The 72,089-nt window shown below is 36.8% G+C and overlaps 1 protein-coding gene across 1 annotated transcript; it reads left to right on the forward strand.

Annotated features, from left to right (window-relative positions):
• Positions 1 to 8,743: 8,743 nt before the first annotated feature.
• Positions 8,744 to 58,676, forward strand: GPR123 (G protein-coupled receptor 123). Its single transcript, XM_010564900.1, has 7 exons — positions 8,744 to 8,953; positions 9,889 to 10,097; positions 19,483 to 19,610; positions 20,552 to 20,675; positions 28,229 to 28,374; positions 54,155 to 54,250; positions 57,455 to 58,676. Exons 2-7 carry the CDS (start codon positions 10,095 to 10,097, stop codon positions 58,674 to 58,676), a joined length of 1,719 nt encoding a protein of 572 aa, XP_010563202.1. The 5' UTR covers positions 8,744 to 8,953; positions 9,889 to 10,094.
• The last annotated feature ends 13,413 nt before the right edge of the window (positions 58,677 to 72,089 follow it).

Raw genomic sequence — 72,089 nt, forward strand, 5'->3', positions numbered from 1 at the left:
ACAAAATTGTTTTGTGTTTCTTATATGAAATTCAATTGATAGAATGTTGTTCCCTCATTACTGATTTTTGTTGTGACTTACAGTGTTTTTTCTGTTGTCAACATTTGGGCAAAAGATACATTATCATAAAAGGTGAAGACTTGCGTAAAATTTGGAAATTTTCCAGTGAGATAGCTGATGTGGAATTTTGGAATACACAAAAAATATACTAAAAAATTATCAGCAGTAAATCATTTACAAATGTGGTTCTTAATCCTTGTTCTTACATAGTATCTACTGGAGCAATAATGCTTGAGCTTGTGTGCAGATTCATTGTGTTTTCTGAGGCTTTTGCAGAATCACCAGTTTCAACTGATGCTCGAGTCACCACAATATTGGAGTTAAGTATTATGGCCTTACCTATAGGTGCAGCCTGATTTTATAGGAGATTGCTAGCCTATCCAACAGTGTAAAGAAAGGATTTTTGTCTTTTATTGAGAGCCACAAGGTTACCCACTAGTGTGACTACTGACGCTATCATAAATTAAAGATATCTTCATTTTATATTCTATTTCAGGTAGTAAATCTGGGATTCTTGTTTAGGAATGGTAGTGTAGTGATTAGGGTGATTCCATTTTTATGGGATTCTATATTAGGAATGTTCATCTGAGTGTCAGTAGTTAACAGTTATCTGTGATGTATATTGCTGTCTTGACCATCATGCAGTATAGGAGACTGAGCTCTTGTAACTTAAGTGCTGAAGATCTCTTCCATTTTAAGGACAAATAGTAGGAAGATAAGTAATAGAAATATGCCTATGTCTTAATTTTTTATTATTCCATGTGAGATCTGTGTTTAATTGTTCTATTTTTAGACATTTAAGATTTCTAAAATAGGGTCTACATTAAATAAGTGGCTCAGTTTTCAAGTTTGCTGACTGTCTGCAGCTCTTACATGTATGCAGATTTTTTTCTTCTTTCTCAAAAAAATGATAATATCATTTCCATGCTCAATGTTCTTTTACTGCAGATGTGAGTCACTTGAATCTACCATGACGGTGTAGTTTTTAAAACTCTTCTTAGTAAGATTTTTAGGAACTCTGTTAACTGTATACTGGGGATGTAAGTCGAAGTAGTAAGTTCAGGAATTCCTTTATTCAGGGAATTCATGACTTCTCAAAAGGAATTTTAGACACTTCTTGTAAAACAGAGAAATAAACCAAAACTTTTCTAACTGCATTGTTTAATTCTATCATAAAGTTTTCAAATACTCTCTCAAGAGTAGGTAAATTTTTTTGTGTGTCCATAATCTTTGAAAACTATCCTGTCCTCTGTGTTATAAAGGCTAGGAAACATTTTCATACTTTTAAGTCTGAAGTTTTGCTCTTGACCAATGTCCTATTCGTCCTTGTGCTCATGCTGGCTATTTGCTCACATGACTCTTTTTCCTCCCTAGATGCTATTCCTCTGGTATTTTTAAAGAGAGCAGGCACAGCCTCTTCTTTCATTTTGCTAGGCTAACAAAGCTAAACTCTTTTACTCTGTACTTTTGAAACAAATTATTCATTCTAATAGTGACTCTATTAACTGTCCTCTATATCCATTCTATTCTGGACTGATTTTTCATGACCCATTTGATAAAATTGTGTGGTATGTTTCTGATTAGGCCTTTAAAATCAGAGTATTTCCCTGGAAATGTGTCATCTTATATGTTCTTGACTGTATTTTTCTTTTTTTTTTTTTCATTGTTAAATCATAGTGGCTCTGAGTCATCCTGTGATCAACCTGTGCTTTCAGGTCCTTTTCCTTGTCTGTTTGCTTTCCAAACTGGTCTGTTTCACAAGATTATAATAGAAATTCCCATTATAAATCTGTAAAGCATATGATTCTGAACAGTGTCTTAGGTGACATTCCTCTTTGTTTCAAGGTCATCAAATAAAAATTAGAAGTCTCTAAACTGATTTTCGTAGAAACTTTGGATATATTCACTTCAGCCTGTCTTCCCCTTTCAAAGTAAATAATTGTATTATCAATTTTAGCTTGTTCCTTATTCACCTGACACTAATTTTTACTAATTCTCAATGTCTCAACTCAGCTAACAGTTTTCTATGTAGCTTCCAATATTTTATTGAACACCAAAGAAATTAGGTGAATTGTATTGCCATGTCTAGAAAAACAGTTCCCAAAGAGGACTGTCATGTGGTTCTGGCATTATTTACCTTTGGTAAACCTACCCTCTCTCCCTCTGTGTTATCTTTTTCTTTGATTTTTTTTTTCTCTCTTTCTCTTCTTCCCTCACGATATCAGATTACAGGTCAGTTGTTGCTTGTAGAATTCCACACATTTTCCTTTTCTTAGAAAAAACCTTACATTTTCTGACCGTATTTTGATGGATGCATTAATAATGAAGTCCTAGATACTGACCTATAGTTGGGAGGAATAATGCATGAATGCATAAGCAACTCCAATGCATCACACTGGAACACAGAAACGATGACAGTGGTCCATAGAGAGGTGCCTAAAGGACACCACATTTTCATGCAATCTACCAGTTAAATCTTTCAAACTCATTAAAAGCGGCCTGACTTTGAACACAGAAGCAGACCAATATGGCAGCAGCAGCTGTAAGTGATGTTGTGAACTGTGCAATAAAGTTGTTCATTTGGGCATAATATACCATTCCCTACATGCCAAACTTGGTTCACTCATTCACCCTAACTGTAGATTGTTTTACAGAGCAGTCACCATTGCTTTATGACCAACTTGGTAGATTCCTAAAAAAAAAAATAAAAAAATAAAAATTACAATTGTCCTTTGATTTCATGCATCTGTTCTTTCAAAGATTTGCATGGTGATATTCAGCTCTTACTGAATTTTGCTTTGACATTTGTTGTAATTTTTATATTCTTTTCTCGTTATTGATCCTAACATTGTCTTGTCTCCATGTAAACATCAACACTTTCACTGACATTAAATAAAAAATGTATTACCTGATTCTGTCTATATGGCAGCTCTACTTCTTTCCTTGGTTTTTTTAACTATAGATCTGAAGAACTATTTTGTTTCACTTATCACTGTTGGGTTTTTTTCCTTTTTGTAGGCTTTCTGATTATATTTATTGTCCCTTTTGATCTGCTTATCCATTCTTGATCTTGTAAGTCCTGTTAACTTTTATCAATGAATTTCCTGAGTTTGCTAAGTTTCCAAATTTGAAATACAAAATCCTAATGTGGAGATTACTTTTATTTTTTACTTTTATTAGAAAAACTTGCTTGGTATCCTCCCTTTTTAAAAAAACCAGAATCAATCCCATGTCTTTTAGGACCTGTCAAATTGTTTGTCATTGAGTATGTGTCTTGTATAATTGTACTTCTTCAAACAGGCATTGTTCCCATTCTTTTTACAGAACCTTTTTTTTGCATTTTCCCAGATAGTCTGAATTTTTTGGGTTGTTTGTTAATACTTTTCATACCAGAAAAATAGATCAGTACTCATGTACAGTCTACCTAAAGCCTCACAGCACTGGGCCAAGTGCGTATCCTTATCTCATATATCATGTGCTGACATAACTCCAAAGGAGTGTTATTTAAATATCTACCAGGAGAGACAGCTGAAAAAACAATTTTGCACTTTTTTGTTATGTTAACCACCAAACCTTTAACATAAACTCCAAACTCAAATCTTCAGTTGCTTCTAAGGAATTGCTGACTTGTTTGAGGGACTAAATAAAATCTATTATATATGTATAAATAATTTATTTGCTTCATTTTATTATGATGATCACACTGTTAACTCAGTCAGTACATATTTAGTAATATAGGCTATTACCTGTAGAGCTTAGTTTCTACTTTTTGTTTACTGCTACTGTAACTTTATAAAGCTTGTTCCTATTTTGGCAGTACCCTTGTATCTTTAATAACATAATATATGGCCTCTTGCATCTGAATCTATAAAACACTTCATCAGATTCTTTAAAATCTGGAAGCAGTGGAGCTGCTTTCTCAGTTCTCTGCCAGGCGTTCAGGTGATTTCATTTACTCCTTTTTTTTTCTTCCTCCAGTTTTCTTCTGACCTGCTGTTAAGGTGCTGGTTTTTAAGTTAAGGAAATTGCCGACTGGAAAAATATACCTTATGACTGTTTGGAGGACTCAAAATTGGATGCTTTCCTCTGAAATATACTTTACCTCAAACAGAAATACTGTGCTTGAACTCAAAATCAATCTAATATCAAAGCATATGCAAGGAAGAGCTACTGAAAATAATTTGATTTATTGCATTCCACAGTGGTTACAAAGTATCTTCCTTGACAATGATTGTCTGATAATGAGTATGGTCTCTCAATATTATGCTAAATTTTAGACAAGTAGAACAAGATAATAGGGAAGCAATGTTGAAAATGGGAGCAGGTCTCAAAAAAATGTGAAAGTAGAAGAGCCAATGTATCACAAAGGCACCTAAGGCAAAAGGCTGTCTTTCCTAAACACTTAAAAACTCCTTGTAAATGCTAGCATTGATTATAAGGAATGGACTGCTGACCAGAATAAAATTGCCTGGGGAAAAACTTCACTTTAAATCTTTCATTTTTCCCTTAAAACATTTTTAATAAGGGTCTCACATGCATGAGTTGCAAAAATGTCAAGAGGACATAGCTCTCAATATCCTGAGGACCATATCCTCTTTAGAATGAGATTTTCAATTCAATTTTGAAACTTTTGGGATCCAGTTGGATTTATTTGTGCTGTTTCTTTTCCTCAGATATTTTGAAAAATTCCACACACAAAAAAATTAGTTCTGAAATGGAAACAAAAAACGAAACTTCAACAGTACTTACAAAACTGTACTTTCCAAATTATGATTCAGAGTGTGTAAAACAACCTTTCATTTGGCTTTTTGGAAAGTTTCCCAGGTTCCAAGAAGTCTTAGGAGCCAGGAGTCCTAGGAGCCCACCCGGAAAATCCTCAGAGCTGGTTTACAGCTGATAAGCCCTCTTTCCCTGGCTGCAGGTCATACAGCTGATTTTTGAATATCTGGGCAGATGACATGGATGATAAGTGGGAGGTTTTGAAATTTGCATGGTTTCTATCATATTTATGCACAAATGGGTGGATGTCTGTGGATAGCTTTCATTTTAAAACACTGGCATTTTCCAGCAGAAAAATACTCCTTAGAAAAATCTACAGTATGTTCAGGATTTCCTCTTTCGAATCAATGCCAGTACAATCCAGTTAATAGGACTAAAAGTGAAATGGAGTCATGAAGGGATTATTGACATTCTGTTTTGAACACTCTCACAGAATGTCTAAATCCTGACTAGTAAATTGCTGACACAGACTCTAAGCTTTTCCAGGGAAAATACAAGATGCTGGTGCTGACCTGTGTCATTGCAAACCTGGAGCTCCTATGCAGGATACTTGATGGTGGTTTTGGCTCTAGTGCTCTTTCTCCCCTCTGAGAGGTAGAACAGCTTCCTGAGGTGCTGCCACTAGCACGCTTGGAAATGTCAGTTCCTATGTGATGTGGTGATATGCTGTCCAAGTAAAATTTTAAAAATGAGATGATTGATTTATGTGGATTTTGAAACATCTGAAGCACAGTCATTCACTCAAAATTTACTGTCATTGGTTTTAGTAATAATCTGTTCCCATATTGTGCTTTATCTCTGGACTCTGGAGCACCTTACAGAGCAAAAGAAATACCATCAATTTTATTTCACCAAGTGAGAGGGAAACTGAAGCAAGAGTGGGGAACCGATTTAATTGTTACCACACATAAGATTAGCAGAACCCAAGACTGAGCCTCCAGTCAGGCTTCATCCATCCTCTACCACAATAACAGAGATTTCCTGAATGCTCAGATCATCCCTCTCCTGTAAATAATGACTAATGTTATTGAAAAGAAGATTCTCACATATCTTAGATGTAAAAATTGTTCACAAATATTTATTCATATTTTTAAACAGCATTCTGAATGTGTGGGCACTCTCAATGTGTGCATTTTTCATTAATGTCCTAGCACAGGAGCTTGTTGGCAGGCATATTGCTGTAGCAGACAGTTTGATGTTTAATTTTGAGGAATTTCTACATAAAGTAAATATTTGATGTGCAGCAAGTAGTTTGACTTTATGTGTACATTTGTCCAGTCAAGGAACAGTCCTGTCCCTTTGCTCTTCACTCCACCAGACTGCCTGCACTCAAAAGAAATTGTTTGAAATAATAGGTATACGTAGGGCAGTATTCACAATTAAATTGCATCCCTGGAAGTGACTGTAGACATTATTCAGCAAAGATTATTAAACAGTTAATGTTATGGGTATTCATATTCTTGGTACATTTTGAGGCGACAAATAGGGAAAAACACTCTCCTGAAGTCTAAGAAGGAAATAATTCTCTGTAAATGTGTCTTTTTGTCATAAGTAATTTGATGTTGCTGCATGTGTGAGATTTGCTCAGTCAGCCCGAGGAGTGCGACCAGTCCACACTAAATCCATTTGTAGCCCGGGTACAGCTTTCCTTCACTGCGTTTGACTTTGCCCCTGTGAGGTGAAGCTGTAGTCTGTGGGTGAGACTTGGGGCACCGTGATCGGGTTCCTTTCTTTTATGCTACATAGTGAAGGGTCTCTCTGTGGGCAGAGACAGGGTGATGGTGAGGAAGTGAGGGGTAGGCATGACCTTGGTCTTTCCCCTGCTGTGCGGCCTGTCACCGGACCTGCACGCCAGCTCTCTGTGCTTCCGATGTGTGCGGCCTCTTGTCTGCACCTCCCCAGACTCACAGCCATGCTCTGTCTACGCTTACTTTTTCCCATTGGTATCAGTAAGTCCCAATGGAGGAGAAATTAGAGAACCACAATGAGTTAGACAATTTCCCCTCTTAGCGAAAGTGCTATAAACTTGTTGTTTTCTCTGGCTTGTGTGGGGCTGCTTCTGTCAAGTCATAGCACCTTGTTGCTTATCCCAGTGCCTTTAGCTGTTGGTTTCATTATCATAAGCTTATTCAGATGCTTCTAGCTTTCTCTTTTTGTGTATAAGAAGTAATTAGTGTAATTTAATGTCATTGCTGTTGCTTTTTCCAGGACAGAATAATACTAAAAATCCAATATAACTATAAAGTTAATCACACTGTAACTTCTCTTATACTTCAGTACATCTCCACATAAGTCCTCAACAGTGATCTGGGGTTTGACGAATCACATTTCTAAAAATTTCTGTACATACTTATTGATAACAATTTTGTGGCCAAAATGGTATCATCAGAGGTTCAACATACACAGATACTTTGGGATATCATAGAGTAAAATACATCTTTTTCAGAAGCGTGAGATAAAGCCAATTATGACAGCTTTAGTGAATTAGGCAGTGGAAAAATCTAAGGACGAGTACTTGATGTTTAGCTTAGTTAATTCCAATTAAAGCCTTCATAGTAATTTTAAAATCTAATGTAGAAATGTCCTGTTGTTATTTGCTCTGTTTTTCCTGAGTATTTTTAATAAGTGGCATCACCTAGATTGAATACTTATTTTAAAAAGGAAATTTTGGTGGTTTTATTGTTAAAATCGCAAAACCTTTCAAAAATATACATGGTAACAAAGACAAAAACATACAGAATCCTTTATCTGTTTATTTAAGCATCCCAATGACATCACAGACTGCTCATGCTTTTCTCCCATATTTATCGTGAGGTCACTGATCTCTGTTTTACCTCTTATCTCCCATATGTATATTTCTCCCAGCACATGGACACATATTAATAGCATGTTTGTTTACATGATTGTGAAGATTATTGTTTTACTTGTCAAAGAGGTAGAGCACATGTGCTATGAGTAAACTATGTGATAATCTATGTAAATTATGTGCACAGAAGCTATACTTTGCCCTTGGGGGAAATGCAAATTAGAACATTTTGTATTTTGTTTGTTTTTAAATACATATACTTTTCACTTCAAGGCTCAGGACATACTCCCTGTTTATTTTCCCATTGCTCATCATTTGTTTTTTCTTTTAAATATCTCAGTCTTTAATGATTAGGTTGCTACTTTGGCAGGAAAAAAATGCTTGATGAGTGAGGTCCTCAGAACATAATGTTCAGTGTATTTTATAGCTCTGCTGTAAGGGAATTATCTGCTTGTAAAAGGGTGTATAACACACTTACAACTCAAAGCCATTATAGTGATCTGACAGTCTTCATTCATTTTCTCCTAGTACTGTCTTGTTTTCTTGTTTTACATTAGTGCTTGTAATATTTTTTAATCCTGCATTACTAAACCACAGAGTTAACTGATTTTCCTTATATGAAACAAGAAAAACATATTCATAAAATGTGTTGTTTACTGCACTTGCAGTTCTCTGCTGATGTAATTTTTTGTATTAATAAAATTATTTTTATACTCTTTAATTACCCTTTTGGAGAAATGTTTTAATGTAAGTTGTCTGATTCTGTTTTAAGTGAAGGAGAAAACCTGGTAGAGGTTGTCTCTTTAAATCAGATCTGCAGTGTTGATGGACCCTCTAGCAGGCACGGTAAGAACCATTCTCACCTCTGCAGCAGGGAGCTTGACCATATAGGCTCTCACATTCAATCAAAACGTTTTCCCTTTTAATATGCACTGTACCAATCCTATTCCCATGGTTACAGCTCGTGCTTCTTTGGTTGCTTCCAGTCTGTTGGAAAAGGAAGGCAGCATACATTTCTTGTACAGGAGTTTAAAACATCATGAAAGCAACCCTGTTGTGATTTGCATTTTAAATGTTTCTTTTTTTTTCTCATTGTACAGAATGCTGTAGCAGTAGCTTCAGTTCATTTGCCACAGTCTGTCTTCTCTCAGTCTTCAGCCTGGCAATCTGTTGATAACTCCACTTGCAAGCTACAGTTTATTGTCTTTCGGAATGGAAAACTCTTTCCTAGCACAGGAAACTCATCAAATCTTGCAGATGATGGGAAACGTAGGACGGTTGCCACACCAGCTGTTTTTGCTAAAATAGGTGAGGAGTTGTTATGCATTATTTCCTTTAATCTAAAAGCTACAGTATACTTGATTATGTAGAGAATAGAGGAGTAGAGTATACAGTGTGCTGAGAGGCTGGAAGCAGTCTTTTTCTTTAGTACAAATGTTTGCAATTGTTCCTATCGGCATTATTTTATTCAAATTATCCTGCAAATAAAGAAATGCACTTGCTGTATGACTAGAATGCAAATTTTGGAGTACTGTTTGTTGACAATGTTGTTACAGATGCTTGTTTCTTAAAGCACGGTTCTATAGGAAAGAACCTTGGTTTACTCTTTACAATGAAAATTGCAATGTTAACGTCCTAGACACTGATAAAATTAAGGCTTTTGGAGTGGGAGTAGTGCCCTGTTGCATGTATCAATACTCACCAGTATACTTTCTGATACGATGGATGTAAAACAGGTGTTGTTAAAGGCTTTTGTCTAAATGTGATATATTGTATGTGCTAGTGAGTCATTATTTTGATTAATTATTCACCCAGGCAATTTTACTAATTTTATTTGATACTGAATAGTGCTCTCATTTCTATTAACATTTTTTAAATGTTTAAATGTGACTTTGAAAGTGCAGAATTGACTCAGGTATTAATCATACCATGAAACTGAGCCGTTATGCAGTTACATGGGCAATAGTGCAACACTGGTCCTAACTGAAGAATCTGAAACAATAAAAAATCTGCTTTGTGAAGGATGATTAGATCATTCAGACACTTTATGGGATTGAAATGTTCAGATTTATTTATACTATTGCAAACTTTTCTGAATGTGAGCACTACCTTTGATTTTGACCGTTAAGAGTACGTCTATTGCTTTTTTCCCCATAGTTTAGTGTATCTGATCTTTTTACACAGCATTCATCAGTAAAGGGTTTTCCACTCCATCGCTCTGATTCAGTTTGTTGCTTTTGCAGATGGGTGCAGTTTTGGAAACCTCACCAGCCCTCTTACTATAGGGTTGAGGCACTTTGCACGGGGTATAGACCCCATTGCAGCCTTCTGGGATTTTGACCTTCTAGATGGACATGGAGGCTGGTGGGGAGAAGGGTGCCACATAATTAGTTCTGCAGGCAATATTACCACCATTCAGAGTACACACTTCAGTAACTTTGCAGTGCTAATGGTAAGTATATGACTTAGCAAATATACCTTTTTTTTTTCTCTCTCTCTCTTTTGCCATACATATATGTTCTTTTTATGTGCATCTGTATCATTCTTACTTGTCAGTAACTGACCTTCTGGTTTCTATAATGTTTAGGAAAAGACAGTCTTAAAGTAAGTTATTTAACTGCTAGTAAGTGAATAAACCTGGTGGTCAGTTTTAATATCCAGAGACAGGCCTAATCAGAAATGACATTAAATTCAGTCTTACAAATGAAAGTTCCATTAAGGAACAATTAGTATGTAATGGTTATAAATTATAGGACAGGGTTTAAAAATGTATACTCCTGTGTGCTTTTACATCAGCACATCTCAGAGGCTGGTCTGCTTTTGTTCCTGCCCTGCACTGTGTTGATCATACTAATTAGTTGCAGGCATACCGCAATGTTGAATCATTTAATAAATGGAGAGGAATAACATCTTCTGCTCTTTTAAGTAAGGACAATACTGCCCTTGTTGATTCTGTAGGAGTTTTAGTTTGTATACCAATGCTGATAGCCTTCTTATGAAATTGCTGTTCGTGAAGAAAAATATTTCTGTGCAGTGCTAACGTATCAGCCTGCTTTGGTCTGTTCTCAGTCACACTTACAGTTCCCATTGCAGTTATTTAACTATCCTGCTTAGCAGAAAGTTACCTTCATGAAAGCACAAATATTATGCAGGCAGCAATGACCTGTTATTATTCAGGGAATAAAGGAAAGCAAACAAAAAATGAGAGAATTCTAACATATATAGATGAGAAAATGTTTGCACCATTAAAAATATTTATTATAAACCATTTGTAAAAAGATTAGCCAGATGTGTACTATTAATACCAGATTGATCCTGAATGGTGGTGCATGATTGCACTGTAGATGCTGCTTGTGTACATTACAGAAATGTTTATAGTTGAGTAAATAATGTATTGTGTGTATGTGTAAGGGACAGCAAACATAGGCGACAGGAATTGCGAGGACGTGTGCAGAGAATACCAATCTGCTGCTGTCAGATGGAGCCCAGATGGCAGCCAATCATAGCACAAGGCTGTGGCACCCACGAGTTAAATGCAGATATTATCGTCCACTTCGTAAGAACTGATTTCCCTCAGAGTTACGTGAAAATTTTTCACCCAGTCCAGAATTGTTCAGAATTTAAGAGCTGTTCCTAAGATTTGACGACATCAAATATACCAGATTTTCTACAGTTTCTATGAGTTCCCTTTTTTCCCCCAGCCGCTTGTTTCCCTGAATGTGAAACATAATTTTGCTTTCAGGATATTCTTCCAAATTCATTAAAGAAAGCACCTGTTGACTTTGCAGGTGCCACACCCAAAATGGCTTCCTCCTCCTTCAACTGCTTGGGTTCAGCCTATTCTTCTTAAACTTTGAGTAGTTACTAAATGTTAACTAATTGCTTGCACACAACCAACTCCATGGTTTCATTTTATTTGCAAAAATTGTATACTGACACGAGGGCTATGATGAATTTTTAGTTTGTAAAGCCAAATGCACATTTATATCTGATAAGGCGTAGCAGATTGGTTTTTCTACACCATAAAGGCAACTGAGGCACATTTTACTGCAGCTTTTGCATCTGGTATGTAATTCAGGTTTAGGTCTTGGGTTTGTTTTGTTATGGTAATTCAACTTTGCTTTTTTTCCTGTGTGCATCTTCCATTTTTATCTGTGCAAGAAAGTAAATAGAATTTTAGGCTCACCATTGCTTTGCAATTGATATGGTAGCAAACAATGTGATAGGTTCCTTAGCTCATGTTTCACAGTCACTTTTAGGAAAGAAGATGCCTGACCTTAAGTAATTTTAATATATATATCTATACACACACAGAGATATGTCTTCAAACAGTGTCTTTCTAAACAGCTATTGGAAAACTTTTGTAGCTTCGTTATGTGCAACCATTTTCATTCAAGTGTTATTTCTTAATCAGTGTTTTGTGGCATAAAGTCAGGGATTGTTTTATTTGATAGAGACTACGCTTTTCTGGACAGTTCAATTCTCATACCAGAAATGAAAAATATTTCATAGTTCTGCTTAGCTATTAATTTATAATATGAACAATATAAAGTGCCTATGTGTATCTTCTTAATTCACACCTGAGTGCCTAATATATTTTAAAATACTAACAAAGTGACAGCAAATTCAAAATAGCTAGCGTATGGTATGTAGCCAATGAAATTAGCTACAATATCAGCATACATGTTATTAATCTATAATTCTCTAATCTATTAAACCATAAAAATTCATAATTGATTATTATGTTTTGGGGTAATAGCAGAAAACTGAAGTAGCATCTGTAAACTGAAGAGCAGCAATAAAGCAACAGTGATGAAGGTTTACATTACCATCACAGTAATGTATGTCCTGCTGTGGAACAAGATGAAATAGAAGCCTCAGTTAATACAAATGTCCATTTTATAGCTAGTATGGCACATATTCTGATTTGTCATCTTTTTAAATAGTAAGACAAAGTTCCCTGAACTGCTTTTATAAAAATTGTTTCTGCCTAGGTACTGTAAAAGGGTTAAAATAAAGGTTTTGTAGAGTCCTTTTTTAGAAAGGCAGCAATCAAGGATTTATCAGCTACGATTGATAATTAATAAGCATGAGCATACTTCAAGTGAGAGGATTCATGTAGAGCCATTTGATTTCTCTCTGTGACAGTTCTTCCAGTGATGTCAGTGAGAGAGAGATTACAGTTTGGAGGCTGGCTTGGAAAGGAGGTACAAGCTCCTTCTCTTATGCACTCTCATGCTTTCACTCTGCTCTGGGTTGGGCCAGTGCATGGAAGTAAAGTAGTAGTGTCAGACATAATACAGCATTATCTTTTTCTAGTCAACTTTTGGATGGTGTGTCCTAGGGGTGAGACTAAAAACCTATGAACTAAGCTCCCGAGTTATATTCCTGCCTTTCCGTTCATACACTGTGTGTTTAGACCAGTCCCCTCTTTTGTCTTTTCTTCTGTTATCTGTAGGAGGAAAAGAGACAATCATGCTCTAGTTTCTTTTGGAGGTGGCCAAAGCCCTCTAGGGTCTTGAACTATGAACCTCTGCAATATACTTTCTGTTTTAGAGTAAAATTATGAACTTATATATTCTGGAGCTTTGTTATATCTAATTATTTGTTGTATAAATACTATGTAGTTGTTCTCTTTTGTGAACTGAGCTGTATATCAATATTATAATTTTTCAGGACAATGTTTGTGTATGTTATGACCAATCTAGTGCTCTGTAGCCATGGTGTATCTGAGTAAAAACTCTTCAGGAGATAACAAAAATATCCAACAGCAGCACTGAATTTCAAAATTTGCTAAAAATGTTTGGCCATACATTGTCCTTTGCTCTTCCTTTCATTTTTCTTAGAACAGAATGGCAATTCAGTAGTGATGGATATTACTGTAATTGTATACAGCATTTCCTTTCCCCCCTCAGATGGCTTTGTCAATAGTAATTTCCTCAAATCTGCCGAATAAACACTACTAAAGTTCTTAAATCTAAGTATGCTACTTCTCAATTAACATAAAATGGATTAATAAATATTGTTAGCATTTTTAATTGTAATCCTGAAGATAGATTAAATGAACATATATCATAACCAACTCCTTTCCTGGTTTGTCACAATGTATTGCATTATTCCAAACAACATAGGTGGGGTTTTGTTGGATTATTTTTTTTCTTTGTGAGTGTAAGGAGTCATTTGCAAAAGTAGCGTACATTCAGTGGATAGCTATTTGAGATAATTAGGGCTGAGGAGACTGAGCTGACAAAAACAGAGCAAATTTGAAACTATCCTGGAAGCAAACCTTGGAAAACTGTGTGAATGAGAAATTGAGGAAAGGCAAGATACTAGGAACGGATCATGCTAAGAGTTACAGGATTTTTCTCCTGTTGTTTTACAAGCATTCCCTGAATCTTTTAAGTATTTCCAAATTGGTAGGATGACAGTACCACAAAAGCTACATTTTCAATATTTTCAGTGTGACTTGAGACAACTGCAGAATTTCTTAGGCCTATTCATGAAGTTCACTTCTGAAAACAGTCTTCTAAATGACTGTGTTTCAGGTCTTCTCCAAATTAAACAGCCTGTCTAAGCCTTTTGAGAAATTAATTAATGAGTCAGGGAAGTATTATACAGATGTGATTTAGAAGGTTGACATAGTTACAGTATTTGACATTTTCCCCATAGAGAACACAAGGTTTTCTCGTAATAGGCTGTGGAAACGTGGTTCAGGACTTTAAAAAAATCAGACTGCTAATAAAGAGAGGTTTAAGAATGAACTTTTCAAAATTTTTTTTGTGTTTAAACACCTGATTTTACACCTACAAAATAGACTTTAGCAGAGTTTAAGCACCAAAGACTATGAAAGTGATCCAGAAAGTTTACCTGCTATCTGCAAAATTAACATTTGTTGTAGTGGGAACTGCAAAATTCCCTGGAATTAGATTCCTCTGCACATGCGTAGATGCTTCCCAGTGTGAAGAGCTCAATTTCTAAGCTCTGCTGTCATTCAGAGGCCTGGCAAGGAGGCACATACTCTTCACCTAAGTCCACAGCTGGCATGTACTGCTCACCTAAACAGAGAATGCTTAACCCATATGGACGGTATTGAGTCCAGCTTCCCAGAAAAGGTTGCTTTTTTCAGAATATTCCTGAATGTGCCAAGCTTTTGCATAAAGCCTTGGAATTAGAGTACTCATAAGAGCAAGATCTGGCTTGTAGTCCTTTCTCCCTGGATTACATCTACTTTTTATTAAATTATACTTAATAACATGTATTATTTGTTCTGTAAAATGTATAAACTGTCTTGGTACTGGGGACAAAACTCCAGGTTTGTCTTCCTCAAAATGCACTAACTTTATAACAAATCAAGCCTCTGGCTCAAGCTCGCTCTTGGTATTTGCTCTTGCTTTTTACTGGCTTAGTGGATCTTGCATTCTTTGTAGTGCAGCTTCAACCAAAGGGTAAAGGGGATCCAGACTATAAAGGAGCTCAGTAAAATGGGCCAACTCTTGGAGACAGGAGATGTAAGTTAAAGACCTAGAATCTAGGTCTTGACCCATCTTATTGTCTTAGTGGCTTCTACTGGGCTTCTTCCAATTCATCAATGTCTTTCTTGTACTGAAGTGCCCCAAACTGGACACGCTAGTCGAGATTTGGTCTCACAAGTGGTCAATAGAAGGGAATAATCACTTCCCTCAGGCTGCTGCCTGCACTCTTGCTAATATGGCCCAATATGTTGTTCACCTTATGTGCCACAAGGGCACACTGCCTTGCTTTCCATTCAGCGTACACCAGGGCCCTCTGATCCTTTTCTGCAAAGGTTTTTCCCAGTCAGTTGCAGTCAGGATTACTCTGTCCCAGAGACAGGAAACTTTTTACTTCTCTTCATTGAACTTCGTGAGGTTCCAGTAAGCCCATTCCTCCAGCCTGTTGAAATCTGGCCAAATAGCAGCCCTTCCCTCCAGAACATCAACTGCTCCAGTCAATGTGCATTGCAGTGTTTTTGGCTCTCCATAGAGACCCAACTCTATGGGTAATTTCCATATTCTGGTGCTCCTAAACATCCTAATATTTGGCACCTAATTTTTAAGTTTTGTTTTGTTTAAGTAGGAGGACTCTAAATACAAATAGTAACCTAAATCTTGCCATAACTGATTGTTCAAATGCACTTGTGTTTCCAAGTCTCTGTGGTGTTTGGGTATTACTTCCTCCGGGAACACAGTTTCAGATGTCCTGCTTTAAACACAGGAACCAGTTAGACTATACTTTCTAACATCATACTATTACAAGCAATATATTAAAAATAAATGTTTTATTTGCCAATATAAGTAGATGGATTACAAAAATTTACAACACAAACTAGCTTGTTTTTAGCAGCTGTGATTTTGTGGAAGTACCAGATATTTAGTATTAGTTCACTGTAACTTCCCCTCAGCTTTCTCAGCATCTGCTATTAAATGTCTCAGGGCTGCCTTTGGTATGTAAATCATCTATACCTCTTTATACTTTCATATTGAGTTTTAACTGATCAGTATAGATGTTTCTGTTTCAGTCGATTTTTGGAATGAAGTCTCAAGTAAAATGGTCCCATTTCCACTCTGATGTTTTTATAATTCTGATTGTTGGATGAAAGAGCTGATAAAAAGTCTTTTCTATTCACTAATTTCCATCACTAATTTCTATTTTGCTTTATGTACTATGGTGGCATTTACAGCTGAAAGAAGCTGGTTTCACACCTTCTTAGAAGGGTGAATGAATGACAAATTCTCATTAGACAACATTTTACTGGCCTTGTAGTTGTAGACAGCAGTTTGTAATGGTCAAAGGCTTGTGTGTATTCATTTTCCTGTAAATAATTCCTGCCATTTTCCAATATCATCATCATTTGAATCCCCTCTAGGAAATAAAATCAAACCCACCCTTTAAAAATTATACCATACAATTATGCTGCTTTGCGTACAGCATTAAAAAAGTAACTGTTTTCTGCATGCTGTCTTCCCCAGAGGATCACTCAGGGGAGGTTGACAGATCAATAAGGTTTAATTATCATCAAAAAGCAGACAAGATAGATTTATTATATATCTATAATGAAATCAGTTTTCAATATACAAAACTCTTAAAAAGGATATTCTACATTGGCAATAATGCATTATGATACTCAAAAGTTTTACCACTTATTTACTGTACAAGATTAGAAAAGAGATAATAATAAAAAAGTGATTTTTTTTTTATAATGGAATTCACTTTAAGATGCTGATTGCTCTTGATTCTTCTGCAGGCAAAATGGCTGTATTCCTGTAGGACATATGGCATTTGCTTTTATACTGATGTTCAAACATAGTGATTGGTTGATTCTTGCACTCACACTATTAAAAGCTAGTTCTTTAGTACACTGAATGATGCTACCTTAAGTAAAATCACTTTCATTTGTTGCTACATAATTGTGTAGCTTCACTGTGTTTCCTTTTTCACAACTTTGTTAACTTTTCAGAGGGTTTTTTGGGTTGGTGTTTTTTGTTTGTTTGTTTGTTTTCAGAAATATCCAAGATACTTATTTCTTTAAATAACTGCACTGTTACTACTATGTTAGTTATAGTAACAGTATTCTTAATGCACAGAAATGAAGCAACTGTGTACATAAAATTATGACAAAGTGTACCATTGGTATACCAAAATATGATTATACGAGTAAGAGCTAGAAGTAAATATGTTATCATTTTCAGCAGAGTATTTCTATTTAAATTGTCCAGGGTTTACATTACTACGCTAGTAATATGAGCCAAAATTGTACTGAACATTTCTGCTAAATAATAGTCTACCTCAAGAAATTCACTCTGTAAAAGAATTAATGGGGAGATGATGCAAATAAGGGCATGGAAGAAAAAAAATGGTCAAAAAAAGGGTGTTTAAGTGGAGTGTCAGTGGCAGTTCTGAGCCAATAGGCTTTTAAAGAATTATTTGAAATTTGTGAATTCAGTATATCCTGAATGTATATTCAGGCACACTGAAAAAAAAAACCCAAAATCAAGAGAGGGTATCAGGAGCATAGGTCTGTCACATTAAAAAGCTGCCACATCAGATGACAGAGTTCTTTTCCTCTTCCATTCCACTCATGGTTGAGGGAAGAGTAGCAAGAGATGTTAGGAGACAGCATAACGGTACCTCTGTGACAAATGACTCCACCTCTGATTTTGAGTCTTGGTGAACTGGGCAGGGCTGAGAGAAGACGTGTGTGGGACAAGTGGTGACTGAGCAGATTTAACTGAGGTACACATGCAAGCTGAGGAAGTACTTGAAGAGAAATTGGATGTGATGACAAATATTTGCCATCATTGTTCATACGTTATTTGTTCATTTTGATGGTCTTTTTTATATATGTTGTAAGCTGCGCTGTTCTAGAACTGACATTAATATGCATCTGGAGGAACTGGTACAGTCAAACTTAGGAAATTTAAAGCTAGTATGAAGAAAAATAATGACTACTAGGGCATCTGTCGCTTGTAAGGACCTTTCTGGAAGGTAAACGGACAGTACCTTCCCCCCTGATTTAATAATTGCATAAACTCATGAACATTAGCTGGACAAGTTCATACACATAAATAATGGTGCTGGAAATCAGCTCTCTGCATGCAAATGCAATTAAAAAAATGTATTAACATTACAGTCCCAGTCTCCAAAGGGGAGATTTCACCTCAGGAAAATAATGTATTGAATCTTCTTCTAGGGGAACCTAAAACTGACAAATAAGAAAAAAGTCTTTTAAATGTATGCCAGTAGTTTCAGTGTTAAAGTTTGCTGGATTTTCATATTCACTACTTTTTCAGGTTTTAGCTTTTTCTATGGTGGGATGTATATTCACTTTTGTGTGCACAGTTAATGCCACTGCACATGGAAACTGGCATGTAGACGACACTTTATTTGCAGTCGGGTGATAGTTTATGTGTGTAATTCGTAGTACTTGTTTGCAGAAATGTAGTGCCACAAACAGATGTGGCTTAATGTATTACAGTGAACCTCTAATGTTTGGTTTAATTCAGATAGTCTGAAGACATACTGTTTTCTGTAATGGGCTCCTTTTTCTGTCCATCAATCACACCTGCAGATTTAGCTCTCCTATTATTTCTTACATGGGAGATCCAGTAATTTAGAATGGGAATTTGATATGGTTAATTTTACAAAGTTATTAATAGTTTTTCATTATGTTTTTCGTGAAGAACTGTGTCACAGTAGGCACTAGCAGGTCCAAAAGGAATGCATGGATCTTTACTCTCCTGTTAATAAAGCTGTCAAGCTGCTTTTGAATTGATATAGGTAGTAGAGTATTTGCAACTAAGTGTAAAGGTCAATGGGTCAGAGGAGGTGTATCAACTGGGAATTATATTTGAATATAGGAGTGAGTCAGTCAATATTTTGGGTGTATTCTCATGGCTTTTGTTTCTTTGAGTGGTTCTTCTGCAGCCATGCATATGCCATTTAGAGACCTTTATGGTAATTTGATATTTTGTACTTAATATCCTAGTAAAATACACACATAAAGTTCATGTTATCAGAAGGAACAGATATTGCTAATGCCTGGAAAATGTAATATTCTGTGTATTTTTTCAGACCTTTTTTTAACGAGGATATGTCTGCTTGTACAAAAAGGTTAATTTCTGTCTTGCAAAGTGTATGCAGATGAGGAAAGAGCAGTCTGATGTTATTGTAAATTTATGAACTCTACCTACATAAAAAGTTCATCATCTTATTTTCCTGCTCTTGAAAGGGAACAGCTAGAAACGACAAGACATATTGAAATGAAGTCTCAGAGTTTCACACATGCCTAACAATGTTAAATCATTTTGCTTTCTCCATAGGATTTTAAGACAGTGCTGTCTTTCCCCCAGTACCCAGGGGAGTTTCTGCACCCTGTGGTATATGCATGTACTGCAGTTATGTTGTTGTGCCTGTTTGCTTCCATTATCACCTACATTGTCCATCACAGGTAAGAATTCAATTTTAAGCACTTGTGTGAAATGGTCAGCATTATACTGAGGTACTTCAATTTTTCTAACCTGCACTGAAAAGAGAAATTAAAATGATCTGAATTATTGTTGGATAGTAATATCAGCAATGTGATTTACACCAGAGGAATCAAAAAAAGTTTGTCAGCCTTTCTCAAGCTGTTCCCAAGCTGTATCTTTGCTGAGTTGTATGTCTAAATGGTCTACACACTGTTCCTAAGATTTCTAACTTGACAATTCAATATAAAACCATGAGCACTATCAAATTGCTTTCTGGCAAATTCCAATTGAGCAGCACTTTGGAGAGCAATACACTGATGGTATTGGCTTCTAAGATCAAATTTGGCTGAAAGACTGGTAACTATCATTGGATAAAAGAAACTTTCTTTGACTTCTAAATCTTCTTGGGTTTAGAAAACTTGTGTTTTCCTTTGTATGAAAGATTTATATAAATGCCATTTTAACTACCTACTTCTGTTAAAGACCATTAGCAATTTAAAAGACTAGGAATGTATTGTACTGTAGAAGCTGCTAAATATTAATTAAGTGAACTAATGCAATGACTTCTGATCTTCAGCTTCCATTTAATTCTTTAGAGATGTCTTGTTCAAGTTCTGCATATCTGAAGCTATGCAATAAGCCTTTTGCTTTTATTACTCTACTTTAAATGCTTAATTTGATGGAGGAAACTTTAAGTCAGTAGACCCTTGTCAGTAGACTCTTTATGATTTTCACCATTGATTTTACCTTTTTATCATTGATTTCAATGTTGTATAAATCAGACTCTGTCCTTTAGGTAGATTGCTAAGTAGGTGTTCAAGAATAAAAGAATTTAATTCTCTCATATTAAGCATTTTTTCCAAATCATAATTTTCATAATAGATATGTTGGGTTTTAATTTTAAAATGCATTTTTTCAACAGCACAATCCGAATAAGCAGAAAAGGATGGCACATGCTTCTCAACTTTTGTTTCCATACTGCTCTTACATTTGCTGTTTTTGCTGGTGGCATCAATCGCATTAAATACCCAATTATATGTCAAGCTGTAAGTATCTGCCTTAGTAATTCTTACTAATAGAATGAAAACCTGAAACTGTATCTTTTAACATAATATTGATAGTTCTGTCTTTTCCAATATTGTTCCTGGATCTTAAGTTCTTCAGAATAAGTCATCTTTATAAGCATGTCTTTTCAAGGCCAGCACTGGGAGTGTTCAGTGTTTGGTTGTCACCCGAGTTTCTGTGAGAGGCTGACCAATGCATTAACTTCTCTGCAGCTCAGATTTCCTTATTTTAAAAAAAACTGAAAATCATACTATTTCTCTGTTCAACAGGATAGTTGAAAACTATGATTCCCAAATATTTCTGTCCTTTCTGATCTTTGGATTGAACGTGTGGAACTAAAGTTACTGCTGCACTTTTATAATACATATACCTTTTACTGAGGGTGGCCCTGGCTTCACTGGGTGATGCCTAAATATACACTTTGGCAGCTTAATGTTTATAGTACGATTATGTCTTTTAATTACAACTCAAGCTAAGGAGACAAAGCAGACCAGTACACTTGCTATTTATGGACCCTTGTTTGCACTGCTGGACTACTTCACATCTCTTGCTTCATCCTTTCTGGAGATAAGATGCCATGAGATGCACAGAGAGAACATGGCTTCAGGTGCTTTGAATATAGAGGCTGAGTCTGTACAGTGTGTAAAGAGAGTCATTTCAGACATCTTCTGTAATGCCTGATGAAGGCTTGTTGCAATTTGTCTTAAATATTTCTTCCTCTTGGATTTTGTAGAAGTGCTCCAGATCTCATGAATGTTGTTGGTATTTACCTGTAGTAAAGCACTTCATTAAGCCAACAGCCTCCCAGATACTTTACCTCTCACTAATCTGGTTCTTCTGATTGGCTTGAATGGGTGTAAACAGCAAGAGTCACCAGCCAACAACAGAGTCATTGCCAAACTTGCATAACTAGTGTAAGAGTCATCACTCTAATTTTCAGTGAGATGCTTTGGAAGCCTTTTGTGTATATTTGTGCTTGACCATCAATAAACAGCACATGTAGATCTGTAAGCACCTGTAACATTCTACATGCAAAGTATGTATATTACATGGTATTCATTTAAATGACACAGTTGTCTACTAGATTATTCTAAGTATCTCACAATACCTAGGGTATAGTGTCATAATTAATCTGTGAGTTCTAGCAAATTGAAATATCACCATATTACCATTGTCTTTATCTGCAGTTTGCAAGTGAGGGTAGCAGATTAGTTTGTAGGGCAGTCATGGCCATGTAATTACATGATCACAAATAACCATCTGCTGTTACAGTCATTGTCTGGTTATTTACTTTGCAGATTGCATGGTAACAATGCAGTATTAATAGCAATAATGAAAAATTGATTGAGATAAATGACTTATTAATAATCTGTTATGAGTAATACGTAAACTACAGGGGTATCTTCATAATATGTATTATCAGTGACAGCTGTTTCTTGCTATGGTATAGGGCCAGATCCTGAGCTGCTGAGAAACACGCACACTTACAGAAACTGAATGGATCCATTCACAAATGCCTTCTAATCAGTTTCATAAAGTTATTTATTTACCTGACACTATGCTACCTCAACAGACAGTATCATCAGCAGTTAAAATACAGGAAAGATACAGGACACACAAGACACACACAGTCCTCTGGTTCCTGGTAGAAATTGTCTGATATAATTAGGGAGGGCTAACAGATGCTGGTAATAGAGGCTGAACACATGTTCACTCCCAGAACATTGTACCCCACCACAGACCCTTTCTTGCCTACTGACAGCAACGTTTTTCAAAATTCTGTGAGTCCCACTGCCTGTCTCCTCCTGTGATAACCCTGAGAGGATTACTCTGTGAATTAATATTCAGGGTACCAAAGCTTGGACAGAGGGAGGTCAGACCTACTAATGGGTTTCCCAGAAAGCTCACATATTTGAACAGTTCCTGTAGCTTGTATAAGCAGTGGTGGGGCGAACAGCACTCCTTTTCTCCTGTATATGGAATATAGCAATTCTTTAAATTATTCAGCCTAATGAAAGGTATGTTTATATAGCTAGTTTGGGCTTGTGTGTCCCTCAAGTCTAAGTTTTTGTCTCTTTCTCCTTTTTTTCTTTTTTTTTTCAGTTCTGGAAAAAAAACTGGTATTAGGGTTTAAAAATATATTTGTGAAAATATTACTGCTTCAAGCAGCACTAAAATATTAGTTATACTCCATGTGTAACACCATTAGTGTTGCTATAGCACAGGTATCTTTTCATCTGCGACAATTCAAAACACAGCCTTACCCTCCAGCAATGTAGTTTGCACTTTGTTTCCTGAGTGCCTAGGGAATATTCCAAGTGCAAGCATTTTCTGACCTAATCACTGAAATGTGGTGTCAAAGCCAGTGAACCTCCACCTTTCTTACTGTAATTATCCCTAAAACTTTCACAAACAAATTTCACTGAAACATCCTTACTCAAGTGAAATAATAGACTGAGTTAATTTTTAGCCTTCATAATTAACCAAAAAGGGTGGTTCTAAAATAACTTCATTCGAATCACCTTCTCCCTCTAAATGAGGTGTCCCAGGCTAATTTTAAGCAGCAGGAAATAATGCTATGGAAATGGACCCATTTTCTGTGATAGATAGCTGGAAGAACCTTCATATCCCCTTTAAGGCAAAGTAATTACACAAAAAATGTGTTTTCAGAGAAGGTAAGATATTTATTTTTATCTGGAATATAAAAATCTAAAACTCCCTTTTAAACCTGCATACCTATTTCAGAGATGATTTTGTATAGACAGTCTCACTTGCGTATGTGCTATGCAGTCTTTATGATTTATAAAGAAAACTGATGTTAGAGTGCTGGAAGAGTGCATGGCTTCTTCACAGATTTCCTGTGTGAATGAGGTTGTATCTACAGACTGTTTAGATTACTCACGAATCTGATTCTGGGTGTCACTGAATGCTGGCTGTTGATGTAGAATCCAGAGTCTTGAGATTATGGCAAAATCGTTCATGCAAGGCAAAAGTTGTGTTAGGAACAGCAGAATAGGATTAATCAGAGCCACCAGTACACTAGCCAGAAAGGTGCTTGAGTGAGCCAGGGGATGATGTAATCAGCCCCTTCCATCTCCCAGAGTTGGGGTCTCAGATTTCTTTCCTTTAAAGGGCAGAAGGAGGCTTATTCCTTTCATGTAGGGAATGAGACAGAAGGAGACACAACTGTAGCTGGACCACTCCCCGTGTGTGGGAGGCATTGGTTCTGTACCCTCAGTCTGAAAAATTTCAGTCTCATAGCCCCTACTTTCCAGGAAAGTATGATAGCCATGAGGCTATGGATGCCAGGGGATGAAATCGTCAGTTCAGCATGTTGAAGTGTGAAGAATAGGCTTAGGGACACAAGAACCAGGAGACAGAAAAGTTAGGGAGTGAAACAGAATCATATCCTAGGGGCCAGTCACTGAGTGGCATGATCACTTGGATCACATCTCCCAGCACCTCCTATGCGGTTTATGAAATAAAAGCTTCCATGTAAGACTTGGTAAGGCTCAGATCTTCGTTCTCCCTTATAAGTGTCATACGTGAAGCTGCTTGTGAATTCCTTTCTGTAGGGCAGTAATTCTTCAGCGAGAAAGGCAAAGCCCGTTCTATACTAGCCAGTAGCCTAGAAGTTAGACTACTACCGTTGGAAGTCCGAAATTTGGATTTGAATCCTGTTAAACTAAGGAGGTCCTAGAGCTATGCACCACATCTTGGGTAGGAGCTGTAGATACAAAAATATTATAGAAAGAGGAGGAAAAGAGCAGTTCTTTCTGCTCTAGCTATATATTTTTGATTTTGAAAGAATGGGTGTAAAATTAATGTACTGTGATTAAGTTTGCCAGTTAGGGTGTCTCAAGCAAAGAATGCCATTTAAGAGCTCTTGAGTAGTCTTCGGTGAGAAAGGTGCTGCATTGTTCAGCTCTGCTGAGACAGGAACAGAGCTAGTCATATGCATAAGCAAGACTTTATGTGGCTGGAAACTTTACTAGCACCAACCTATGATGGCTAAAGACTTTGCACACTATGGAGTTAGATGTGCATGCTGAAGATTGTCCTTCCTGGTTTCAGGTACCTGATTTGTGGGTCTCAACTTGCTCTAAATTTTCTACCTGTGAAGGGAGCACAGGGTTGTTCTAAGGCTAAATGTTTTAAGATCATTAAATATTCACATCCAGTGGTGTTATAGACCACAGAGAAATTCCTGAATCCCTTCCATCTCACTGAAAAGAATCACTTTCAGTGCAGGATTAGCAGTGTAATTGGAATGTCAGTGCATAACCATATCCTCCTTTAAATAGAACTGGCTGAAGAAGGACAATCTTATCTGAAATATGATTACCTTTGAAAAGAAGAAATGAAATTAAAAACTAGGGGAAAACAAAGAAATTCGTGTGCAAGTTAAAGCTGATCAAGAGAGCTTTTTGTGCCAAAATGCTTTGCATAAATGTGTATTCTGGTCATTACCATGGTAACTGCAAGGTATGGAACTTAAGTTACCTCTAAGGAACTGAAATTTATTGAAGGGGCACATACAGAGAGCATCTTCTTACTGTAGAAAAGCGTAATCTTCTATTCAGTAGGCTGGTGCTTATTCCCAAAGATAAGAGTTCTAAGAATACAGGACATGGAAAAATGAGTCCAAGGAAACAAGAAAATTTTCACCATATAACTGTGGTTATTAAATAGCTTTAGCTGCAGTGCTGTCTTAAATGCATGTGTCCTGACAGTTCTTTCTGTACCATTTGGCCTGTCAGTGGAAAAACTTCTTACGAATACAGGTCATCACTTTCGTATATTCAATCATAATCCTTTGTTCTGTGTGGAAAACTTGATGCTTCCCACACGATTCTATATGAAATACAAAAGTTCTGGTTATAGTGAAAATAGTTTTAAGTGTACACCTGGGTATTTAATTTATGTCTATTTATTGGCCTTTTAAGCTTTACAGAGGCACAAATCCAGTAACAAGATATACACAGATAAATTTGTACCCTGGACCTTTGTTGCATAAACCTAAGGTTTAAATTTGCCAACAGAGTTAAGTGAGAGTTTACTGAACAAAACTATCTTTGTCCTGTTTCCCTTTCTGTTGAGCTTTGTCTTCCCCTTCCATGTCATGTGTTGGTATCTTGTGTATTTCTAGGATAGGGCTCAGATGTCTTCCTAGCTTAAGAGAGCTAGGAAGAGGTGGTCCCACTGAAGGGGACAAAAGAGCATGCAGCCACAGCCCCTAAGTGCAACAGTGAGGAAAATGCATCTCCATGCACAACTGATGTCAGTGTGGAGATATGGGGAAGGAAGAGGCAGAGAGCAAAGCCCACCACTTTGAAACACTGAATTTTCAAGATGAGGTGTGACAAACATTTCTTTACCGATTATTATTAGTGAATGAATAAGAGCAAAATTCTAGTCCAGAAAGCATATTTTGTGATGGGAAGTGAGAAACAAAATCATTGTGACACAGAGCAAAGGGTATGCTTTCCTCTGGAATTTAGCATAACAGCCCAGTACACCCTTCCAAATTCCACATTTTTGTTGTGTTATATATGTTTTATCTCCAGATTGTCACCATTGTCCTTCAAATCTGTCAGTCATGAGGAGGTCCTGTATCATCAGGATATATCCTCTTTTCCTTTAAGCAAGAAATGCAAATTGATTTTTTTTTTTTTGAGACAGAGAGAAAGAGGCATATTATTGAAGAGTTAGAACAGAAGATGATAACACTTCTGTCTCTTGTCCATGTTTGTTTGATTTGTCCATGTATCACAAGGAACTAAGTTGCTGAAGTATCAGCACACTGTGAAGAAAAGTAACGTGACTAAGGTGTGGCATAGCAATGATGTTTTCAGTTCAGTTGCCTCCTTAAAATTTCAATAAAATTGTTTTATTGGACTATTTTTAGGAATCTCATTCTTCACTTAAGTGGCTAATTATGCTGTATATATGGCCATATATGTTGCCAAATTTCACATGTAGGTGCCTTCTCACATGGAATTCATCCCTGCTGTTCATATTCTTATAGACTCTTTGGCACATTTGCATAGAATAATTACAGAATATATAGTAGCAGTGCTATAGTGGAATGAGAAAGAGGTTATGAACCGAATCCCTAGAATTTTTCCAGTTCTTTCTCATGGTTCCCACCTCCTTTTTCTTTCCCTTTCTTCTCACCCTCTTCTTCCTTCTGCCTTACTCTTTCACTCCCCCCTTAGCTCATGGTCATATTCACTGAGTCCCTACAGAAATGCTGCAAGCTGCATATGAACTAAGTCCAGACAGCACTAGCCACTGAACTGGCAACGTCTGCCAGCTGATGGTACAAAGTTGTCTCATTCTCTTATTTTTGCTTCTTTTACCTCAAGCGACAACAGCTATGAAGGCTTTATATTCCCTTCTCTAATCTGTCAGACAAGTCCCAGAGAAAATTACAAAGGGTTTTCTGTTGATGGTATTTGCTGCTATCTTCAAGTTTTGTGCTATATTACTAAATATAAACAAATTTCATGGAGTTTTTTCCTTTACCCATCAATTATTTTAAGTTGAGCAAAAATGAACACTGGTTCAAATAAAACATTATAATAGATTTGTGTTAGCTTTATTCAGCAATTCTCTGTATTCCTTAAACATTTATATGCTTTCCAATTATAGCAATATTTTACTTCTCACTGCAAAATGTCAGGTTATTGCTTCAAAGGTAACCTCATTTTATATAATCAGATGGAGACTTAGCTGATGTAATAAAGCACTGGAGATTGGATAAAATTCCAATTACTGTTTCCATAGTAATGAATAACAATTACTAACATAACAAGGAAGTTCGTATTTTAGAGGTGTTTGTACTTTATTTTACTTTCAGTGATAAACAAAACGGTTTCTTGGGGACAAAATGATAATAACACTATTGAGAGTTTGTATCTCCTTTTAAGGGAGGATGCCAAGATCTGTCATTTAATTTTAAAAAATGTATAGCCAAGTTTATAAGTTCCTTAAAATATGTCTGAAAATAATCTGGTTTTAGGCAAATAGCACTGATCCCATTACAAGAAGTCAACCTTGGCTATATGCAGCTGAGAGGGAACTACAGCAGGATATTCCTGAAAAATGAAAGGAAATAGTAGCATAATAGCAAGCAAAAATACTGACCTCTCATTCATTTTTAAATTGCATTGTCATGATAAGCTAACGAGGCTTGCAATACAAACTAACCTTTGCATCACTTTAAATCCAGGTGTAAATAGTTGTCATTAATCAGATTCTTAGAAAACAAATGTCTTTACAGTTTTGGTTTTGTAACATACCTTCTGGTATCACAGATATTATCTATGATAGATTAAATAACTGATTCTATCTGCTTTTTAGAAGTGTATTCCCTGGTGAGAAATAACCAGAGAGAAAGACAAAATTAATGCACTTACAAATTAAGTTAAAAAAACCTGTTTGCTTGTACAGTTATGCAGTAAGATTCTTCTAAAACTCTTGTTTTACTGATCCATTTACTGACTTGTTTAACCGTCCACTCTTTTCTTAGGTTGGTATAGTTCTACATTATTCTACACTCTCTACTATGCTATGGATTGGAGTAACTGCCAGGAATATTTATAAGCAAGTCACAAAAAAACCTCAGCCATGCCAAAACAGTGACCAATCATCTTATCCAAAGCAACCACTACTCAGGTATGGAATATTAGCTGTATTTATTTTTTTTATGTATTCCTAAAACACAGAAATTTTAAACAACCTCTCACTTTTATTTCTGTATTCTTTACTTTTTACAGACTATAAATAGGATCCATAAAGAACTGAGTCACTTTGGTGTATGTAAAAATTTGAATATTTATTGTACGCTAATAGTTAACTCTACTCGGGAGATGGAAATATGCAGAACTGGTATTGGCTAGGTTCAGATACCTTTATCTGAACAGGAGCAATTCAAATGTTTCTGTTGGTTTCTTATGGAGGAAAAAAAACTGGCTTGCTTCTGGGTTAAGGCATTATTTAATCATCAGAAACTACGCTACGATGACTCTCCCTTTACCCTTATCTATTCTGCTGTAAATCTTGCCCACACTTGTATTGATTGCCTCGTAACCTGATAGCAACCTTCCTCATTCCACATCGGAGATCTAATGCTATTACAGGAGCAACTGAAAGTCTGGACTTCCCATCAGCTTCCTAGATCGAGCAGACTAACTAACCTGTCTCTGACAGCATGGCAGGTGTAATGCAGTAAGAATTTTAACAAGATGCCTAAGAGATGCTGAAACTTCAAGCCAAAATAGTCAGCCTGCACAGAAAAAAAACCCAACTTATCACAAACTAGGATTGACAACCAAAGGCATGAGAAGATGGATTCATCTTTTTTCACTTTAGCTGTCAAAAAGTTAGGTATTAGCCAAAGTTATCTAGTGTCCCCGTATAGATTTTGGAGGGACACTGTGACAGAGAGGAACTTCCAGAGGAAAATTCCTCCCATCTGTCTTGGATGTTTGTGTGAGGACAGGTTGAATTGTCTTATGGAGGTGCCTCTCTTTCCCCACAGATCATGGAAAAACTTGAATGGTCAATTCAGACTAAAGACCTCAGTTTTATAGTGAAAGACAGAAAATACGAATTCTATTTTTTATGGCTTTACTGTGAAAAAAATCAGATTAGTGTATTCTTTTAAACAGACTTAGCTTATATTATTTTGAACACAAAATGTTTATTAAGTAACTTTTATAGATGGCTGCGTGAGGTTGTCACAACTTGTTAAAAGTCTGTAGGAAGATGAATTGTGTTTTGCTCTCTGATTCTGCTGAGTGAAATCTTTATTACCACAATTAGTTTTCTGCTTTTTAAAACATTTTCTTTCTCGAGATGAAATTGATTAAAGTTAACATAAAATTTGTATAGTGAAGAGCCATATTGAACATTAGGTGTAAAGAGGAGGATTTACTTTCACTTAGAGTGCCTGACTTTGCTAATCCATGATTTACTATACCATTCTTCACAGATGAGAATTTCACTCTTTCAGTTACTAGCTCATGGCAAAATTTTCAAATGCTGCAGTGTGGCTATTAAGGTAGAAAATTATTACAGGTTAAATAGACCCAGCATAGTGTATGTTCTTCAAATTCAAATCTTGTTTGAGTTGGAAAACAATAGACAGGTTACAGAAAACATTACTCTAACTAGAATCTTTGTTGTACCAGTCACGTTGAGGTTCTCAGACAGTGAAAATAAACAGTAGGTAATTTAAGTTTAGTAATAGAAATTATAAACCTCCTTTTAGCTGTGAGAGAACATGAGTGTTATTGTTTAATAGCTAAGTACAATGATTCTAAGTTATTTTTCTCACTCAGGGCACCATATGTCCTAGAGACACAGGCACTGAAATGTCTAATATGATTTCATAATGGTTAGTACTAGATTCAAAGTAGTAAGGATCAATTTCATTTCATGTAGAAAATGGGCATAGTATATGGAAAATGAAAAAATTGCTTTACGCAAGAAAATGCCAAACTCATAATTAGTAATTCTTGTTCTTTTAGAATGATAATGATCATTTTTATGGGCATTTTAACTTTCCTGGTTTTAATAAAATTAAAATCAGAATTATTCTGTATCATAATATTTCCATAAAATCCATTTAAGATGCTTATATTTCAGTGTAATCATTTATAAGAAATGTTTTAACTAGATGGTCTTCTTCTATCTATAAGCTGATGCAAGCCTTTATACATACTGTGCCTCAGGTACATGAGAGAGAACATTGCAGTTTGTCCAGGTCTGGGTTTGGGTGAGGGAGTGTTAATTTTTGTCTCCATTTGACACCAGTAGATAGCTAAATTATATAAAGTTTGTTCAAATGGAGATTGAGTTAAGCTTTTTTGTATGTCAGGACCACCAGTGCTAGGAAGCATATAATACAGTCTGCAAGACACTTTTAAATGAGAGGTAGTTTGTCAGTAATCCCTGTTGATAGACCTAGTTTGACTTGTGTTCAGGTTTTGTTGAACACAAATACATGAATGTGCTTGGCAAGAGCTGTACACTTTGCTGTTCTCCTTCAGTCTTTTCTGGTAATGGATGTATATGATAGGCTGGGTTTCCAGTACACATATGAGTGTTTTTGTATTCCTTGTATATGTACTTGCTGTATGAGACGTATGGATATCTTTCATGAGGCAGTAAGTGGGGCTACTGCCGAAAATCAATACACAAATCTATGACGTGGAATTTACCAAAAAATGATAAAAATTCTCTCACCACATTTTTTTCAGGAGCTTGATCTGCTCTAGAAGTAGCTGAAATATAGTGAAAATAAATACCAAAATATCTAAAAGGAGACCCTACCTGTCAGTAGAAAAGGACATTTGCATGTAACATTTGCTTCAGTTTCTCTGCCTGCTATTTGCATGTTCATCTGCAGAAGTAAAACAAATGAGGTACACTTGATCTTTTCCTCCCAGCTTTCCTTGAGCTGTGGCAGGATGTATCCTATTACATAAAACTGGTTTTCTGTGTTCTAGATACAACGATCAAACTTGAAATCTTTTTGCAGCGTAATTTTACTGAAACTTGTTCTTCATGGTGATGCGATTTTGAATATTGCCTCTTTTTATACATTAATCATTTATTATATGATACATCATGTATGTTAAACATTATACACTATATATATTTTATTATATATATTATACAGGGTGTATTATCTGTTAATTATAGAGTTAAAGCTCTTGGGGCCTATCACTTTGGCTGGAACCAACTGTAACAATTCTGGCATTTTTCACTAAATGTGCCTGGATGCTAGTTAGGTGGATCAAATTAATGCATCATTGAATTTTGTGTATTGAAATGCTGAACCCTAGCACTTCAATAGATAATGAAATTACTTCCTGTAAAATATACTCTCTGGTATTCTTAATAGAAATAAATAATTCTATATGTTCATCCTCCATGGGATTTTGTTAAACCTGGCAGAGTTTGACTTCTGATTCATCTGAAGTCAGATTTTGCCAGCAAAGACAAAGGGGCATGCAAGATTCAGCTATTACTTGCAATGTACAAAACTTATCAGCCCAAGCTGAGGCACGGGTAGTATTAGTTTTTATACCTGATATGTGCGTGCTTATTTCATGTGATGCTCTGTGCACATACAGATTAGACAGGAGCACAGACCAAGCAGAAAATATTTCTGAAAGATATTCTGTTAAAATCATTCCTTTCCAGAAAGACAGAAAAAAAACCTAGGCTACTATCGTTTTTAATAAGATAATTACTGAGCACAATTGCACTTTAAACATTTAAAATAAAATTAAATAAGCTGCCAGCTGAGCCAGAGATTGGTGTTAAGGAGACAGATAATTAAGTTACCTTTTATCTCAGGGTTAACTACAAATACGTCTCCTAATTTCCTCCATCCTCTTTTATTCAACGAACATCTTGCAAGATAAATAATATGGCAAACTTCAGATTACAGAAAGTCCAATATGCTATATCTGTCATGAAAAAACATCAATGTGCATACATAAGGCTGCAGAATCAACTGCAAAGTGGATAACAGGTGATGTCACTGTCTCTGCTAAACTTCATCTTGTTTATTATTTAATATATCTTGATAAGTTTTTTAAAAGGTTCTTACTAAAATTTTGGGGCTTCTAGGAAAAGTACCTCATGCAGTGCCTTAGAAAAACTGTATATCTAGCTGTAGTAGCAATTTAGGAATGGATTGTGTGTCCTTCCCTTTGTATTCAAAGTACTAGGCTTAGTACTATGGCTATTAAAAATGAACATAGAGAATTTTGGGAAGATCATAACTCAGGCTAATTAAATCAGTTTTCAGCAGCACACTCAGAGCACCTACAGTTAATATCACTGACTTCAATTCCATTCTCTTATTGTTTTCAACTTCAAATAATTTTAAAAGTTAAGAATCATTTTTAGAATGAGAAAGCCGTTTGCATATTTCATATGTTTTTAAATGTCTTAACTGTTTATAGAAACTGTCCTTTAACTTGCACAGAGAACAGACCTAGAAATAGTAGGTGAGAACTGAAGTGGTTCAGTTGAACTGTAATATCTGCTAACAGATGCGTACGTGCGTGTGTGTGTGTGTGTGTCTCTGCTATTCTGTATCAGATTCTATATGGGCAAGTTTCTGTACATCATCCATACACTTCCAGAGTACTGAGTGATGTCCTGGAAGCAGCAACAACAGGGGTCTTCCTTGTGGGCTATGTTTGCAGTGTAGCAATAACTAACAACCTACACCCTGATCACAGGGATGTGCAAGATGCGATAGTGCTCCACTTGCATCCTCCCCCTCTCCTGTAAAAGTGGCAGCAGCTCTTCAGTGTCATTCCCTGGCTCATTTCTCTCAGCTACCTAAACATTCCTCAGTAGTATCCAGCTAAACAGTAGCTAAGTGTCTTTGTGACACTGAAATATGTTAAATTCTTTCACTGCAAAGAGGAGAAACCATGCTAAACTTTCAAATCCAGGAAAACCCTCTCCTTTGTTTTGTGTCAACCAGTCCTTTGATGAGCAGCTCTTGTCTTGCAGTAAGGAGATTTTACAGGCTTGCATGATACCACAGGGGTCGTGGCATCTGCTTAGTGCTTGGCTCACAGTGTTAACCCTGCTTGTCTCGGGATGAACATTTGGATGCTTGATCTGAATTCTGACAAGCTGGAAACCAACTCATGGGCACAAATGGATCTATTGCTATGTACTGCTGCATTTGCCTAACTGCAGGTCTGAGGAGAGCCTAGCTGGAAGTGTTGTGACTTCCATCATAAATAGATGATGTGGCAATTTTTACGGAATAAGTTACCAATAAAGCAAGCTATTTCCTGAATTTGAGTTGCACACAACAATATTCATGATGTCATTGAAAATGGGCACATGATGATTTTGCACCACAATGGAGGTACTAAAAACACTTCAGTTATAAAGACTAAAGACTTCTTACATTTATTTTTTTAAAGAATGATTATGTCCTTTACCAGAGAAAAACCCTAGAATGAAAAGAACTAATGGTTTCTAATATTCCTGAGGTTGAAAAGGTCTTCAGGAAATGATCTTTGTTACTCTCGGGATCTAGAAAATTTTCCCTATCAGTTATAACAAGTTGGCTATAATTTATTGCAGCATAATAGCAGTGTAATGGGGGATCAAAATTTGACCATGATAACAAATTCTCTATTAAACATCAAGTTTGCCAAATATGTCATGTCATTTTCTTGGCCACGTTCTTTTCTGGATCTTGAGTGTGAATCATATGAAGTGACTGAATTTACATTCTGACAGACACAGACATTACTTGCCCCCTTGACACCAGCAGCTCTGAAATGCAGTTAAGTTCTACTGCATTTTTCATTAGCACTGGCTCTCACAAATTCATGTCTTCTAGTATCAAACAACGATTGAGAGAGAGGGAGAGAGAAAGAGGTCAGATGAAAAGAATCAATTACAGTCCATTGTTTTCTTCTTTATGGTATGCCCTTAAATATTAATTCCTCTAATCTTGATCCATGGAAGCCGATTTTTCCTTCCCACAGTGAACATACCAAACCTCTGTAAAGTTTAAATTTAGGCCTGATTATCCCAAGGGATTATCTGCCTTTTCCTTAACAACCATCTGTAGTTTGTATATGTTGAAATAAATGGGAAATGCCACAGGGCAGAATTCTTGGAAGCCCTGAGGAGATCTCTGTAGTTCAGGCTTTACTATTAGAATAGACACAGTTCTGTCTTTGGAGAGTAAGCGGAAGTGATGTCTCCCTGCGAGTAAGGTTTTCACCAGTTGCATGAACCATGGTACAGTAAGGCAACAGTCTCACTGAAAATCTACTATACCATGCTCAGGGAAGTTGGCTGTAATTTAAATACTTAGTTGCATTCTTTGCTTGGAGGACAGAATATTTTGATGTGGGCAGGGTCAGTCATCAGGAGGTTTAACTAATGTCTCTCATATCATTATCAATGCTTCTTATTTTAGTTATTGGAAGTTAAGACTAGAAAATTGTCTTTTCCAATGAATATTTTTAGATCATTTTCAAATTGTGCTGTAATTAGTTTGATTCATTATTGAATAATGAAGTTTTTGCAATCCTCATATATTCACAAGGCTGCTTGTAGCCTCAATACCCTAAGTTCCTAAAAAGAACATGGAGTGCAACAGCTGCTTTCATGCATATTATCTGCAAATCACTATTCCCATATTTCTTGTTTCAATATTTATCATATTTCCCAAGAAGGAGAAAGGCCATATTGCTGAAATAACACTTTTAAAATTTTGTATTTGATAAAAATTGAACAAAAGAGAAGCCATGTTTTCCTTCCAGCTATTGTTTTAGTTTTATTCACCAAAATAAGGCTTATATTCAACATCAAAATAACCTAGTATACTATTTTACTGGATATTAAAATAATCTAAGGATAAGAGCCATTTCAAAATTTTTGTTTAATTATAGAGCTAATCTTTTGAACAATGCTGTATTCTGAAGACAATTTTAATAACTCTGTCATTCAAAGATGACACAACACAGCTAATGATGCAGCAGTACCACTATGTCATGGTTTAACCTCAGCCAGCAACTAAGCACCACACAGCCGCTCACTTGCTCCCCCCTCCACCCAGGGGGATGGGGGAGAAGATCGGGAAAAGAAGTAAAACACGTGGGTTGAGATAAGAACAGTTTAATACAACAGGAAAGAAGAAACTAATAATGATGATAACACTAATAAAATGACAACAGTAATAATAAAAGGATTGGAATGTACAAATGATGCGCAGTGCAATTGCTCACCACCTGCTGACCGACACCCAGCCAGTCCCCGAGCGGCGATTCCCTGCCCCCACTTCCCAGTTTCTATACTGGATGTGACATCCCATGGTAGGGAATACCCTGTTGGCCAGTTTGGGTCAGGTGCCCTGGCTCTGTCCTGTGCCAACTTCTTGTGCCCCTCCAGCTTTCTCGCTGGCTGGGCAGGAGAAGCTGAAAAATCCTTGACTTCAGTCTAAACACTACTTAGCAACAACTGAAAACATCAGTGTTATCAACATTCTTCGCATACTGAACTCAAAACATAGCACTGTACCAGCTACTGGGAAGACAGTTAACCAGCTGAAACCAGGACAAGAATTATTCAATATTCTATAATAACTGCAGTACAGTACAATCACTGTGCATTTAAATTATAGCATGGCATAGGTCTTATTAGATGGTGCATCTACCAATGCATTGCCACTATTCCATAAAGTAATTTTGGCTTAAAGGTATTAGATTCAAAGAGCAAATGCTAAACAATAAAAAGTGCATGGGTTATCCTAAAACAAACTAGCAATAGAAACAAAATATATATTTTTATGCACATATATGTGTTTTTAACAATGATAGTTTTAAATGCATAATTTTCACATTTGAGAATATTTTTTCTATATTAATGAATGGAAAAATTCAAGGAAATAAAAATATATTCCTTGGACAAACAAGACTGGTGAAATCTACAGATACGCATGTTACATAAAATATGCTGGAGCATATTTAACTGTAACTGTTGTAAATTCAGCTTCAGACCTGACTCATTCTATGCATACATCCTGCCAAATATGTGTGATAATCTCTAGTTTATGCCTGTTTGGAAGGAGGGCTCAAAAGTCTTGGGAGGAAAAGTTGTATTACTGCTAAGGCTGTAAGTAGTGAAATAGTCTTCAGGAGCAAGGTGCATAAATTGTAGAGTGAAAGGCAGCTCATTGTTCAAAGCTACATCTTGTACAGCAATGCCTCAGAGTTTTGCCTTTTGCTTTTATCATCTCTTTTCCTTTTAACATAAACAGAAAAATGAATCACAGCAGCTAAGTTAATGCAGGCTGGGAAATTAAAGTTCTCTTATGTAACTTTTATAATTTTAGTATTCTGAGTAAAGGATAAGGTCTGTACTAAGAATCACTTCCAGAGTAGATAGAGCTCTCATATGTTAGATTAAAAGCCAGTCATTGACTGTTGGAGTTGGAGTAACATTTTCTGGATCAATTACTTCAAAATTTCCTACTGTGGAGTTCCTGCAATGGTTCATAAATGATAGCAGAGGGAAGCCAGGTCTTATCTGTAGAATAGGTCTTTGTACATACATGGTATTTTTCTCTGCTATTTCTACTGAACACTTTAAACTTCATGTTTTTCCATGGAAAAATTACAATTCCAGTACAGCCAAGGTATTCAGAATTTGCATTCTGAATTTCCTGACTATTGACCTTCTAATTTTTCAACCTTTGTCTTGCACTGTTATAAAGTGCTATAAGTTGTGTTTTACAGAGGCAGTTGAACAATTACCTGTGCAGAATAGCATACATTGTAAATGAGAGAAACTCAGGGGAATGATTCAAAGTATAGAAACTGAGAAGTAGAGGAGTTCAAGAGGTACAGCAGGAGATGAAATTTTGACTCAAAATAAAATAGAGAATCGGTATGAAAATGACACAAAAAAGCATCCAAAGAAATCTTTAAAGAAAACTAAGTGAAGGATGAGTCTTGAAACAAAGTGCAGACCAACATACAGACCTTGGGAGAACTGTAGAAAGTCTCAAAGAGGTCAGTCAGGCTCTAACACAGGGAAGGAGAAGTCATAAGGACATCTGAGGTGGTGATATTAGTAAAGGAAATTGAAAGGGGAGAACACCGGCCTGCGGCAAGGTAAGAGACAAGCAAACTCAAGTTAGGTAAAAAAATTATCATGTATTTTAAAAGTCCATATCTATCCTTATCTATTTTCTGTAAATTCTGTTCAAACCCTATTCCTGATATTTCTTAATGGGATAGTAAATCACCTCCCTGTTGGTGTGACACACCCCTTGAGAGGTTCCACAGTTGAAAAGGCAGGAAAGGAAAAAGAGAATATTTGTGCAGTACCATCAGAAAAATCATGATATTTCCTACACTGTTTAGAGCTTGACTTTCTGGACTCACGTGATTTTGTTTGGAAACCTCATCCTAAACTTTTTAAAGAAAGTTTCTAACTCCCTATTTGCAATGACAGTTGTAAACATGAAAAAAGAAGAAATACATGAACTCAAATCACTTGCAAGTTGTGGACCCTCACTGCTAGTTATGAGTGTTAATAACAACATTGATAAGAGGCTTAAAATGTATTAATAACAAAATTCTCTGAAGTTATTGAAGACAGGACAATAAATAATAAGCTTAAGTTGCAGTAAGGGGTAAATAGGTTGATATTAGAAAAATATTTTAAAATATGAGAATAGTCAATGATTAAAACCAGTTACTTGGGAGGCTGTGGAAAATCTGTCATAAGCAATTTGTTAACATATATTAGATAAAGCCAAGTCGGTCGTGACAGACGTTTAATGTGACCCTGCCTCAGAGCTTTTGAGTGGACTACATGACCTCTTGATGTTCGCTCCCACCCTACAATTCCGTTATTCTTAAAACAAGCATTTTTCCTAACAGTATTCTCATTTTCCAAACCTTTATTTACTGCTGCATTCCTACAGCCTTGTTGGTTTCATAAGAAACTCTTGTGTTTTATTATGCAAGCAAATTCTGACAGAAGAGACTTTGAAACTAATGTGTTCCAAATATGCCGTCAGTGTTTGGAAATGTTGTGAGTCTTGTAGAAACTGGCTGCTGATCCTCCAGGTATTTTTATTCAGGTACCACGTTACTATATAAAACATAACAAAAAATTAGGCCAGCTTCTGCTCTGAAACATCTGCACCCACAACGGGTTTTCAGTGAATCGCTGGGAGTTACACATATTTAATCACAGGAAGATTTTGGTTCATAGATGGAAATTATTGTTTATTGCTACTTACAAATAAAACTCAGTAAATTCCCTGGAATTTTCATGATACAGATTAAAAGAATTTAAATATATAATATTTAATATACCTTAGCAAAATAGAATGTCCAGATTAAACTTTATGCCTGTAATGACTGAGTGCTTATTCAGATAAAAGGGTGATGCCATTATTATTGGATCATACTTGGTACTCAGGGAATCATTCAAGATTTTAACAGTTTATCTGAAAGTGAACGTTGGCTTAGGTTTTCTGTGAAAGAAAACCTGAGACCACAAGATACCTTATTTATCTGTTGACTACAAGAGGTACCTAGTTATTGTTTTATCCATTGATTAGGAGGTAGGAGAACTATGATTACCGCAGATCATTTGTGTTCGCTTCTCAATATTTACGAGCAATGCCAAGAAATTGGAGGTTTCAGAGATTTACCTTGAAATATTCTGTATAATATTTGTGGGAAATGTATGAAATGTAAGAAGTAGTTCCCTGTTCCAACATGCCTTGACTGGTAGCTAAGCTTATTACAAGTAGTCACATCAGCAGATACAGGTAATTCACCAAGAACATTATCCACAAATATATGCCTATAAATCTCTGAGCAGATGACAATTTCTTCAGATTTATTTATTGCTTTAGTTTCTCTTCCAGTCTCTTACTTTTACAATCATTGGTTTTATAGGTTGATTATGGAGGGTCCCTGAATTTGTGGTATTTGCTAACTATGAGAGTCATGAGTGGTCAGTCATAGGATCTTGCTGCTTCTTCACATTACATGAGTTTACAGACATCTCCAGAAAAAAATGCCTATACAAGCAGAGTTCATTTCCAAGAAATTTATGCGTACAACTTTGGAATTTGATTTCTGGGATTACTGATGTCAGTAAAAATCATTCTCATGAATCAAAAAGATAGAGAACAGGAATCATGGGCAAATTACTACCACTGTTATTTTCAGAATAGCTGCCCCCTGCTGGCTATAATTCATATGTGAGGCATTTTGGACTATTTAATGTGGCATATCATACTCTTGTTGTTGTCTCCTATAAGAATGACGTTAAACTTGTCTATTCATATAGACTCTTAGTCTTCCATTAGTGATATTGAAGAAGCAACCAATTAGCTAGATTCCCTCTGCATGCATTTAAGAGAGTGTTTTCCAACTAGAGAGAACACTTTAGTCCTTTATGAGGTTCTGGCATTGCCAAGTCTGATAACAATTATCGTACCTAGCAAAGCCAGGCAGCCTTTTGACCTGGGAAGTCGAGCAACAAGATGCCCTTATAGTTTTGTGAAGCTGGTAATGACTGCTGTTCATTCCTTTTCGGATCTCCTTTTTCTGCATTACTAACACAGTAACATTCTGGAAATGACATGTCATTTCTAGCTTTTAATTACTATTTCACAATTACGTTTTATAAAGATAACTCTATCTCTGCTTGTCCTTTTCTTTCAGATTTCATGATCACTTCTGGCTGAGTGCTCCAGAAACCCTGCGATTTTTTTAGAAACTTACCCTTTGACCTTTTTATATATGATGGAAAAGCTTTGTTTTTGCTTCTGGTTAAAATCTGGGATAGGGATCACCAAAAATAGGTTTCTGTGTATGTCAGTTTTTAAACAACAGGAAAAAACAAATGTTCATGCCATCATCATATATATAATATTTCCCATAGCTCAACTTAGTAAGACTAAAACAGACACAGAAAAAAACCTCAACATTAAAACTAAAAATTGGGGTTGACACTCATGAACTCATGCAATTGTACCTTTGTTTCTTACTTTTCAATAGGGGAATTAAGGACAAAATGTCAACCTGAATTCTTACCAATAAATCTAAATCTCTGTGGTTTTGTGGAGTCAAGTCATTAATTGAATACAGTTTGTCTATGATTTTAATAGCAGGGTAATCCAAAATCATTCTTTTATGTAGAGCATTAAAAGAGAATGCTTTTTCTACCTCTAGATTAGCAGATTGAATTACATCCTATGGAATATGAAGGAGAAAGTGTTTCAGAAAGAAGTCAAAAGTCTAAAACCATGAGGGAAAGTTATTTCCATCATGCTTTAATGTGTCACTGCTGCTTGTTACATTTAATAACACCTACTTGGTAAGGTGTTTTTAAGTTTTTGGCTACCTGGATATCTGTCAAGATGATAAATTGGAAATTGTAGGAGTGGATAACATTGCATAAATCCTAATATACTATTTTCTCCATGAAAACAAACATGAAAAAGTAAGCTTTTTCCTTTTTGCAAACTGTAAGGATGAAACTTCATTAAGATTCTTTAGAATGTAGATCAGTTTCTGCAAAAGAATGATGCAGTTGAGTAAGTACAAAATCATGCAAGTCTGCATCTCACTCATATGGAGCTTGACCAAAGCCAGTGGGAACGCTTACATAAGTAATGGATGCACAACTTACCTGATACAATAATAGATTTTATACATAGCATAAATTTTTCTTTTGTTGCAACTATTCTTGGCTACAGTCACAGCTGTAGCCAATGTTGATGGGATGTGAGGTGGGGTCTCTTTCTGACCTCAGTCGTGTCCTATCTCAGTTACATTTTAATAATGCACTGTACTCTGCTAAAGAACTCTGTCTGGCTCTCTGCACATAGCCTTCTAACTATAGGAATTTTCAAGCTATGCTCACTCACCTGTGAATCAGTCTCCTCTGACGAGTGCATATGTTTCAATTTACAGAGTTACATAAACTAGAAGAGCAGGAGGTTTAAAGAGCCCTTCTCTCAGCATTGACAGCTGGTATGGATGGACCCTCATAAGATTGAAAAGATAACAATGAATAATAAGTTAATCATAGAATCATAAAAATAATAAGTTTGGCAGAAACATCTCTTAAGTCATCTAGTTTAACTCTCCACTCAAAGCAGATCCAACTTAAAAGTTAGCTCAGGGCCTCATCTAGTCAAGTTTTGAAAATCTCCAAGGACCTTATTTCTTCCTCCCATCCTAGTTCTGTTTCCTTTAGCTTTCATCTTGAATGGACGACAAACATGAAATGTAAGGGCTGTAACCTAGTGTGAAATAAAGCACAAAAAAAATCACTCTTAATCCCATGAACAAAACCCAATGAGTTTAACAGAACAACATTAAAATTCATAGGTATATAATGTAAGTTAAAATTCATAGCCACATAATGTAAAATATATAAATATCATGTTTATAAACACAAGAAATTCCCATCAGATTGCACATAGTATATCTAAACTATTGATGAAAGAATATGAGGGATAGGAAAAGAAACTCATGATGTGGTGGCCACCTCATTCTGCCACAGTCCATGAGGACTCTGGTTCTGATTCTCCAGTCCCGACTCTTTCAGAAGTTTAACAAATTTCTAAAAAAATGCATAAATAAGAATAAAATAGAGTTGTGACGGAAGTGAATTTCCATCCCTGCAAACTGAAAGTATCCCTACCTCATAAGGAAATTAGCACCATTTGTGCTAATACTGGAATGCTGAACATCCAGTACTCACAGCACTCAGGTGTGATGGCTGACCCTTAATCATCTAATTCAAGGAAAGAGAATCTGTCTTCCTCATCACGGAAGAGAGTCCAGACACCTAATTATTGAGTATTCGCAGATTATTTTCTCACATTATCACTTAAAGGAGCAGGTTCACTTGGTATAATAGTTCCCTGTACCAAATAACTTGTAGTTCACTGTACCAAAGGAAAATTTAAATGGTTTCTTGCCTCGGGGCATGTTGTTATGAATAATAGTTTTTTGCTCACCTTGGTCAGTGTACAGTGAACATCAACATGTGTAGCATTAAGAAGGTACGGAACTTTGTTATGTCCTAACAAGAATGTGATGTGTTCAATGATGTGAAGACTGTTGGTTATTGTTCTAGGAAAATATCCAAATACATTAATCATTGCTACATGGGTTTAAAATTACTTGGTGCAGCTAATACTTAAACCATGAAAGACAGGAAATGCAGCTTGCTTTCAAATAGCAGAACTGAGGAATATACTACAGTGTTGAAATACATGAAAATGAATCTGTCATTACTAAGGATTCCTAAGTGAAAAACGACAGGAAGTAATAAAATGTGCTTTAAAAAATGTTGGAATACCATCAAATTACCAAGTAGTTATTCACAATTAATCAAATTAATAGGTTTTGGATTTCTAATGTTTTCTTTCTGTATGAGTCCATTGAGGTGTAAGTAGTGGTTGCATATACTATAGATTCATATTCCAAATGTGGGCAGCTGTAAAACTGAATTATCATTCATGGGAGATGACAACATTTTTGATATGTCTTCTTATTCTGAAAAGCAAATTAAAGTCAATATTTAGAAGTGATTAGGTAATAGATATTCAGAAAAATTTCTGGTTGGAAAAAAATTGAAATGTTTCATCTTAATAGTTTGGGGTTTTTATCTGAGCTATATTTTGCAGCTTCCCATTTTAAATTTCTGGTGCATAAGACTCTAGTCTTTGTGGAGTGCAAGTTAATTCTCGAGGCAGGCACTCTATTCTGTTCTGTTGCTCCGTGTAAGTACTGAGATTTTTTTTCTCAGCAAGTATTTATGAACAAAGACAATGTGAGGGTAGAAATATGAAAAAAGAAAAAGACCCATGTTTAACTTATACAGGCACCTTACACATAATACTTTTTTTTAGATTTTTCATTGTGCAGTCTTGGTAAATAAAGCAAAAAATATAGTGCCTTCAGAATTGATATGTCAAGTCATTTAGGGTGTATCTTAGGATGTTAATATCTGTGCCTTGCACTGACTTCACCTGCAAGTGTTTCCTTATGGTTTTCTTTATGATTGAAAGCAATTTTCTGTGTGAATGAAAATAATGGCTTTGATGTTTGAGGTACTAATTTTTCTTAAATTTCAGGGATGCCCCTTCCTTAAACTCATGACCTGTGGCAAACCCTAAAAATATTAGAACTATTCAAAAAAATTCATCATAATATTTTAAAATGGGAACCAAAATAAAGCACAGATTCCCTTCCTTTACTGTGCACTGAATATGGACTTTAGAGGAATTCAAAACCTGCTTGTATGCTTTTCACATCAGAAACAATTCCTTTCAGGAAACTGTTTCATCTTTTCCCTAAAAATGTGGGTTTGATTTGTCGATGACAAAAGCTTGGTAGCTGGAAAGATTCAACAGAAAGGGTTTTGTGGTTTCCATGGATCTTCTGCGTAGATGCTTTTCGATTTTAAATGGCCCTCTGGGTTTGTCACTGAATACTTCTCGTAGACCAAGAAGATTTAATAATCAAAATGATATTATTTTTATTTAGTGTGTGGTTTCTTCATGTCTTAAACAACACAGTTTGTTCTCTCACTTTGCCTGAGGATACATCTTGCTCTAGCTGTGTGATTAGATTTTAGATACATGCAGTTGAAAATAAACCCAATTACCTAAATAGATGGAAGGTAGTAGTAAATTGTGATTAGCACATAATTGTGAAACCAGAGATGCAGAAGCCTGAAACACTAACTCCGTTAAATTTTGGGGATGTAGCACCTAATCTTTAACAATCTTTTAAAGATGGGGGGTTTGTTACCTCATTGGTAAAATCCTCAGAAGCAGTAAGAATGCTTTAATACTTTGAACTTTTAATATTTAAAAGCCAATGGAGTTACCTCCGTATGTTATCTGTACACAGACAGTATAAATATGTCTTGACTATTGTTGGTGGGTATCATTTAAGAATATGCATAGGATATGCTGACCAAATCTAGGTAAAGAGATTAAATTTACCATTGTTCTGTAAACTTCATAAGAAAGCACTTTACAAGGACATATGAATATATTAAATATGAATCTGTTAAATATTAAAAATATGTATGTTACCCAGTGGCCAGAACATGTACAATTTTAAAGTACTTCTGAGAGTACTCTGTATAACAGTAACCACCCAATCACTGTTATGTGACAGAAACCAGCTGATGCATTCATTAGTTTTACATACAGTTATGTGTGAAGCTGTAATTTACATTTTCATTGAAGAAATGCAATTCTTTTTTTTTTTGGCAGAAATGGCAGATTTCATGGGGCAACATTAGATTTCCTAAACACATTATTTTAATGGCCTGTATCAATCAAACAGGCTTTATAAGATGCCTGAAATTTTTCAGGGCCAGCAGAAGAGATAAAAATGCTTTTTAGCTTGTTGGAGCTGTGCTTTCTTGCTACTGTTTTCCCTCTGTAAGTAGTAACACCAACATTCATCATTCAAGAATCAGTAAACTAAAGTAAAAATTGTGATATTAGTGTAAAAAACAGGACATTTTTTGAAACCAGTGAATTTAAGCTTCCTGTTTGTCTGCTAGTTTTTGAACCGTTAAAGTTCACATTTTTCACATTTTGCCTGTAATTATCTGTCATGGAAAAATGGAAATTTATTCTTATTTATATTAAGATCTCCTTAAAGAAACATTTTTTTAAGTATGTGACTGTCATTGAGGCTTTCCCTGTCTAATAACTTCGCTAGTCAACCTGATGTGGATAAAGATCATTAAGCTCCTGTAAGTTTCACATAACTAGATGGGCAGGTGAATAACAAAGATTAATATCTCAACATAAGCGATGGCTGAAATGATATAGAGGTGGCATAACTATGGGAAAGATCTCAAGAGGACCTTGTACCTTTTCAGACACCAAAGACAATCATAAGACAAAATCTGTAGGAAATCAGATTTCAGTTGTTTCTGTGCCCACATAAAAGTTCAGTAGAGAAAGCTGAGATTCTTTATCACCTGCACTCTGGAAGACGAGCTTAATATTGTATCAAAAGATACAAGGCTTGCAAAAAAATGTGCAAATTACCAATGTAGTTTTTGTGGAAATTCACTTCTCTGAAGTATTTCTTGTATTTTTCTCTTTCTTCTAAACAATTTCAGCTCCCTCTGGCACTATGGGCAAAGATCTTGCCCTTTATATAAGATCATTGATTTATATAAGAGAAAAAGGAAGAGAAGACATGAATTTAGGAGAAGAGAATTAACGTGTCCTCCCTAGAGATATTTCCCAGGAGTTCCTGTATTCTCTTTTCATTGTCTGTTTGCACACATCTGTCATGAATGCTCAGCTGAGCAAATCTAAGAACAAGCTACCTGGGTCTACCAGTAAAGTCCCTATCTTCATGACATTGATTGCTTGGTCATTAATATCTCCTGAATCATTCTGTGCATGTACAGCGAAAGAACTTAATAGAAAATAAAACTAAGAGTATTATTCTCTAGAAAATGGACAGTTTCACATATTACTTGTGAAACTTATGCAATCAAAGATATTCAGCTCTAACTTGGCAATATAGTTCATAATAAAAAATAAGGTCTCAGAATATCTCTTTTTAATACAACAAATAGATTTCATACCTAAAACCAAAGATATACCATGTAGTGAATAAATAACCTCTGAATAAACTCTCCAAAGGTTCTCCTCCTGTGAAAGCTGAAAATAGTGTATTTTCAGGTGATGTAAAAATTACAAAGCAAGGACTTGACTGGTCCATTTGAAATTTTAAAAAATTACTGCAGAAGAAAAAGCATTCTTCTTGACAAAAAAATGTTGTCTACAAAGCCAGTAAGTGTCAAACTTAACAATGCATGAAACACAGGGTGATTCAGGGAGTTGTGTTGGTGACTGCCGTAGTAAACTGTGGGATTGACATAAATTCCTTTAAAAAAAAAAAAAAAATTTAAAAATTTAGTCATAGGAGAACATAGACCAGAGCCCCCTGTCAGTGACTTTCACAGTTGATCCAAATTAAAATATATTTCCTCCTGCTAGTCATTCCATTTGGTTCCTTTGGCAGGCTTAATGAATTATTACATCAAGTAAAACCAAAGAAATCCATATTTTCTATTTAAAATTCAAGGTGATTCTACTGACAGTCATAAAACATTGATACTAATATAATGTGAATCAAGTATTAAATATGTGACAATATAAGGGTACAGCACTTATTATCACTATCTTTTCATGCTTTACTTTTCATTTCACTTTCATATTATATAAAATAGTATTGTCATATATAGGCTGTTATCAGAATTTCTTGTCTTGATGAGGGTTGATAGGTTAATGGTTCTTTTCTCCCCTTTGAAAGGCAGAAGGACATCCTGATGGTAATTGACTTTCTAAAGGTGTACCGCAATGCTCAGTGAAGCAGTTGTGTTTGATTCAGTAGGCTGGAACTGCAAAATGATTTCAGGTAACAGCTCTACACCAGAGTAGTCAAATGCCTGGAAAAATGAGGTAGCAATGAATTGCTCCAAACGAGAGTATCAGCCATTTTACTACTAGAAATTAACTGTGGAAACAGAATTGAAAGGCCTGTTGTGTTCCCTAGGGATAAAATGATTGTGCAAATAGAAAATTCTCAAAGCATGAGTATTATTTCTCCTCCAATTTTTTCTCTCCAGTCATTAACATAAACAGTTTTCTCTCTATGAGCTCCATGCTCTTTTTAAGCTTTTAAAAATATAGATTCTTTAAGAAATACTAATGAATATTTTTTTTTCTCATCAACATGCTGCTTAATATTTTACTTGCTTCTTTCCTTCAGAAGTACATTTAGCATGAGTACCTCCTTACCCTGACTTAAGTTATTTATTCATTAAGCCTGAGCAGAAATAGAAGTCAATAGAGCTAAACTGCAGCATGGAATGCACTGTAAGAATCATCTCTCTCTTTGATTTCCAACAGCCCCCAAGGCATTCTCCAATAAAATAGGAAAAAAAAAAAAGGCAAGGTCTCTCTTGCTTCTTAGTTACATTGGCTCTTCAAGTTGGTCTAGCTCACCAAGAGACAATAGAGTTATCTCTATGTAAGTGAAACCCCCTTGTCTTTCTTCTGATTTTTCTCTAAACATTTTTTTGAGTTCTTGATTTCTTTTTTTTTTTTTGTGTGTGTGTGTATTCATTTTTGTTTCTCTGTCCTCACTGCTGGCTCAGACTGTCTTACAGGGTCACAGTAAAGCAAATTGCAGCTGGACTGCCAGCCTGTAAATTCCTTTTCATCTGCAAAATACTGAAGTAGACGTAATGACTACACTAGCCAGGAAGGCTGTTAACCAGGGAAGTTGAATAGAAATAGCTTCAGCACATCCTCTTGGCTTCCTCCACTAGCAGGGCCTAAATTCTCACACTACCTAACTGGCAGTGCATGAGACATCATCTGACATAGACGGAAAGGAAGAGAAACTCAGTTATGAGTATCTAGTGCAGTGGGCTCACATGAGAAAGGCAAGTCTTTTTGAAGCCGTATGATAGGTGAGGTTTCATATCTTCTGACACTGACTAACATTCTCCCACTTTATTGCCCTGGTTCCCATATTATGAGACTCTAAGGGCAGATCCAGCAAAGTATTTAAATTCCTATTTCATGGCCAATTTTAATAAAAAATTAGGGCCTAGTTTTGTCAAATGGAGGCCTGGACATCTTAAGTTGAGCAAACAAATCTGCAGAGACTTTTCTTAATAGTTTTGTCATTCATCTCTCTCTGTTTTAGTCTCTGCCTCTAAATGGAGAAGATTATACATATTCTCACAAGGACATTATGAAGATTAATTAATTAATGTTTGTGAAGCTCTTAATTTGCAGTAAGATCTAGAAAGAAGAGCTATATATGTAAAAATGAATAACTACCTGTCCAGTGATCCTTGTTCCTTCCATGCTGAATGAGTGAAATATCTTATGGAAAAAATAAAGTGGTCTGTGAACAGGCAGTTAAAAAGAATAACAATATTGCCACATAAAGGTGCTAAATAGAGTTTTCACACAACTCAATTCTGCTGTTACTTACCTTTTAGAGTTTGACTTGCCATATTAAAGTTTAGTTTAGCATTATTAGTAGATTATTTTTCCTTTGTGTGTGTGTGTGTGTGTGTGTGTGTATTCTCCATGTTTATATTCTACTTTGCAGACAGGGAAAAAGCACTTAAGAAATACAGGCTATTTCTCTTCAGCAAGGCCATGAAGAAAAACTAACATGGTATTTGTAAACATGTTCATAAGTCAAGACTATCTGGGAATAGGATTCAAAATGATGATTTTTTTTTTTTTCTTAAATGGAAAGTATATTTTCAAAATCCCATCATTTCTACAAAGTCTTCTTTTTATTTTATCAAAATTCTCAGGAAAAAGGACCATGAAATTATGTGATGCATGAAAAATTCAGGAAGAATAATTTGAAAATCGGACTCATAAATTCAGCTTTCTACAGAGCAGCTACTTATCTGTCTGCCTGCCTGCCGGGTACTTGAACTGTGGCATCTGGTTAGCTCAGAAGTTAATGACCATTTTCTATATGGATTATTTTCACAAAGATGTTAAAATCAAATCCCAGCTCAAGGAAAAATAAAGGGGAAAGTCATCTTGCTGTGACTCCTCTTTTATTTTCATGTTTATTTTGCAAGTGACTAATAGATTGACATCTCTTCCTATATGAACTGTGCCCTAGAACTAAGTGGAGCTAAATAGGTGAATCTTTTTTTGTACTGAGGAAAAAGAAAGAAATTAATGTTTCACTGGTATCTTTATATATCTAACATGTGCCTTTCTAGACTTGTGCATGTGGAGAGGAATACTTTTAAATATACATACATTTTAATCAAGTAGTGTCTACAATAAAGACTATTTGAAGCTATTAAATCACTTCCTGATACATCGCCATTCTGCCAACCTCTGCAGAAAAAAATCTTAAAATCAGCCTGGCATTACACCCACAAAGCCAAGGTCTGGTCCTTTTTGGAAGAATTTATTCCAGGGCCAAGGTTCTTAATCTGGAAACAATTTTGGGCTAGAGAATAGCCAGACACTCAAGCAAGAAACTCATCACTGGGTAGAACGTTCCTTTTACTTGCTGACTTTCTGAGTAATATTTATGGAAATAAACTTAGAAGAATATATGGTATGTTAAGTTAGCAGAATGGATGCTGCCTGCAGGCTATTGCAGTCATTCTTGCTGACATTATCCTGTTTCTATCAGATTGGCTATGTAGCTCCCAGTATTTTTTGGTGGGGTTTGCCTTACAAGAGGAGTTTTTGCTGAAAGGAAGCTGGAGAACAGTAAGCCATGATGTCAACAGAGGGACATCACCTCAAGCAGTGTCTGCTGCTCTGTTGGGGGGGGGAGGGGGTGTTTATGTCAGTGCATGTAATAAAAAATGTTGTATTTACTGGTCTCAGGCAGCTGCAGCAGGAACTTAGGGGTTCCCTCTAATGTTCAGTGAGCATGATTCATCCCCCCACAAATTACTGCACATCATTTGAGCGTGTCTGCATAGGCTGGTTTTCAGACCGGAGGTGTTGCCTATACTGCAGCTAAGAGGTGCGAATGCAGCATGCTGAGGCCTACCAGGCTAGCTTTAATCTAATTAGCTTGCATAACAATGTTAGTGAAGATGTGATAGAATGAGCTTCAGTAAATAAATGTATGCTGATGTGAAAGCCTGCTAGGAATCATCAGGACATCCCTGGGTGGCCAGCAACAACAATGTACAAATTTTAAAAACTCTTCTCAAGGGCTAGTGAAGCAACAGCTTGGCAATTGCTTCAAAGCCCCAAATCATCCCACAGATAGTTTACAATTAGTAATAGTAAACTAAAAAACTAGTGAAGCAATTTAAAAATGTTATATAAATTAACTGCTTGTCAAAATCAAATTTGAGCTGGAAAAAAGTTTTAATTTCCTCCCTGTCGTTTCCCAGTCTTTAAAGATTTGCATGCACGGCTATCTTGACTACAGCCAGTCCCTCCGTGTTAGCTGGTTCTATCGTAACAGCCACATCTGTCAGAGCAGGGTCCTTCTGTCTTCTTACTGCTCCCTACACAGTTTCATTACTGGTAGCCTGAGTATCACTCTTTGTGTTCTTGAATGGTAGAAGAGTAACACAAGTAGATGAAATTGGCTCTGGGTGCTGAGATACTACATATTCTTTTGTGAAGAGGAGACAGCCCACTGGCTTAATGAGAAAAATTAGAAAAGTAACTCAGAAGTAGAAAAGGTAATTGGAAGACAAAAGCTGGTTACAGAACCAATGGATATAGACCTTTAAAGCTTTAAAACCAAAAGATAGCCATGAGAGGAAGTAGTAAATGGAAGTTAGGCAAACAATGTAGGAAAAAGTTTGATCATTATTTTCAAAATAGGACAATCTACGGGGCAGGGATGGTGGAATATGGTTGAAAAGCATGTACACTTGCTCAATCTACAAGGTTCATCCTTCTGGTACTGCTTTATTATATTGTTCTGCGAATGAGCATTACTGGACAGGAACATCACCCCTTGCTTTTGCTCTTGTATGGCTGAAAGACACAGAAAGTTGGCTGCAGCAGCAAAAGCAGCAGAACCCAGCATCTCTCCAGTTACAACCCTTACACTGAGACCACTTTAACTGGTCTGGAAAATCTGCTCTGTGTACATGCCCAGGCAGTGCTATACAAAATACCAGTGGAAGTTAGTATTAGGGCGCACGGGGAATAGCACACATGGGCTCCTCCTCCACAAATCAGGCTTTGCAGGGAGTAACAGGCAGACAGTCATTGACAAGGCTTAGTGAATACTGGGAGGGAACCACCTTAACTCGGGGATCCTTCCTTCTTGCTCCTGCTTGAACTTATGGAGAGGCAATCGTGTTTCTTGGGCTTGGAGACAAACTCCTGGATGCTGTGATTTGCCCTGTCCCTTCATTTACAGTAATAGAGAGGTGCCTTGTGTTTAAACATAGGATGGGAATTAAGAAGTCTCATTCTGAAACAGATTTTCTGCATGACCTTGAACACTTAATCTCTCCTTGCTTGTTTTCTCATCTGTACAACAGGGATAATAATGTTTATTGACCACGCGGGGGGCTGTAAGGCTAAATTAATTAATGTTATAAAGCACTTTGGTTCTCTTAGATAAAAAGTTTTTGGGAGGTATGAAGCATAGCTATTTATTATCTGCATTTTCTTCACTTTTTATTCATTCCCTATCAATTCTACTTCAGTGATCCTAATCGTTTCATCTGGGTGAAAAAGAAGAAATTGGAAAAAACTAATGATTGCATAGAAACTAATGTTTCAAAAGACTGGTCTAAATTTCTTAATTTTAAGTGTACTTCCTCACAACTAACATGTATATGGATCTTCTTGAACAATGTTTCTTCTCTTTGGTGACTTTCCAGTGTGGTCTTTTCTTCTTTATATACTATTTAAGGTATCCATGAGCTCACACAAATGGGCAAGAGTATGTGCTTCTGCTCTTGCAATTTAACTTCAATTTCTTTGATTATATTTTCTGTTTGTTCTATTTTAACCCCATTCCTCTCTTGCTGACTTTTCTTCTATTTGGCAGACTTTTTTTCCCTTCACCTTTTAAGAATCCCAAACCCACCAATGAAGAATCATTTGTATACACTGTCATTTTCTATTTGCTATTTTACTGGGTTTTTTTCCAATGAGACAGGGCAGGCAGTGTGCTGTGCTGGATATCAGTACAGTGCACCTCAGGTACGCTGAAACCATTTGACTTCACCTTATGTCATTTCTAGAATGTATTTTCTTAGCAATGAGCCAGGACAGGAATTTGGCTAGATTTTGCCACATTTCTTAAGCACTGTACAGCTAAGGGCTTCCAGAACATCTGATGCTACTGTTGTAGTGTTCAGCAGCCTGCTGAAAGTGTGAGATATGAAGTAGATTATCTAACACCCAAATACTGGCTTGTCTGAGACTTTAGATAAGGATAGGATTTGAATGTATGTATCCAATCTGTAAAAAGTGGTGGCTCTGCAAAAAATGAAATTATAGGCTGCATTGTAGGTAAATTCTATGGTGTAATCACTTCAGATGAGTTTGAAGTGCAGTTTCCTATACTTGCTTCTGTATTCCTATTTTTCTGCTCCTTACTATTTCTTACATAATTTGGGATTAACTTTTCTATGCCTCATTGCTTACCCTAGTCACTTCCTGAATTTCAAAAATGTCACTGAACATGTCTTTGTTAAAAGTAATAATAGGCTATGAAGCTAGCTTATTCAACATGCTCAAGTCAAAAGATATGTACAATCATTAAACTGCAGGGAATGAGTGGATTTTGTAAGGAGGCAGCTTGTTCATTGGAATTTGTTGAGCTCTACAGAATAAGCCAAGTTTGAAGAAAAAATAGATACTTAATGACTTCGAAGTTATAAAATCTGAACGGCTTTTTGATAAACGTGGAGGATGATTTTCTCTCCTCTGTTTACAGCTTAGACCATTAGGACAAAGATTGACTGTAAATGTTAACATGAAATTTTCTGAGGCCTGGCCTCTAATTCTGCTTCGAAAGGAGGTGGGGAAAAGAGGTTAAGAAATGCTAACACTAATTCTGGGTTTGATTTACTATAACTCTGTTTCTATAAAAATCCTGCCTTGCAATGACTGTGAAATTTCCCAATATTTGTAACACAGTATAGAAAACTAGTGGCCAGATTCTGGTCAGAATGTGTCCCACACATTACTAGGTCCCTCTTAGTCCTGATGATCAACATAATAGCAGTGATTGGGAAGCATCTGTGGCTTGAAAGGAAACTAACTTTGTCTTTTACCTGTTATCACTGAGCAGCATTCCCTCCAGCTGTAACCTCACTGCACAGGTCTGGTGCTCTCCACCTCAGAGACCGCAGCGGTGGAAGTGCTGTGCTCCCTGCATCATTTTGTGTTTTGCTTATATAAATGGAAAATGTGATGATGGTTTATTTTGCTGAATTTGGACATAGGAATGCAGGACACCAACTTCAATGAGACATCCCCTAGGACTTTAATGTAGCCTAATGATAGTACATTGGGATGACTGCTGCTTCCAAGTAGTTCAGTGGCATTTAACTGGTTAAAAGGGTGTGAATCTATGTGCTTTCAGTCTTCAAATAGAAGTCTTTACAGAAAGATTAACGCTTCGGTTAACACTCTCCTGGATATTTATGAGATCTTGCTGAAGCCTTAGAGGGCCTCACATTTTAATGCATTTGCAAGGCTGGCTATTGAATGAGTGAAGAAAAGTGTGGTATATGCAAAGGGATGTTTAATCCTCCTGATTTCTCCAGATTGCTCCTCTGTGCAGAAAAAAAAAACCCATTTTGTCAAGTAGACTGCCTCTTTTCTCTTTGCCTAACTGAACTCTGTTTCTTTTGTCATCCAGGAGTTAGGAAAATGTTTCTGTGATTTCTCTGAATTTCCCTGGGAATATTTTCAGGTTAAAGTGAATACAGCTGCTTTGTCTGAATATTTTTAATTTATAATGCTTACATATTTAATAACTATTAAATATAAATATCTAGGTGAGTGGAATAACTTTATTTGGGATGTAGGTTCTTTCATTAGACAAGGTTTTGTTCTTCATGTGACTGCAGCAGTGACTACCTTTACTAAAGACATAAGTCAAGAGATTGTTAAAAGTGGGTCCATATAAATATTAAATATTAAGCTTTCTGCTGTTTGTTTCATAAAGTACAGTGTTTATTGTGACAATACTTCATTCTTTGCTTTTCTGGTTTTAGGGACAAGTTTAATGTTTCAGCAATATTGTATACTCAGGATACTTCAAGAAGGTACAATTATTTTAAAAGCAGCATTTGACTACAAGTCAGGCAAATTAAAACATCAGTTATTATCTCTCAACAGATTTTACCTGATTAGTGGTGGAGTTCCTTTTATTATATGTGGGATTACAGCAGCAACCAATATCAATAATTATGGGATTGAAGGCAATGCACCATAGTAAGTATAAACTATTATCATAAAACTTTAAGGAAAACATACTCTTTTTCTTATGCCTATAAATGTAACTGACTTCATAAAGGGTAAAGACATGCCATTTGGGATGACATTTATTATGAAATTTTATTAATTAATAGCTATGGCAGAGCAATGTCTTAATCTGGGGCTCGCTGCTTCACCTCTATCAATTTGACTCCATTACGGTCAATAGAATCACTTTTCATTTACAGAATTACTCCTCATTTACATCCGAATAAGTGAAAGGATATTAAAAATGCCTAATAGATAGCATATTTAATGGAGCTACTAATGAATTAAATACTTTCAATTCATTCTCTACCTTGAATTGATATCCTTCAGGTGACTTATTTAAAGTAATTTACAAATAATTATGTGAAAAAAGGACAAGTAAAAATCCTTCCTCTGCCTTCTCTACCCCTGCCCCTCCCTTAAAAAACAATTATTTTGGATTTTCATCACCTGGAAGTGTTCGTCACAACATCTTGCAATCCCGACGTAGCCCTCTAGTGTACTAGTGTATTAGTGTTCAGTCTACCTCCACAAGCTGTCCGGGCATCACATTGTTATTAATTCTTGACATGAAACATGAGATATCAATAAAGTACAATAAGCCTTTCCATAAAAGTGTAGCAGAAAATGAATCAGACGGCAAAGTTAAATACATTCTGTGTAAATGATCAGCGTGGCAATGACTGGCACACTAGTGGATATATTAGTACTCTGCCAGCACGAGTACTCTGGAGAACATCATTCTTAGTTACTGCTTTGAGCATCTATTGTAATACATTTGAAACTAGGTATGTTCTGGGTAAGAAAAGTGGAAACAAAGGAGAATGGTTTGTAAGTGAGCATTTGACTCCTTAAAGGCATTTTTACAGGTAATTGAAATTTAAATTCTGGTAATAAATTAGTACATACCATGGCTAACTGTTTGCTCTGCCTAGGGCCCAACTCATATTCATATATTTATTCAAACTTATCCAATTAGACACTTACAATCAACAGTATATTAAAAGACTCAATTATTTATGTTCATAAATGTGAGACATTTTTCACTTTGGCACAGTTACAGAGGTTATACTTCTTTAATCATGTTAATTATAGCCAATCAATACCTGGTACCACAGTCTGTACAGAAAACAAGGCACAGGTGAGGGATGGTTATAAGACTGAGTAAAAAGACAGCTTCTAATTCAACAACAGCATAGTGAGTTATATGCCTTATTCATTTTTAATGGTATTAGTAGAGTAAATGTAGATGCACAAATTTGAACTTTTTTTTTATGGAACTCATTTTTTAAGTGATCCACAATGAGATTCCACTTGAAATAAGAGCATCCCAAGAGACTGTTCCACTGGGGAGCATTCCATTCTCCACTTCGCATCAAATATGCAGCGTTCAAATGTACTTCAAGTATTCATGTAGCTTTGTGCTCTCTGCTTATCCAATTAAATATAGGTGGTAACTTACCTATCTTTTCACAAGATACCTTTCAGGGAATCTTTTCATGTGTATATCTGACAGCAAAATATATACTCCTTGAAGTGTCTCTAAGTTCATTAATAAAAGTGTGCATGTTTTTGTTTAAGGTTCAGATTTTAAAAATTTGAAGTTGTTAGTCTGCAGTTTCTTGTGATAAATACCCAGTGGGACTGCCTCTTTTTAGCTGAGAAGTTCTCAGCCTGGGAGAAAAATTCATTCTGCCCTTTTTATAGTAAGTTGTAGATGATTCCTGGCTTGACAAGAATGTGATACCAGAAGGTTCCTCGCTGTAGTGGAGGGACTGCAACCAATCACACACGCCTAAATGAATATGAAGTGTCACACAGTGTCACTTTTAGAGCTGGAATGGATCATGACAGATCACCTGGTCTTTCTGACCCAGTGGGAAATTAGCTATATCCAAACCATTCCTGACAGTTATTTATCTGAGGTGCCTTAAATGCTCTGATAATGGATAGACCCACTTTATTCCAACAGCTTATTATCCTAATTGTCCTAACAGCTAGGAAACTTTTTGAAAAATCTAATTTAAATCTTTCTTGCTGCAGTTTAAGCCCATTACTTCTTGTCCTAGTCCAACAGATAAGGAAAGTAACTTATTCCTCTTTCCAGAAACCCATGTAATATTTAGAGTATAAGAACCTAATAACAGCTGTACTAGCTTATACAGCCCTGTCTGTCTGTGGCTAAAAGCAGATCACAGGGAAGAGTAAAAACTAAGCAAGTATTCCTTCTCCCCCTGACCCAAGTTCTCCCAGTTTCCATCTGGAATTTCATTAGCCAGAAGTGTTTTCTTCCCCCATGTTTATTTGATTAGATCATTCATCCTCAGGACAGTCCTGTTAGACTGCTACTAAATTATGCAGCTGACTGAGGCTTATTCAGCTCATACTGGCCTGTGAACTACTTTAAGCTGCTCTAAACCAGTTATGGTTATACTATTTGAAGCCTAGCAAATAACGATCAATGCTACAATATTATGCTACCAGTGTATCACAGAGAGACCATCAGTTTCCTTAATTTTTCTGAGGACATTCAAATTGGTGTAAATTAACTCCCAGGAAGTTCAGAAACAGTGCAGAATTCAGAAATGGCATGTATCTTTTGGGTCTGCTCACTGCAGAAAGTGGTGACTGTTCAACTGGAACTCTTTTTTCAGCCTTTCTTATTACACAGGCTCTTCTCTACTTTGGCAACAAGAAAATTCTGTAAGAACAATCTTCAGGCTTAAGAGTTTGTATCAATGTTCATTAATACAAACCATTGAAATCTGTACATTTCTGTTGCTCACACAGATTGCATAAACTATGCCTCATTTGCTTTTTAATCAAAGTATTAGCACTGACATTTTTAATAGTAAAAAAAAGGCTTGACATAAATGGCCTTATACTTCACTGCAATTCAAGTTTCTAAACTGACCTACATTTCTTGGAAATTTTCAGCTTTAATATCCTGTAAATTATACTAGACATTTTATTCTATTAAAAAATATGAAAGTGATACCTCAGTTTAATTGATACCAAAGACACACTCCCTTCCTCCACAACAAACATCTGAACTTCTGAGACACTGTTGGGTCCTACAAGTTAGTCAGAAAGCCCAGTTTCACATCAGTCAGTTGTCCATGGTATCTAATGTGTGCTATAAAATGTTCTTGACTCTTTTTTTGTTGTTTTCAGTTGCTGGATGGCATGGGAGCCTAGTCTTGGTGCTTTTTATGGGCCAGTAGCATTCATTGTGCTAGTCACCTGTGTTTACTTTCTCTGCACGTATGTGCAACTGAAGCACCATCCTGAACGCAAGTATGAGTTAAAGGAGAAGACAGAAGATCCGCAGAGAATGCCAAGTACTGAGGTGGGCCATGGTCATATTACAGACTCTGTGTCCGTTTCCCAGGCAACCTGCTCCATGATTTCTTCTTCCTTATTGGAAAATGAGCATTCATTTAAGGCTCAGCTTCGAGCCGCAGCATTCACTTTGTTCCTGTTTACTGCCACTTGGACCTTTGGAGCACTTGCAGTATCTCAAGGTCATTTCTTGGATATGATATTTAGCTGTCTTTACGGAGCCTTCTGTGTGACCTTGGGGCTTTTCATCCTGATCCATCACTGTGCAAAGCGAGATGACGTGTGGCATTGCTGGTGGTCCTGTTGCCCATCTAGAAGAAACACCTATTCTGTCCAAGTTAATGTGCGCCCAAAGGTTAATGTCAATGGTGACACTCAAGTTCACGCACCTTGTCTTCAGGAATCACCATGTCCCAACAAATCAGCTGTGTTTAATCATCCAGCAGCTAGCCACTGCAAACTTACCAACCTACAAGCAGTTCAAAATCACGTTAACTGCCTTTCACCTGTGACACCATGTTGTGCAAAAATGCACTGTGATCAGCTACTTGATGATGAAGCTCACATTCATGTCCACAGCGAGGGAACCTTCAGACCCAATATGCACATTCATAGATGTCTGAAAAGCAGAACTAAGCCACGTTACTTCAGTCGGCATAGATCTGCAGGTGAAAGAGAATACGCCTATCACATTCCTTCGAGTATTGATGGCAGCATCCACAGCTCACATACAGACAGTCCCCACAGTACGCACGATAGCCAGTCAGGTCACAGACGGGCCTGCTGCTCAAAAAGTGATCCATATCCTACTGTCAACCAGCCCGAAAGTAGCGATGCAAGTACTGTAATATATAGTTGTGCTAAAATGCCAGAAAGTGACACTGTGCACCATCCAGCTCATTTTGAAATGCACCCACGGACACAGTCATTGCCATTTAATACGACGAATCACAACGGAATTCTCAAGGGAAACGTGCATGAAGCCATGATATACAGCTCAGATAGTACAGGAAATATCAAAACTGGCCCTTGGAAAAATGAAACTACTGTGTAGTTCATGGGCCATCATAATGTGTTTTTTCCCCTAAACCATTGTTATCTTTGTTTTTATTCCAAACTAAATAAGATGGCATATTTGTGTAGCTCAATAGTAAATTGTACAGCTTTTCCATCTTTATTTCCATTTTCTTAATAAGAGTCTAAAAGAGAGAGATAGTGACAGTTTTAAAGTGAAGTTATTTTTAAAAGAAAGTTATAAAAAAATTCTGAAAGATAATTAGACAATGAAGTCTAGACAATGGAATGAGAGGCAATATCCTTTTGTTACACAGAACATTTCTTTAGAAATAAATCATTTTCATTCATTGTTTTCACTTTTGTTCTGTAGTAACTTCAGACACTTTATAAACATATCAGCATCTTAAACTTACTTATTTATTTTTGTAGCAAAATATTATTACTGTGACATGGATTTTAATCAGAAGTGACTACGGTAGAAATGATAAACAGGATTTTATAAAATTACAGCTTTTTAGATCTACAAAAGTGATACTGCCTCTAAAGATCTTCTGTAGCATAAGACCTGTAAAGTTGTGTAATGTACAGTCCCTGTTCTGTCCTTTTTCTTGTTGGAGAGAAGTGCTAGGTAATGTCTCTGTTACATCTATGGTGCTGTATTGGTTGTATTTTGCATGACATATGTCAGGATATACCATTTGCTGTTTTCTAGTGTTACACGTGTTTAAAAAAGAACAAAAAAAAGTGTTGTACAAGGCTGTGAAAAACCCTATTGATATTAATCTAGAGCATTATAAATCTACAGGAAAAAAAATCACTCTGCACTAGTTTAAGTGGCACAATCCTTTGTATAAGGTTATATGATAGCTTTGATAAGGGTCCACTCTAATGTCTTTACAGAGCATGCACTACTCATTGTATGTGACACTGTGCGGTGTAATAGCAATTGTCTCAACAAGTTTTACACTTCTTTGTAAAGTATGCCTTTTGAACAAATCTGTAAGCTGTTTCACGATCTTTCCACATCTGTTAAGGTAGAGCAGTTTTATCATTAACTCTTTGAGGACTACAGTTATTTTCTTAAAGTAGCTTATTCTAGTTCAGAGACACTGTATATATGATGCTGTCTGTTTAGTTACATGATCAACGTAGTCCAGAGTTGTCAGGAAAGAGAAAGTTCAGTCATTTTCCAAAAACACACCTTCTTAGAGTCCATCTATTAATTTCAACACTTGCTTTCTGAAAACCCATTTCCTCCCCTAGCAAATTTCAGATTGTCTTCATCCTTTAATGCAAATTTGACCTTCAGAGAAGTTCTTTATGTTCATGATTTCTGCTGAATTGTAGGGCATTCCAGGGTCAGTACCATTCTCTATTAACAAGGCTCTTGGCAAGAAATTTTTTCATGTTTCCATGAACATCTGGACACAAAGCATCAACTCACAGTACAGAACTGCATCATAATTATCCCTATATGAAATAAAAGTGCTTTTTTTCAAATAGGAAGGGTGCAGAGTAATAATAGATCACAGAAAGTGAATAGGAGCATAGAGCTGTGAGAAAAATGTCTACAGTGGAACGTGAGCAGTACATCCATAAATAAGAGAAAAAGCACAATTCTGTATGGCCACATGAGAAAGTTTGCTGTCATGTCTTAACACAGACTTATGTAATTGCTACATTGCTGCAGAGGGGAAATAGAAAATTCCTGTGAGAGATCATCAGTCTGTGATTCTGTGTATATGTTGCAGAAATCCTCACATAATTCAGCCCATTATTTTTCTGTTATTAGCAGTTTATTAGTCTCTACCTTTTTTTTTTAATATGTAGGAATGCATTTCCTAATAGTGTACATAAAGATGACAATTATAATTGTTAGAATGTTATAAAAACTTGTAAGTCAGATGAATGTGTTCTGCAGTGTTGCAGGTGGGAATTAGTACTCAAAGGGTTAATGCTCAGTATCTGAGTGCAAGAAATCTTGTTTTTCTGTATTTTTGTAAATTTGAAATATATATTGTAAACTCCAGCAGTGCAATGTATCCATCTCAGATCGTGTATTTTTAAAAGGTGAGCAAGAAGAATGCACTAGGTGGTTGTCAAGTTTTAAGCCAATATACAACAGTTTCATGACTGCTTCTTTAGCTAAAAAAAAAAAAAAAAAAAAAAAAAAAAAGCCTGAGCTTTATTATGTATATGCTGTATATGCTTGAACTGTCTCTAAACTAAAATATAGTATTTTTCTTTGTTTGCATAATGAAATATTTTCTGTTTAAAAATTATTTTCTTTTAATATTACTTTCACTCATTCCATATAGACAGTGAGCCCTAAACAAGCATAGACATAATGTGAAATACCACTTCTCTGTGTCTCAGCACTATGTATATGTATATTCTGTAATCGCAAAATCCTAGGAGGTCTGTAGACCGTTATGCAAAATATTCCACACACACACAGCCAAGTGAAATACTCACTCTGCAAGAACCCACTCCGTGAGCTTCTTTATTCAGCTTGTGTTCTAATCACCTCTGTTATTTTGTCTGAGAGGCCAGTTCCACCTTCGTAATGGCTTACAAAGAAGTAAATAGGTGCTGCTTTCCACAGAATATCTTATGTGATAAAACTCTCTGGAATTTAAACATAAAATATTAAAACACTTTTCTTATTGTGTTAAAAATTAATTTAGTGAATATTTCTGGGCTAATTTGGAAAAGATGTGTTATGCAATAATCTGTTTGCATATTATTTTTTCAGAAAATATATAGTATAACTACAGAGTAGGAGAACGTGATATTAAATAAATATAGAAATGTTTTTTAACATCAAATTTGACCAAAATGCTTTTTGTGCTTTTGACTTTTTTTTCCTTAAGATAAATGAGATAATTTCAATGCTTTGGGAGTCTGGCTTTGTTTTATTGTGGGGTTTTGGTCAACTATAGTCAGCAAACCATTACTACTTTACCTGATTTTCTTTCGTATAAAAATAAAGTCAATGAAATAAGTGGAGTATAAGAGATATATTGTCCTAGTAAATTCCTCACGGACATACAATGTAACATTTCAAAGTCAGCATTAGTTTTGGTGATTCACTGATGACATAAAAATGACTGAACAGATTTTTAATGTTCGCTTTCTGTCTGAGATTAAGCAAGAGAAATTTCATCCAAAAAAGATAATTTTTGGAGAATGATGCAATCAACAGAAATCTGAAGGGTTGTTATTACAGTACTACCAGGATAAAAATATGCTCTGATGCTGCAGTGTTCTTCTCTGCCAATCCCAGTTTTCGTGACCAAATTTCAGATCACGTAAGTGACTCCATTTTAAGTCACATAGACTGTTTACAGGAAGAATTCCTACCCAGCCTCTCTATATAAAGAGTTTTGGTGTAAAAATAAAGCATACATTTTTGCACATTATGCCTGATCATATGTGTTGTTCCCAAGAAGTCTGTTGGTTGTGTCTGCACTAATATGACTGAGCAGTTGCTGTCAGTGGCCGTAAACACATGTTCTCCTTCACCACACAGCTGCCTGCCAGCTACCCTATGGGCACCCTATCCAGATGTTAACCCACCAAAGGAGCCTTCACTGCACATCTAAAGCATTCTTGCTGTCTAAACCAAAAGCAAGTCTGTGCTTAAAGCAAAGTTGAGGCCACCTGTGGTAGACAACATAGGCAACTGGGCAGCCTCTGCTCGAGCACTAAGGGCTGAAGGCAGATAAACCTAATGCAAGTGGCTTTAAGCAGCATAACTCCTCCTCCCTCCAGCTCTCTGCCAAAACTACCTGCCTAGTAGGTCTGCTGCATACAGACATCTGTCAAATCAACAGAAACCCAGGCAAAATTAGTCAGCTTACCTAAAATTCCTGGTTAGCTGAAATGAGTGTGAAACAGCACAGTGGAGTGAATGATCAGAAAAGCCCAGGTTGGAGGAAACCTTTTTGGATGTTGTGTCACAAAGCTGCTTCAGGTTCATCATGTGTGGGAACATGTGTCTAGGCATCCTGGATGCCCCAAAGATCTGAAATTGCTCTTCTGCAGACACTTTTAAGGCTTACAAAGCTGACTGTAACTCCACAAATTTGGAGGTAGCTTCCGCTGTAAATTATGTGCCTTTTTACAATGGAGAGATTGTCTGACAGAGGAGGCTTGTCCATTTGACTATTTCGGAAAAAGAAAGCTGCTATCAGCATCATGCCAGTAACCTTCTTAACATAGAATCGTCTTTGCATGGAAACAGAAAAAAGGAAGGTGGGTTTGGTTCTCTGTAAAGCGGACCACCTGTACTCTCACTGAGGTTTTTTTGCCTATGACAAGAAATGTTGGGGTGATGAAGACATTAGCAGCTCAGCAGCTTCCTTACCAGGACATAAATTCAAGTTCCTGTACCAGCACCCTCCAGTTCAGAAAGAAGCTGTAGGAGGCAGCTGGATGAATCAGGATCCATCAGCTGGGTTTAAAGGCTGGCTGGCTGACTTCAGTCAAGCAATTTCATTAGTAAGTTGGCGCTCTAGGCAGCTTTTGCTTGCTTAGTTAACCCTACAGAGAAGGGAGCTTTTGGTTTGGTTCGTTGTTTTCTTTGCTGTGCCCAGTTGACCATTTTTTAATTAACAACTGAATTGCTAAGAAGAAAACTTATTCTACAAATTACCTTGACTATATAAACCATGGCTTTTTGTTCCCTCTTACTAGGTCTGTGAAGGTGCAAGTGAATCCCTATTCCCTTATCCTACCAGTCTATTACCTGAGTTTTTCAGGTGCCAAACAAGCAAGCATCAGTGAATTCAGGACAGTATTATAGGGCTCACTTCTCTGCAAGGAGGGTTGAAATTTGATCTGCAAGATCTAGAGCATCCAACATCCTGCTTTAAGGTTGGGCAGCTGGCCATGCCTGAGAGGTAAGGGGGGTTTTGTAAACAGGGTGTCTGTATACCCCATAGGTACTACTGTCTCTTTACATTTTGATCTGTTTGAATTCTGTAGTGCCTTGCAGTCTGAACAACAAAATGACTGACTGTTCCCATCAGCCCGTCACTCTGCTCCAGCTGTTCCCCTGAACCTGCAGCACGCTGGCAAGCAATACTGTGCAGCATAATCAGTGTTTTCATTCATTCCTTTATTTGTTTCCTAGGTACTCAATGACACCTGAGGAAGGCAGCAGAAGGAGCTTATTTTGGGGCTAGGTGGGAACTCTGGGAGAAGAGAAAGCAACAAAACACATTACTCAAATTATTTTCACAGTACTTTCTTTTGCTAGCCCATTTGTTACTGAGCTGTAAGCAGTTACAATCACTTATTCCTTGACTCTTTCCATTGTAAGACCTTGTTCTCTACTAATTAGAACATAGCTCAAAGTTAACTATTTAGCTTGATTTATGCCCTCAGATGATTTTAAAGAGTTCAGCCAAAACAGCTGCAATGTTTTCAGGAAAGAGACTTGAGGAAAGTATGTTTGTCCACAATAACACATTTCAGTGATTTTTTTTTTTTATAGTTCTGTCTTCAAGGCCCATTATTTGAAAACTTTGGGAAGTATGGCTATTATAAGAAGAGATAAGGGCACTTTTTGCTGTTTCTAGAAAGTAAGCAGTTCAGTACAGATGACAATTTTAGCCACTAAAAATATCCCAGTATACTGCTGTGAAAAGTCTGCTGCCTTCTTAGGGCATTTATGCCTTAACTAAGGCTACACTCACCAATCACATGCTGCTGCAAGCTATAGGGGCTCTAAAGGACCTGCCCTATACATGATTGACTTCAGCTGCCCTCAACTAGGATTAGGATGGAAAGCAGGGAGCCTTGATTCTTATGTTCTCTGCCAAACTCTCTAGCTTGCCTCCCCCTCACAGACTCATGATGGAACTGTCTGACTTGTATGGGAGAGAAAAATGCTGGTAGAGGAAACTGAAAAGAAGAAACTGAGCTTCTAGCAGTGGATCAAGTTGAAAGGAGCAAGCTGACCAGAAGGAGAGAGAGGCTGGTACAAGCAGGAAACTGCAACAAGCTGGCTTGGGGACTGATTTGAAGCTGGGAGGGAAAGGAGCATCACAAAATTGAAAAGAGGGACTTGGAGGCTGGGAAGAAACTGGGATCAAATTGGTAATGGGGAAGAGGGAGAGTAGGGTGAAACAATTATGTCCATGGGTGTTTCCAGGTTGGGTATGTAAGCCAAGCTTTGTGATCCTTCTGCAGTCCGTAAATATCTGAAAACCTACTAGCAAAATGGCTATTCGCTTATAATGTTTGTCCTTGTAGAAAATGACAGTGTATTAGTGCTGTCAGCTATTCCATTAATGTAAATGTCAGAAATCTGTGTAATGAATCACAGATGCTCAAAGCTGTTGATTACCAGATATTTCATGTGCCTCATGATAGAATGTCTGTATTTTTAATCTCATCTTTCAAAATCCAGGAACTATCACAAAAAAGACAACTGATTTCAAACAGTACTAGTGAAGCTGAAAGTCAAACACAGCGAACTGAGGAACTGTTAGAATTAAGGTTGCCTTTGGAACTTGCATTCACAGCTTTGGTCTGTTTTTTGATGTAGTTTTTAACTGTTTGAGTGCATGCTGCTTTCTAACACCTTGGCTTTGATGCTGCACTTTAGTGTTCTTTAAATGTGTGGGTTTGCATACATCTAGGGTTAAGCCAGTCACGCACAGTAAGCTTTCTTTTCCATCTTTTTTCCATGTTTTTTTCTGAAACTTTTTAAAGAAAGCCCTCTCAGAAGAATTTTGAGGTTGAAGCCTTCTAATAACATAGACTCTGCTTTTCTACCCTTCCCCGTGCTGAGTGCTAGAAAGGAAGAAGTGGCTTGAAAGACTTTCCTTTGAGCTTCCCACTATTTGGGGTTCTTTTCCAAAGTAATTAAGTAGTTGTATAATTGTTCCAAGTGTTGTCGTTGCTATGAGGACATAGAAGCAGTAGGAGAAGGAGCAGGCTGAAGCTGGGAGGTCCCTGCCCTGGCTCTGTGCAGCTGTGTTACAGCCTGTAGGAAGCCTGTACCTTAACTATGATAATTCATGTCAACATATCAGCTGCCTGTAAATCCCATCTTCTCTACAATGGAGCCTATTCTGGAAAGCCTTCTATGGGGAAGATACCTGGGGCTGCTGAGAAGGGCATCGCATACCCAGTCCCTCCAAACTGCAGGATGTGCCAGCTTTGGCTGATGAGGGATGGACATACTTTTGTCTCTGGCACTGTACAATGGCCTTCTCAAGCCTACAGCTGGCTAACCTTACACACCGGGAGGGAGTTTCAATGCAAATGGGAGGCATAGCCCCTGTCCTTATACAAAGGTCATTCTGCTGTGAGCTCCAGGAAGGTCCCTTCCCTTCAAAAACTCACACTTCATTCCTAAGCCTGAGCCCATTGCGCAAGTCAGAAGCTGGAAAGCCCCAGTCCCTTTGACAAGCTGGCATGAGAAGGTGACATTTGCACGGAGGGCTGGCTCCTCTCTATCTTGTGTAAAACCTATTGAAACTTTCCCTGCATTCATATATGAGAAAAAAGCAGGGAGGAAAGAGTTAAATGGCCAGCTAATTCCTTCTGGGATAGTAAGGGGAATAGTTTAAGTGCTGCAAAAAACCAAAACAAACCCCCAGCCATTCTGAGTTAGTACAGAAGCGTTAATTCTAACATTATAACAATGTTGTATTCCACCTGACAGCACAGCGCAAGCAACGTGACATACAGTCAAGGTCTATAGTACATTGAAAGTAACTACACTTCACCCACAATGCTTTTCCCCTGGGTAAAAATAAGCTGTACACATATGTACTGTGGAAATATTTTCTGCATCCTTTGATACACTAGTGGACTGGTTTAGGCTAAGGATCCATTCAGTGTGGACATGCACTTAAAATGTTTTTGTAATATTGAAGTGAAAAGAGGGAAAGTTACTTTTTAATTACACAAAAAGCTAGTCATCAGTATTACACTGAGATGTTATTTTTCTTCAGTATGTAGCTAACGCAGAGCCAGACAGCTGCATAACAGAGCACTGCACCAAGAGTGAAAAGTAACCATGGAAAATGGAGAAAAAAAAACCCTCTTACTGTCAGCGGTTCAGAACTTTACCTGTAAGGGAACGATTCCAGATCATGCAATCTGCTTCATTAGCCCATTCATCTTCCCAGGGTGTTATTAAGGTTCAACTTGCTTAACAAAACCAGGGAGATCAGAATATGCCAATCAAATTTGGAATGACTTGAACAGTCTCTGGTATAAGTGGCTTACTTAGTTCATTGTAGATTGATGTAGGGAAACCGCCGATAGAGACAAAACATACAGGATATGATTTCAAAGGCCCTGGAGCTGTAGGAATGAAAAATCTTTAGCAGAAGTCCTTTTACTTAGACAAAGTAAGAATCAAATATCTTATGTAGGATATAAGGAGGTTTGAATTTAAATCAGTGAAGCGATGAAAGAGACTGACAAAGCAGCATTCTGAACAGCTCAGCACAGGCTTTCCTGCCTTGTGTAACCACTGCTGGATGCAAGGAAATGTTTAATTTATGCAGTCTTTAGTCAAACTTTTTCACTTTAGAGCAATAAGCTGTAGAGTTGGAATTACAGGCAGAACCTTGCCATCAGTTTCCATGGGTCCTAGGTTGAATGCACAGTGAACAGAAAAGGCACGGCGTAATGGTTCAGAAGCTAATCTGAAAACTGACAAACTGCAAACCTTAATAAATGGAGGCTTTCTGTTGTAACATGGGGTCGCATGTCCTGGCACGCGTCCACAGTGGGAAGGACCTGGAGGAAAAGTCAGTGGAAATGAAGGAGAAATGGGGCATAAAGAGGAGGACAGTGTTGCAATGGATAATCGAATGAGCACACAAGTGCCTGCTGAAATGGTGTGAGCACAAGAGTGCCCGCAAGCCCTTGGATGAGTAAAGGAGTGTATTGAGCAGGACTGCACAGGTGAGACTGTTCCTGTCGTGATGCTCATGCAGAGAGGATGCCAAAAGATTGGATAATGTTTGGACAGCAGCCTCGAAAACAAGCTGAAAACTGGAAATATGCTTCAAGCTAAAGGCATGTAATGTGTTCAGGTTGTGGAGAAGGGGGGGGGGGCAGAGTTAAGTGATTTAGTCACTGTCCACAGGTACCTATATGAGCAGAAACTACCATACAGAAGGTTCTTTAATCTAGCAGCAAAGGTATGAAAAGATCCAGTGATTAGGAGCTGAAAGTAGGACTTGCCCTTTAATCTGCAAAAGTAATTAACTTCATAGCAATTCCTTAGTGATATGGTGAGTTGAAATTTTTAACTCGAGAGCATATCTTTCAGCAATATATTTTACTTCAAACACAAATTTTTGACCTTGGTGCTATAAGAACTACAGGGTAAAATTTTCCAGGCAGTTTACATTATATTTGATGTTCAGTAGACAGCCTCAGAAAAATCCTACTTTCAGATAGGTAATGTAGAGGTAAGGTAGAATAGAAAGGACAATGTCTCAACCTGCCTATGGAGGACCTAGGAAATTGTGTTGTACTCCAACACCCTTGACTTTGGCCTTCATGGCACTGTTCAGTTTAAGGGCCATTTTAATGTTTGTGATTCCAGGTTCTTTGTAAACTGTATATTTGAATGCAAAATCTTTATATTCTGCAACAGAATAAAGCTCTTAGTTACTGCTTTAACGTAAAAACTCCCTTAACCTCTGACTAAAACTACAATGGTGCTTGCTTAACTAGATGTTATCAGTATGTCCGTGTTAAATCAAATTCTTCCTTATCTCCTCTCTAGCACCTAATTCCCAAACTTTGAGCTGCATTAAGAATTTGCTGTTTCTAATTGAATCTCTTCCTAGCAAGCTTCCCAGGGTGTTGCCTATACTAGAATACATTCTTTATAATCCTCTATTTTTTTGTCTTTATGGTAGAATAATTCCAGATTTCACATTTCCAGTAGTAGAAAAATTGTGGATCTCAAAAGTTTCCCAAAACTTTATTCCAGCTTCTAGGTCCAAAGTTTCATCTTCTGTATTTGGTATGTTTACTTGATCTTGATGTAAAATGATTGAGCCTTTAGTCTGTTGGGAACAAAGGTAAAGCAACCATGTGTTAGGATCCTAACATACTGCACAGAGTGGTATTTTTTAGGTAGAGATAGCCCTGATTTTGCACCTACTGTTTGTACATAGTCCCAGCATTTGTATCTGTGCACCTCAAACTGTGATGAACAGGATGAAACGGTTCCTGGGCTCTGGGCTGTGTTGGGAGATCTTACTTTTTTTTCCCCCCTCCTCTTTCCAGCCTCATGTACAATGGTTCTTCTCATATCTTCTTATTTTTCATTTTCTGACTTTGGTTTGTGCACTGAGTGGTCACATTGCTGTTATGCCACTCACTTTTTCACGTCCTTCTGGAAAGGCAGCACAGGTTCAGTGCTGACCTCAGCTTACCTGACAGCCCCGGGTCTTGTGCTGACAGGGTAGTGTCATGGCTGTGATCCAAAATGCTCTTTGCTGTCTTTCTCTCTCCTCCTAGATGTGGAGTTATCCAGGGAGATAATTAAGCTGCAGTCCCCCCACCCTCTCCATTTCTCCTGCCTGCTGCAGTGTGCTGGGTCCTGTGATAGGATCACTCGTGTCCTTTCTCGGGCACGTTGTGTAACTTCAGCGCGAGGCATCCACAGTGTCCTCTTCTTTATTCTTCCTTTCTGGAAATGCTTCTGCTGTGCAGCATCTAGCTCTGCTTGGTTTTCTATATTATTTGTTGTGAAACATCCACATACAGGAAGAGTTGTTCTGATTATAGACCTGTGGCAAAGTGATTGGAACGATTTCTGCTCTTTCTCACAGTAATTATTTTATTTGCCTAGTAACTTATTGTTTATGAATACTGAAACATAAGCACCACAGCCAATTTGGGAACGTCCTCTGCTGACATTCCCCAAAAGCACCGGTGTTGTGCAAATCTACCAGGAAGTATCATTTCTCATTTCTCTTTTAAGGCGCTTGCCCGAGTTCTTCATTTTCCACTTCTGTGTTGCCCCTAAAGCTTCTTGCTGTTTCCTGGGTTTTATTCTCCCTCTCACACTTTGCTCTGTGCAGCTCAGGCAGCATCCAGATGGTCTCTTCTTGAAGTGAGCCCTTTCTGGAAAGAGCCTCACTGTTGTCACTCACCAGAGGATGAAGCTGACCTGAAAAGACTGTGCAAAGCAGAGAGGTTGTTTTTCCTTTCAGTGCCACTTAGGAGTTATACAGCTCTAAATTATATATACGGGTATGTATGCACATGTACACATGTATATAATTTGTATGTGTGAAGATATACACACACACATATAAATGAACTGTGAAGAATATTAGAGAGAAACCAACCTGGTGCTTGTTACTGCCGCCCTCTGTTTTGAGCAAGCAGCCTGTGTTTTCAGAATGTGTCTTCTAATCTGAAGTATTACCAGTTTTGCAGTATTTCCTACTGGTTTTAAATGGAAGCTACAATTTTCTAAGTGTTACAGGTATTCCAACTCTGCATAAAAGGAATGAACCATCTAAAACCTCAGAAGCTTTTTCAGTGGCCGAGACTGCTCTTTCACTTGCAATGTAAGTACCTCCCTAGAGGTATGGGAAGTTGCCACTTGTAAAATTAGTCTGAGACAAGCACAGGATTCCTAATAGTGATATTTTTAACACAATTTTGCACAGGCTGGACAAAATTAGACCTTTTGTATGTTCCTGATATGCATTAGCAACCTTAAATTCCTTTTAACGAATTTTCCTTCCATGGAAATGTCTTGATTTATAATCAAAGGATACTACCATGCGATATTTCTAGAGAATTGAAGCCACATGGTTCAGATTCAAATTATTTCAGATGCATGTAGTTTACAAATGGAAATTCCCCCATGAACCATAAAATATTGATGAGTTTCTCCCGTTAAGAGTTAAATGAGTCAGACTGCAGTCTATCTAGTCATAACAATTAGAGGCAGAAATCATTAATAATTTAATTATAACCACTCTTTTGACTGGGGCTGGTGTAGAAGATTGCAAATATGAAACGCTTGCATAATTATTATTCTGAAGATCATTCAGGACAAATAAAAGACTGAAAAAGATGTTAAATCTCTTAAAGGACTTATTTTAATTATTTTAAAGTCATACATTAATTAAGGTGTTTACTTATTAATCCTTGGAAATTGAATTCTGTACTCAGAATAAGTGCTGTAATTTTCTTGAGTAAGTGCTGTGTTTCTCATACATAAGAGAGGTTGAATTGCTCAACCTTAACTTTAGAATTCTCTATAACAACTTGAGGGATGCTGACAATTAACTTGCTCAACAACTTATCTGTGCCTCTAGCAAGTTTTGTGGCTCTAGCAACTCTCTGTTTGGAAATCTTGTTGTTGGCCTAGTTTATTTGGGTCATTTACCAGCCATTGTCTGCTGCTTCATTTCTTGCTGGCCCTAATTTATCCATCTGGAATTAAAGCAGAATGTAGACAGAATTGTCTGTGGCTGCAGTTGCATGCCCGCTATCACAAAAATCTGAAGTTGAAGGACTTTGATATTTGTGGCCCCTCTGGAGAAAAGTGTCCTTCTCACAAACATAAGCGATTGGGGAGTCTACTACTCCTCCTGCTTTCTGTCCCTCCTCATGCTGGCCCTTTGAATGTAGGAAGTAAACTGCACAGACTTTCTTGCACATCCATAGCTCTCCTTGAAATATCTTTGCGGGTCAGAGTTTTAATTATCATCCTGGTTTTATGCTCATGAAAAACATTTTAAAAGCCAGGCTACATGTTCATGATCTTGTTCTTTACCTCTTGCGTGCGCCATAGTCCCCTTCTTATTCCTCTCTCTTGGATCACCCATATAAAACCCAAACTGAGCACTTCATCCTCAAGCAGAGAATCAGCCCTAGTGGTTATTTGAAAATAGGTGATTTTGGTCCAAATATTTTTTTCAAGAAGACAGAATTAACCCCACTGAAAAGTAATGTTTTGAGGTACATGGAACATTGTAAGAGATTAAAAAAGAGGCATGTAAGGAATTAGGTGGTTTAGATTAAGACAATGAATACTGCAACAGTATTCACAGGCTTTTTCAGGCTTTTCAATCCTCACGGGTCCATTATAGCCCAAAACTATACATTGCCTTCTGTGCTGCAGTGCCCAGGGAAAAGCAACAATCCCGCCTCTTCAGCAGAAATGCAGCAATCTCACTGCAGATGACAAAATACAAAGCCACAGTTCTGCAACAGCAAGCTGTAGAGCTGCATGGAAGGGCACAGTCTCGGGAAAATGAGAGGTGCCTTCCAGATTCAGTTGTAAGTCTGCTTTGCTTTGCTTTTCCTCCCTCCCACCCCCCTCACTGGCCGCGCAGACTGTGAGAACTATTACTGCACCAGCTGGAGCAGATTTAAATTTCACATGGGAAGTAAAATATTGGGTAAGAGAACGTGAATCATTTTACTGTTG

This window comes from Haliaeetus leucocephalus, unplaced genomic scaffold (genome assembly GCF_000737465.1).
Source record: "Haliaeetus leucocephalus isolate CR32 unplaced genomic scaffold, Haliaeetus_leucocephalus-4.0 Scaffold184, whole genome shotgun sequence".
NCBI classification, from domain to species: domain Eukaryota; kingdom Metazoa; phylum Chordata; class Aves; order Accipitriformes; family Accipitridae; genus Haliaeetus; species Haliaeetus leucocephalus.

What these genes read in the sequence shown, in the direction of transcription:
- GPR123 (XM_010564900.1), top strand. An exon ending in ACCTACATTGTCCATCACAG is followed by an intron (nt 19,611 to 20,551) that starts GTAAGAATTCAA and finishes TTTTTTCAACAG; the next exon opens with CACAATCCGAATAAGCAGAA. An exon ending in CCAAAGCAACCACTACTCAG is followed by an intron (nt 28,375 to 54,154) that starts GTATGGAATATT and finishes ATCTCTCAACAG; the next exon opens with ATTTTACCTGATTAGTGGTG.